Consider the following 72,089-nt stretch of genomic DNA (forward strand, 5'->3'; position numbering starts at 1 on the left):
AGATAACCTCGTATCTTTTATCAAGTTGTCTTACCTCTATTGAAGTCTCATCACTCACATGAGGCTTAGGTTGCCACTGTACTTTCAAACTAGGGTATGGACTTATGCTCCTCCCAAGCTTGGGCTTACTTATCTCAAATCATTCCTTTCTCGAAGAGGAGTCTCTTAACCCTAAGTGGTGGCTACCTATCTCTCAAAATACTTTCTCATTTTTTAGGATTTCTCTAAATTTTGGGCATACTTTTTATCCTTATCCTTTCTAGTCCAAAACTTTTCACAGTAAAGGTCTAGGAAAAGGTTTAAGCCAAAGTTCAAGCAACAGTTCGAGCAAAGGTTTGAGTAAAGTTTTAAGCAAGCCCGGTACAGGAAAGAGCCCATGTTTAGGTAAGTACCGGGTTATTAGGATGTGGAATTAAAGTTGAGTTTAAGGTGATTCTTACAGGAAAATATGCATACTAAGGAGTATCAAGAAAGGATGGTAAGTCCTTAATGATTTACAAATCAAAAGAGATGAGAATGTGACGAAAAAAAGGGGGTTTAGCAGCTTGCTCATTTTAGGCTATTTTTTACACTTGTCAGTGCAAAATTCAGGATGTTATAGTTCTACCCATCTCAAAAGAAAATTTGTCCTTGACATGGAAGGGTCAATCCTTACTCATATATTGAGAGGTTCATTAAGGAGAATGTCCCCCTTTATACTCAACTTTGGCCTTGAAATTCATTCCTTTCTGTCAACTTCAAAAATCATTCATCTTTGCATATTTCATTACCTCTAAACTCTCAGCTTTCTCAGGCCACTCTTCTTTTCACTATGCCACTTTAATCCTCTAGGCCACTAGCTCAACTTTATGGCCCTTTTAGCTTGCTTTCTTACTTATGCTAATCTAACATATCTTAGTAATCTTACTTATGCCAATCTAACATATCTTAGTAATCCTCTTAGTCTTCTCATTGTTCTTGCTGTTCTTTATTGATTTTGGATAGTACAAGGAAAGGACTCATAGAATCATTTTCTATTTTACCTTCTAACTTTCTTTAAGACTCTATTAGCTCAAAGAATATTTCATTTTTACATTACTCTTGGCTAGTTTTTCTCTCATTGAAATAAGGTTAACTCTGTGCTTTTTTTCTACTGCTGTTACTCTTTCTTATGGGAAGACATATTATTTTTATTGGAACAACATCAACTCAACCACTTTCTCTGCCTTCATTGGAGGACATATAGCTTTTATAGACAATGTGTCAACTCTACTATTCTTGGAGGACGCACTGGCACAACATCAACTACGCCATTTTAGAGTAGAGAATGTGTCAACTCTATTGTAACTATTTCTCTTTCTTTTCTTTAGAGAACAACTCGCTCTTGATAGAGCGATGTCAACTCTAATTCAAAGGACTAGTTATCAATTTCTAGAGTACTCTGTGACTAAAACCTTCCTTTTGCTTGATCTTTGTCATGGCACATTCTTCACATGTCACATCCCTATTAGAGGAAACCTCTCTACCTGAGTCATTCAATCACTTGGCATTGGCATTTATCTGTAGGAATCCCATCTCTTGGATTCCTCACTAGCTTGGGAGCTATGATCACACTCCTCATAGATACTTTAGGGAGATGAAGGGATACTATCCAATCCCAAGCATTATTGAACATCTAAGCATCGTTGGGAACATACTCATATGTTTATATCAGTTCCCGATGCAACTATCATCTATAACATTTTCGTTTGTTTCTCTTCATCTTTATTCTTAAGGGATACTTCCTGACTTTTATTCTTTCTAACTTCTCTTATCTCTTGACCATTCATTCATATGGTCATACACGGGTCATCATAACTGACCACATTGTTTAGCATATATAGATCATTCACACATATCTATTGTGTGCGTGGTATTTCAGCCAGGCATCTAGCTCATCATTAATTTTTTCATCCTAGCTCTAGCTAGAAAGTGTAGTGGACCCACAAACCATTAGTTCCAAGATCAAAACCTGGCTTTAATACCAAAACAGGGTCTAATAGCTTGGCTATTTTAGGTTATGTTTTTATATTTTTAGGCTCAAAATTCGGGATGTTATAAATTTGCTATTAGCTTGGCCTCCTAAAATGATCATAGGATATTTGTGGCTCATTGTGTGTTGGAAAATATGTTACTGCTGGTGCCAACAAGGAAAGGCAACTTACACATCTTCCTTTTTTTAACTAGCGCATGTATATATCTCTCTCATATGAATGTAATCCTATTGGAGACATAATACTACCTTTGGTCCTAAACATAAAAGTTAATTGGAGTCTCAATTTGATCATAAATACATGACTCCAATCCATTTTTTGTTCCTTATGTATTTATTTTTCTTCCAAAGTAATTTTTATAGTGATTACACATGTTAAAATATTTTCATTTTAATGTGAATGGTTAGCAAAAGTATGTTAGGAAAAATAATACATATTTATAATAAATAACTAATTTAACTAATTTTTTAATATTTAAATTAGTTATCTAACTATTATATTATTAAATACTGGAGTATAAGTATTCCAAATTCGAAACTAAATTATTTTACTTGCGTATTCAATTTTTTTCTGATAGTAAAATGTTAGGCAAGGGTTTGAGTTCAACCCAAGTCAAGGTTACGGTGTTTGATTTGCTCTTTCTAAGTAATGCCAATATTGAGTAGGACAAACCTGCATTATAGCCTAAATCATTAAACACCCTGAATTTAATATACCTTTCCAAGCACCGCAAGGGGGAATCGAATCTCCTTCCTTATGGATGAAGGGGTGCGGTTCTTACTCAATCCAGGAACGATACGCTCATATTCCAATTTGACTACTTGATTAATCTGAAGTGGGCACGCAGCGGTAAAGGTCCATTAAGGATTTGGAAAAGAAACAACCCAAACACTCAATAATTTAGGGAGGAACTTGGTTTTAGCTAGCTTGGTTGCCTCATTTAATTCAAAGAATTGAAAGATGGTTCTAGGTTGTTTGGTGGATTTGAGAATTACAGTTTGGGGAAGATTCACCACTATTGATTTTATTGGAGATCATTCTATGGCTAGACTGTGGAGGATTACCCGTCTATGATTTGTTTTTGGGCTATGTCTTCCCTGATTCCGTCAGGCGCATTATTGGGAGGATTAAGGATGATTAAAGATAGGTTTCTCCCGAAATTGGACAATTTGTTATAAGAATTTTGAGGAACATACAGAATACTTTGAACTTGCGTAGATTTTTTTAACTACACAAAATTCTATAGATTTCAGTTGTTATGCATTTCATTAATTTTTGGTCACCAGACTCCAACAAGTTGCCTTCTGCAATTTTTTTTTTCCTTGGTGAGTAGATTTAGCCTTTTTGATTACCAAACAAAAAAATACCACCTCTTGTCCTTAACATAACAATTAATACTTTGTATTCTATCTTTCACTAAAATATTCCTATTGATCGTAAAAAGTTCTTATCAAGAGATAATTCTAATAATTCAATACACGAGTCAAAATAATAATTTAGAAAAATTAATACACATTTGTGATAAATAACTAATTTAAGTAATTTTTTAATACGTTTAAATTAGTAGTATAACTTTTATATTAAAGATTGTAGGTAATATATAACAAAGTTGTTATATAAAAAGCTATAACAACAAAAACGTTTATTACAATTCAATTGCGTGCAGTCATCTACTTACTACTTATTACCTAAAAGAAAAATGTGGAAAATAGAAAAAGTAAGTTGCATTGCATATATATGTATTAGCAACATCTGTGTCAATAAAAAATGCATTAGTCATACTGTTACATTATTTATTATATATTTTTGTTAATATCAATAGAATATATTTTCTAGGAACTCAATCACTCCTCACTAACGAGAAAAGGCGGAAATTAAAAACTCAACCACTCAAGCCTATTCATTCAAATAAAGAAACAAAACAAATTAAACAAATCGATCAACAATAACTAAAAAATAAAACGAGGTATACAAATATAAGCAGCTCTCACGTACCTCTCTCTCAGCTCATCAAATCAAACAACAAAACAACACTTCCCAGACAAACAAGAGAACTTCCCAGAAAGTTATAAATTTTCCCAGAAAAGACAGACCCAGCAGCTGATGATTTCTCAGCTCTCTCATCAGCATCATCGTCATCATCTACCTCACGGGGATGGTCGAAGTTAGCAGGAACAATAGTATCTGGTGTCACATCTTGGTCCCCAGACATAGGGCTAGCAGGCGAAGGAGAAGAAGAATCCTGAGATGAAGGAGGAGAAGAATAATAATCTCTGAGACTCTTGGGCAATCCTTGACCATAACTCACGTTGATCTTGAATTGTTGTCCGTTCTTGCACTGCTCGCCGTCGTAGTCGCTTGAGAAGAAGTACGTCATCCCTTCCTTCACCAGCGGCACTGCCACCGTCACCGGATGCGGCTCCGTCGCTGACGGGTCGGAGGCTGACCACTGGGTGGTGTCGTTGTCTTGTGCATCGTCGTAGTCACATAGTTTGTACGTTGTGAAGTTGTATGTTTGGATAACAGAGTGGTTGTTGTCTGTGTTGAAAACTGCATGCAACAAAATTAACAATAAAATAAGGTTATTTGCAGCAAAGCATGAATAGAATTTGGTTAAATCAAAGAATTTGGTTAAAAAAACAAAGTATATAATGAGCATGGCATGTATTATTTCACGCTTTCCTAAGTAATTTTGAGTTTTAAAAATTATTTTTTTTAAAAAAACTTACATTTAAGAGATAATTTTTTTATTTTAAATTCTATACATATTAAAATATTAAACTATTAAAACTATAAAGGTAAATCATATTAAATCTGAACCGTTCAATTTTGATTTAAATGGTTCAGATTTGGTATTCACTCTTTTAATACTACCCCTATATAATCTTTTAATACAAGGAAGGAATATATAACATAGAGAATGTTTTCACCTAATTAAAGAAAAGAATATTGTGAATTAAAAAAATGTTGTAGCAGTGATCACTTTGAGCATCAGATTCTGAGGTTTTTGTTTTTGCCTCTTTTGTTCTATCGAAGCCACATAAAGAGACGATCATACCAGTTTGCCATTTTTTCTGGGTTATCATTAAATTACAAAAAGGAAATTAAATTACAGAGAAATTGGACCATACAATATTACAATGGATTGTTAAAGCAAGAGAAGCAAACTGATGAGAAGTTTCCGTCAATTTTCTATATATAAACAGAAAAATAGCTCTCCGTTTCACTTGAAGATCCATCAGATCAAACCACTTCAATTCTAACATCCATAACATCAGAAAACACACGCGCGCACACAAACACTCAACAGCAAGAACAGAGGAATCATAGAACTTAGCAGTAACATATGTGAGCAATCAATCTAATATACTACTACTAAGTTCAAATAAACGTTCTATACACACACGCGTACCCAGAAAGACACAGACACAATCAGTAAGAAAAGAACATCAGAGTCAGACAACACTCAACAACAAGAACAGAGGAATCATGGAACTGATGATAATAGTAACCTAAATGAGCAGTCAATCTGAGATAGACTAGGTTCAAATCGTTGATCTAAAAACACACACACACACACACACAAAATCAGTAAGAAAAGAGAGTCAGGGTCAGGAAATACAAATGGAAGTATGGGAGTCACTTACTGAGGAAATCCCCTAAGCTGAACTGTTTGCCAGAGACCCATTTCTGGTAATTAACAGAGGGCTTCTCAAGATTGTCGAACCAACCCAGAGAGTCACCCACTGTGTAATTCTTGTAAGCTTTAGCAGATCTTGAGAAGCAGAGAGCAATGACAACAAGAAGAAGAAGACAAGAGAAAGAGGAGGTTGATCTTCTGTGTCCCATGTTTTTTTCTTGGGATTTGTGAACCGGTAGATTCAGAAGAAGAACAACAACAAGAAAAAGAAGCAGAAGAAGCAGAGGAGGTCAGTTTGATAGTTTCTCTGACTTGAAAAGGGAATGAGAAATGTGAGATTGTCATGTTGCCAGCTATGGCATGATCCAGAGAAAGTCCCTGACTTTTCTTGGAATTACTAAAATAGTCTGTTTCTCATGTTAGCTCCTAATTAATTGTGTCATAAAGAATCGTAGTTGTTCCTCGGAAAAGCGGTCAATACATGGAAAATCACAGTTACCAATTCATAACGAATATTAGAGTCTCTTCTGCTAAGTAACTCCCACACGGACAAATGCCAACAAAAACATTAAATTTTATTAACTTTTTTTTTCTAATTTAATAACTTTTCAACACCTATTTTTATTTAATATTGTACATTTTTTTAATATAATAATAAATAAGGTGAAAAATTAAATATTTATATGAAAAATTTCTCTCTCTGTATAATGGGACCAAAATTTTTTTCCTCTTTTAATTCTATAAATAGAACTAGAGAGATATTTTTAAGATACTTTTATTAGTCATTATGCTTTGATCGAATTTTATTTTTTATCCATATAGTTTTGCAATTTTTTTGGTTTGAATTTAACAAACGATCTTTATTTTTTTTTGACGAGTTTTGGTTTTAATCATGATATTTAAATTCAAATCAAATTTTTATGAAACTATAGAGATAAAAACTAAAATTAAACCAAACTATAAGGATGCATAATGATATTACCCCTACTTTTAATATTAAAACCTTATATTTATAGCCAATCAATTACACTCAAAGCAAGGCTTCTTGGTGAGGAAGAACAATTTGGAGGATTGGTTTGGGGGCAAAGGACAAATTCCATGTGAGGGAATATATAAAGAGGAAGGGAAAAGAGATATGCAAGTGGCAAGGACTAAGGACGTCCCAAAAGTTGTGAGACGCCGTTCAGGTCGGTCTCCGTACACAGCAAAACACAGAATCCCAAAACACAAACACGTGGGATGAGGCCGACACTGTTGGTCGGTGAAACTCTTCGATATAGTTCAATGCATCTTTCTTTTTCTGACCCACACGAGGATTATATATGTAACATTTTGATACTTATTATTTGTCACCTATAATAATTTTTCATATAATAAGGAGACCATTAAATAGATAAAAAATTTTATTTTTGTACTTATTAAAGAGAGATGAATATTGAGGAAAAAAAATATGAGACTCATTCCCTATCTCTTAACTTTTATTATAAGTAATAAGGATAGAATTCAAAATAAAACCTTAAAAAGGGTACAAACAACAAATAACAAGAATCAAAATTCCTCGCTACAAGTAACAAATAATAAGGACCAGAGTGATATATATATATATATATATATATGAAATCAATATATATAATTCAAATCTATTATATATACTAGTAAACTCATAAATCAACCTTTTAGTTGATTAGATCAAAAGTTTTAAACAGGTCGACTCATTTGAACTTTATATTTTTTCCCCCTCTTATTAAGCCTGAAATAATATTATCTTAGATCTAAAAATTAGAAAATTTCATAAATTTGTGCTTTAGTAAACTTTATTTCGTTATACATGCAATATAATTTATACACGCCTGGAATAATATTTATTTAATTATTATATGTATCTCCAACAATTAGATCTCAAATGGGTCCCAATTTGAATTACTGACCCCGAGCCATTAACCTTGACCAGCTGATTTACTGGTCTGATTTTTAGTACATTATGTGTCATTTTCCATCATTATTGATCTCTTATCTTCTTGTCACATCGTTCCACTGTAGTTGCACCATGCATGTGCAGCTGTCTTCCTGTAGCTTGCATCGATCTAATGTATAACGATGAAAACTAGGTGGATGGGTGCACACTGGGTCCCAAACACACAACGTATGGAGAGGGACATAAAATCAAAGTCCGGAGATTCATAATATCTAACTTCTTGTAAGGTATTAATGGCATTGAATCTAGTTAAAAAAAAATATTTATAATGTAGCGAATAAATATTGAAATTCCAGAAAGGTATCAATATTTAGTACTCAATAATAGTATTTCAGATTTTTTTAATAGGAGAATATTTATGTCTCATAAATAATGATATTTTTAAGTAAAACTTAAAACTTTTTTTACATATTTATTATCTTTAACTAATTTTAACTAATTTTTTTATTTATGTAATTTTTTCAAATGTTTTTTTTAATAAATAGGGACGGTGGGAGTAAAATGTTCGTTGTGGTGGGTGCATGGAATGGTCCACACAAAGTAGAGTCGCACTCAATAATTTACACAACCCAACAAATAAATGTATAGCTTCCATTAAATGGCTCCAATTAGATATTAGCTGTTCTTCAAAGTTCATGACTTTCAGATACTTATTGATATATATTCCAAAAAAAGGAAATGTATATAAACACATATAAATTTCACATCCTCCTCCCCACCACACACAACATTCTTATACAAATAATCCAAATTCAAAGTTCCATTTGGATTTTTTAATTATGGGTACATATTTTAATTTGATTTTTAATTCGCATATTTATAGATTAAATTTTTTTTCCAACTTAAAGTTCTCAAAAAATTATCTTCTCAATTCAATTCCTCACACACATAGATGTGTGTGTGTGTGTTTTTTTTCCTCTCTCTAAATGTTATTCTTAGACTTCCCGGATGGGCTTTGTGCTAGCTATAAACCCTACTTTTCCTCTCACTATTCCTTTCTCAGCCACTGCTTTTTATATATATATATATATATATATATATATATTTATATATTCCTCTTCCCTCTCCACATTTTCTTCTTTTTCTTTGGGAGGCGATTAGCTTGAGAGAGAGACTGAGGGGAGGCTCTCAGTTGAAATTTTCCTTCTCATTCATATATCTGCACACACAAAAAAAAAAAAAAAAACTTCCTATTCTCTCGATTAGAACTCCTCTTTCAGTTCTCTTCGAAAAGCATGTGGATCAACTCTCCTTGGAAAGTCCTTATTTCCTACGCGACGATTTCTTCATCGATGAAATCTCGTGTACGTTCTGCTCAATCCATTGTTCGTTTGGGCATGGCCTCTAAAAGATTTCACTCACTGTGTTCTTACCCCTCTGTTGTCCCAGACAACTTCGTCGGTTTCATCAAATACCTCGACAAGTTCTTCGAGTCTCGTACGTAGAAGTCGAACATCAAGCATGAGTTCCGAAGGCCTAAAATAAGCTTACCAGAGAAAACGAATTTCCCAACATTATTGGATTTTGTGACCGTTCGTCTTCTGGGTTGGTATCATAAACCCTTGTCTTTGAATGTCCAAGAGCTGATCTTGAAGTTCCGTGGGGAAATAACAAGCTATGATTGTTACGATGAAATTAAGGTTTATCTTCTTATATCAACCTTAATTTCTCAGAATTGAAGCCACTAAAATCAATCAACCATTACAGAACTTTTTATTTGTAATCAGAAGCCAGTGGCTTTGTGAATATAATACTGATATGAATTGATCAATTTGGTTTGTCTATGTTTGAGATATTAAAGTATCATTATTTATTGGATTAAGGTCCGATTTTACTCCTAAAATTTTCACAAAGAAACTGTGAATATTCGAAGGTTTTGGTAGGATCAATATCACCTAGGAAATGCAAAAAAAGAAGCAAATTTGTTCTAGCTATTAAAAAATTAACCTTGAACATTAACATTTTGTGATGGCTAAGGGTAACATTGCTCCTTTTTTCACACTTTCAAAATGATATTGATTCAAAACAAACTTTTGGATATCCTCACTTTATTAATAGTGTTTGTTACCAATTTTTTTGTTGATTAGTAAAGATTGTTATTATCTCTTATTCTTCTTAACAATGTGAAGTTGTATACTTGGTTTGTTTGTATTAATTCCTTTTTAATGTTAGTTTTCGGTAAATGAAATTTGTCATGTTGCCCGTCCAACGCATATGTGGGAAAACTGCCTAATTGGTCCAATTTTTATAATTTACTCTCATTATAATTTTTATATTGGTCCTTGTAATTTAAAAACTTATAACTAATTCCTAGATGTTTACAGAGATTGAAATCTATGCCAGTCATATATTATGGCTTCTTATAAGTGGTAAAAACTAGATATAATATGTCTTATTTGCTACAATTTTAACTTATTTTTTAAATTTATAATATAATTAGATGTAGGTTTCCTGTATTAGATAGAGTCAGAAAAGGTCTGAATAAAATAAATAATTTGAAATTTGCAATCTGAAATAAACTGATATTATCTAAACAATTTCTGTTGGCCAAAAAATTCAAATGATTTGGAATAAAAATGTTTGCAAAGTATCTTTAAAATAAAAAAAATAGTAAAAAGAATAAATATCTGATACATTACATTACGAGATTTTAGTGGATTTCATCTCACTAACCTAGAACTAAATTGGATTTTTTGTCCAAAATTAATTAATATAACCTGGTCAAATCATTTTTTTCCTCAAAAAGGTCTTTTAATTTTGATCCCCGAAATCAAAATATGTTTAAAATCGCAAAATTTAGATGAAAATAATCAACGGATATCTACCTATCGGAAACGTGAAAATATATCTTTTTTGAAGCAGATAATTATCTAGTTTGAATTCATAAAGAAAGGAATATCAATATGTATCTAACTTTTTAAATACACACATACCCATCACGATAAGTACTCATACTTATCTAAACACATGATGAAATGAAACTATTTGTCTACATGAACAGTTAATTTTTATTTTTGTCTTTCTTCGAATTCCAATTGAAATTTCCTCCTTTTCCTTTTCCAAATATATTGATTAGTTAGAGATAGTCTAGTATGTTCAAATTTATATTTTGTTATTTAATCTTTTAAATAATTACAATTTTTAAGATATGCACTTCAATATATAAATATTATTTTTTTCCGGTGATAATATAAATATTATTTTAGTTTCCCCAGGACATTCTCTTTAATTAATTTATCCTAAAAAACGTATAAATAATACTATTTTAAAAAATTAAATTATCCGCTTAATTATTTAAATAACTTGAGATTGGAAATCTATCTTGCAATCATCCAGATAAAATTTCAAATTCATTTAAAAAAGAAGTCTAGATAACATTATTTCTTTAACAAATCATATTATCAGCTTAATTAAACGGCTTATATAAACTCTCTCATCATTCATCGTTCAATTTGAACTCCTTTTTCAATTCCCTTCCAAAAGCAAACATGGATCAACCCTCCTCGGAAAGTCCTTTTGATTTATTACATGACGATCTCTTCATTGATGAAATCCTTTCTCGTGTAGATTCTGCGCAATCCATTCTTCGTTTAAGCATGGCCTCTAAAAGACTTCATTCACTGTGTTCTTACCCTTCTGTTCTAGATTTCGAAGAGGTCCCAGACAACGTCGGATTCATCAAACACCTCGACAAGTTCTTCGAGTTTCGTATGAATAATAAGTCGAACATCAAACATGAGTTTCGAAGGCTTCAGATATGCTTACCAGAGAAAATGAATAATCTTCCAATATTGGATTTTGTGACCCTTCATCTGCTGGGTTGGTTTCACAAAGCCTTGTCTTTGAATGTTCAAGAGCTGATCTTGGAGTTCGCTGGGGAACCAGTAAGCTCTGATTGTTACCTTGAAAGGCCTGAACTGAGTCTGCAATATTCTACCCCTTTGGAGCATCTTAGGGTTTTAAGACTTGAAGATATCCCCATCGCTTTAAACGACAGTTTTGAAGATTGGATTTCGACAACCTGTGTGAATTTAGAAGAACTGAATCTTTCTGATGTTTTAGTGCTTCCAACTAAACTCAGAATCACAAGCTCATCTCTTAGGGTTTTTGTCATTGAAGGTGACTTTAAGGAACTTCATGTCGTTTCTGCACCAAAACTTGTTGACTTACGGGTGACATGGAATCTTATTAATCTTAACAGAGTCCAATCACATCCGTTCATTAAGATTTCAGATACTCCAAATCTTCAAAGTTTTGTGTTGGAGAACTTGGACACATCATATGATTCTTTGAGATATGGTTCTTCTGGAGATATCCAGTTTCCTTCTCTTAAATGTGCGTTTGTGTTACTTCCTGCTGAACCACCTCTTATTTCTCATTCTTCCTTGGAAAGGCTCCTTCTTGATATTAGCCAGACGAGAATATTACATCTCTCTGATGCCATTCTTCACCAGGTACATACTTAAATTTATGCACACATGTACTCAACTATGAAGTTTTTAATTTATAATTTACAAATGACAAATTTTTTTTAATAAAAGACAACGGTTAGAATATTATCTTTATTTTAGATTGGGTTAATACAAACTTTGATCCGTCAAATTTGTCTTCATTTTGATTTTAGTCCCTTAAGTTTTAAATTATAAGCTTTGATCCCTTAAATTTCTTTTCATTTCAAACATGGATCCCTATATTCCTTAAATTTCTTTTCATTTAAAATATGGATCCCTTTAATCCAATAAAAACTTGGATTATTTTGTCTCTAGATGGACTAAAACTTGTAGTTTGAAACTTGAGGGACCAAACTCAAAATGAGGGCAAACTGGAGGGACCAAAGATTATATTAACCCTTTTAGATTTTATAATATTAAAATAAAAGTTTAATAAAATTAAAATTGCACAGTCCACATATTTTGTATTCATCGTTTGGCCATGGCCCATGAGCATGAGAACTCAATACACAGGCGCATCGGGGGAGGGGGTGTTAAATTATCTAAATAAAAGAAAAATATACATAAGGATTAATTATGTGCAAATTTTAAAAAAATAAAATAGATAAATAGTTTAAATTTAAAATAAGTATTTCAATAAAATGTTAAAAAATAAATTTTCTATAATTTTTTTGAAGTATTTCATTGTGAAGAAATAATATAATGCATCATACTATGTATATCATGTTATTTGTGCAGTGTGTATTATATGCATGTGATATGAGTACATTTACTTTCTCAAATACCTATGCAAACTATATATATGGAGTAATAATTATATAAATTTGATGAATTTTAATAATATTTGTTTTTGCAGATTTCACAGGGAAGAGGACTAATACATTATGCAAATATATTTCGTAAGTTACACAAATTTCACGTACGTATTGAAGGAGATAAGTGGTGGGAGAAAGCCGATACGATTATGTCTTTCGTGAAAAATGTTCCTTCTTTGAAGATCTTCAAATTAACTATTGCAAGCGATGATTACGATCTTCAAATTCCCCAGGAATGGCTTCAAAATGCTTTGTATTTGAATGTTCTGGAGCTGGATTTACAGTGCAAGGACTATGAAAATATGGATAATTACCATAATCACCTTAATGTACCCGAACTGAAGCTCCATTATCATAGCTCTCTGGAGCATCTTAGGGTTTTAACGCTTAAGGATATCCCTATCGCTTTGAACCATAGTTTTGAAAAGTGGGTTTCGACTTGCTGCGTTAATTTGCAAGAACTGAATCTTTCTGGTGTTTTGGTGCTTCCAACTAATCTCAGAATCACAAGCTCGTCTCTTAGGGTTTTCACCATTGATGCTCACTTCACGAACCTTCATGTTTCTGCACCCGAACTTGTTTCCTTACATGTGACATGGAATCTTGTTTGTCATGGGACCGATGAAACAAGCCTGTCTCTTAAGGTTTCAGATTCTCCAAATCTTGAAGATTTCTTGTTGTCGAGTTGGAACAGGAAACTTCCTTTGGAATATTATAATTGTTGTGGCGACAAGAACAATTTTCCTTCTCTTCAATCTGCGACTGTGCTAATTCCTGATATTGCCAATAATATCTCTCTTGATTCCTTCAAAAGGCTCCTTCTTGATGTCAGTCGAACCAGAAAACTATATGTATCTGACGCCATTCTTCACAAGGTACGTAAATTTAGATATCATACAGACTCATTAAATGGAATGATTTAGATTAAATCAATTTTATTTTATTTTTATGTTTATTTATAATTTTTATTTCAATAGATGTAGAATTTCAAATAAAATTAATTAATTAACTGTCAGCTTAGAAAAAGAAATGAATTCATTATTAAGACCTTAAATTTGGACTATATTTCAATAAAAAAAACTAAGAATATAATTTTATGACACGCTATATATGCATATGGAATGTCTACGTCTTTTTTTTTTTCCTACAACATGATTATTAATACAATAGTTATACACATATTTTGCTGATTATATATTATTGTCATTTTTTCTCTTGCAGATTTCATGTAGTGGAATAATAGATTCATTAAATTCAATTCACACGTTAGAGGAATTGCGGGTGCGTGTTGAAGTAGACAAAAGATCCAGGTGTTGGGAGAATGCTCATCAAACAATGATGTCTTCTGTGAAAAAAGTTCCTTCGTTGAAGACCTTCGAATTAATTATAAAGAATCATAATTGTGACCCTCTTGTTTCCAAAACGGTAAGTTTACCATTACATTTTGTTTTTAAAATTAATGTAAGCTAGAGGTTAAATTTTTTTTTTCCGTCTAAACAAAACTGCCCCTAATTATATGTTGTCTCCGATTCCTAATATAAGAGTTTGTTAAGAATTGAATTTTATTTAAATATAATATCTTAATCTATTTTATCTCATATATTGTTATTTTTTTCCCAAACTTATAAGCTATTGTGTAACCTAACTAGAGACTTCTCCTCTTTCACATGGTGATATATTTGATGACATTTGAAATTTCATTAAGCTGCATTATTTTAGGCATTAATGTTGGGATATTAATATTCTACTTAATAGATACTATTACTTATTTAATTTTCAGTCATTCTCTCTCTTTTGTAATAATTGACCACTTTAATGGTTTTGAAAATATTCTTAACCCAATATTACGCATTTCTAAGGGACCAGGGTATTACAAAATTTTAAGCATAAAGTTGATGATGATTGATGATTGATTGATGTTGCACAGGATTATTTTGTAAAGGTTATGTTATATTTGTTATATTTAACTAATTAACCTCATTTTCTTAATATATTCAAATTAATTAAGTAGCACTAATATTAAGCATTGGAAAGAGTATTTTTTTGTCTAAAGTTTTTATTCTTAAGTTTCCATAAAACTACCCATGACATCTGTTTTGTATCTACACATAACCAGAGATATCTAGGGGAGATATTTGCATTATTTCCGCAACACTTGAAGCCTATAAGATTCATTCTTTGTTTTTAAATTAATAATAACGTGGCTTATGCAGAAATTTTAAGAATAAAAGATAAGTGTCTTTATTTTTTGTTATTTTTGGTGATGAAGTGTCTGTAATTTTAACAATACTCAATAATGTATGAACTGACATGATTTGATTGATATTTTGTATATTGCAGTTCAGGGAGTCATTGATTGACAATATTTTCAAGCTTGGATTTTCAAGATCAGCTATATATTTAGATGATAACAAAGTGAAGGTGCTTGTTGGTCCTGGAGATGATGAGACCTTGCTCCTTGAACATATTATCAAGAATGCCCCACGAGACTTCAAGTTCATCTTCTTATATCAACGCTAATTAATCAATCATTACATAATTTTTTTGGGTAGGAAACTGATAATTTATAAATAGTGATAAGATTTGATGAGCATAGTTTGCCTATGTCAAATTTGAGCATTGTATTTGTATTAGTTATTGGTATTTTTAAGGTTAATGTCCAATTTGTCCCTGCAAATTCTTGCTCAGAAACTGTGAACATCCGAAAGTTTTAAGACCAATATTACCTAGAAAGTGTTAAAAACGTAAGAATATCGCCCTGCTAATGCGTGGCATTCAATGATCCAACTCCATCACACCTCAGCTTCTTTATTCCTTCCCCTTCTCTTTCATTATTCCTTTATTGTTCTGCTCCAACTCATCACCACAATCCTCAGCCTTTTTTATTTTTGTCATTTATAGTCATAATGATAATATGACTACATGTGAATCTACACATTGTGTAGACACTATATCATTTATGACTCATGTTTTGGCTTCCTATGGCTTACATAGTTTGCCGCGGATTATTTATGATCAAATTTGTGATTCATAGGAATAGTTGTGTAGAAAACCTGTGATAAATTACAAAAGGTAAATGCAACTTTGGAGGGTTTCGACAGTAACTGATGAGGAATCAATCAAAATACAGTAAATTAGCATCTCAAGCACTGAATATAGATTCCATAAATTTTACAATGCAAGCCCTACAAATTTGTCAGCTACCACTCACAAAGGCAAACCCAAAAAAAATGCCTTGGTGTTTGGTGAAGGAGAATAATGACACAGAGAGATTCTGTCCAACTCCAAGAAGCCAGGCATGAATGTTCCATCATAAGAAGCCATGTTTTGCTGATGCACACTTATAATACAAGCTAGGAAAACTTAAGTAATTACAGAAGAGGAGAAAAAATTTTCTGAAGTTCATCACGACCAAGATGGCAATCTATCGTCTGCTGCTCTAGATCTATCGTTTGGCCCAGCAAGAGTAATCTGCCATTATTAATCCATTTATAGTTCAGCAATGCAGACCAAGAAAATAGGAATAGCGAAGAAAAGAACTTTGTACATGTACAACATATTGAATACAAGTTTAAATAAATATAGTGGAAATCCAAGCTCAAGCATTCTTCAGGACAAATTGGTAGCCACACAGTTTTCTGTGAGTGTACTAATTAAACTTTCGAGTTCAGCTTATATACACCATGCACAAACTGGGCTAAATTTGATGTTTCAACAAGTCAGACAAGAATAGTTCACAAACAACTTATATTTGATTAAAAAATTCCAGTGATAAATGTTTAAATTTTTGACAAATCTCAGTTTGAACATAAAAACTTGCTTTGGAGTTCAGAAGGACATACATTGCAGTCAAATGCAAACCTCCTGGCAAGCATAAGAGCCGCATTCCTGTCACGCTCTGTTTCAAATGCTAATATGAAAGAAAGCCCTTCTTTTGCTTGCCAAAATACCGCCTGGGCTGCAGCATTCCCGCCTCCTCTAACTCCACATAGCTAAACCAAAAGGGAAATATCAAGTCAGCTTCCCTCACAGGCTTTAACTAAGGACAGAGATCTCATACCACCGGAAAGAGAGATTTGTTCAACAAAGGTTAAAACAATGTTTACTGCACCAACTATTCAAGTCCTGTATCCATGTGTTATTTTGTAAATTTTCCCAAAAAAAAAAAAATGATGGCACATAAAATTCTTGCTCCCCTACATTTTAGTTGTCGCACAGAAATAGACTCGTCAATATTAGAGACAGCATTTACAACTTGAAATACCTGCATGGAACTTGAATAGTATTCTTTGGCAATAGTTGCCTTTCCTCTACAAAGCTTCATCCTCATTTTCCCAACATGAAGGACGTGGATAGATTCACTTGAAGGATGTGAATCATTCATATGAGTTACAACCACCTGCAAAGTAGCAAGACAATTATACTTACAATCATGGAATCTTATTCATTTTATTTTCATACTAAAATGACGAGAAAGTATATTTAGAAGCAACACTTTACTACAACTAAAACACATAGTCATTCTAAATTATAATTATCAGACTTGGGCAACAAGAATGGTTCTTACATCCACGCCATGGTATGGGAGGCTCTATTTCAGTACTGTATCAAAACTATTCAATTAAAACTTATTATCAAGGAGGGTCCTCCAAGGATAATGTTCATAATCCCAATAGTTCCTGTCATGTCGAAGTCTATTTGACTTAGGAGTTGACAAAGTACAAGCTTACAGCTTATCAACATCCAATGAACGCTCCATACAACATTGGAAATTATTGTGATCACATTCTTGCCCGAAAGGATGTGGGATTGTTTAATCCTGCACAATCCTTGAAGGCCGCAACATTTTTATAAAATCTTCTCAAAACATAGCTTTTAGAGACAGAACTGTGTTCTGGCTTCCCAAAACTGTGCATATAGGTTGAGTCTCAACCACCACCAAAAAGGAAAAAGATCCGTTCATCTCCCAATAACATTTTCTTTCTGCACTTCAACTTGTCATTAGACTTGCACTGCCTTCGTTTGCCTGTGCTAGTCTCTTGTTCTGCACTGCTGCTTTCATTCGCTTCTCTTCCATCAAAAGCTTGCAACAATCTCCGTTTTCATTTCTCTATGTGATCTCTAGTCCACTTTATCAGGTTTTAATTTTGCTTGTAGCTGTGTCTTTAAATCAGTTAGTGACAGATTTATTGGCGTTTTATATTGCTGATTTTACCTGTTTAGCAACATTTGCAACTAAAGACTTGTTTTATTGAAGGGGAATATTGACAGGTTTATGCTTACCTAAGAATTTTATGTTACCTTCTACGTCTTAAGTGGTAGAAACTGTGATTTATAACAATATTATATTTATTAAAATTGATGTGTAATCATACATTTATAACCTATAGAGCTGTTAAACAACAGCTTCTCTAAAGTCAGGGGCTTTGAAAAAATGCCATCAATTTAGGATCCAACAGTGGTTTTAGAACACTAACACAGTAAGACTACCAAATGAAGAAAAAAGTAGTTAATAATGAGCTTATAAATTATGCTTCATGCTTGCATACATATAGATTATTACAGAAGAGACAAGAAACTAAGTGTAATGATGACATACATTGAATTCAGTATCATGTTTACGCACAAGTGCCTCAACATAGGTCCCCAAACCAGCAGCTGCATAAGAATACTATATCAAACTCCACTGAAATGGAAACACACCTACGATCTATTTCTATGTTATCAGTTTTGTATAGAACAAAAGATATCAATATTTGAAATCACACCTGTTGATGATGATTAAATTCATTAAGCATGAAACGTAAAAGATTGGAAACAAACCTGGATCAATTGGACCAGTGGTTGACAATGTGATGTTCTGGCTTCCTGAAACAATATCAACTTGTAATACATGTCCAACGTCAAAAGGTTCAGGGGCATAGACTGATTTGGTAGCTCCTGTAAAAGAAAAAGTTGTATCACCTAACATATAAGTAAAAAATTACAAAAGGAATAAACAAATTGTGACAGATTGTATAATAACTCATGCTGCAAAATTACACATCTAGCAAAGGGAGTCACTCAGGTCTCAGGGCATTAGTGCAGTGCAGCACAGAGGTTGTTCATAAATAAGAGAGTTGTATGGCCATTCATATCAGGACTTTATTGGCATAGGGAAGTTATAGAGTAGCACATGAGCCTTTCAAGTGTGTGCGCATCGTTGTCTTTGTTAGATGTCAGAGTCTGTTATGGTACAGGAGGAAAGTTGGGAGGTGACCAACATTCATTATGTTCGGGCTAGTATAGGCATGAAGTAGAGGATGGAGAAAGGTGTAAAGAATTTTATTCTAGTTTTGCGTCCGAGTGTTTTCTATTCCTGGTGAAGTCTTCTTAACAGCATGCTCAAATTCTCATTTGGGATATGACCAATGGTTACCAACCACGCCATACCAGAAGTAGAGGGACGCTTCAAGCAAAAGCCAATTGCCTTACATGCTTAACATAAAGAAAAAATTAACAGGAAAAAATATCCAATTTTCTAAAGTAGAATATATGAAATTATGGCAGATATACCTGAAATAAGTTCCCTTTTAGCACATTCGGACAATATGCGGTACCACTGAATTGAACATTTTGAAAGACCAGGGGCATTCTCGGAGTAGGGTTGAATTTCTAAATATGAACCTAATACTTCAGTCCCTTCTAGTTCATACAAATGGGCAACATTTTCTCCACCCCTCTTTATCCTTCCTAGCTGGACAGTACAATGGAGGATAAGTCAGTGGGGCAAAAAATAAAGGAAGGAAGAAAAACTACAACATGAGAGTAATGAAGCCAAAATAATAATTTTCATCGTTGAATACACCACACCGCATAACACATTGTGTAGAGGTCTTCCGGCGATCACAAATAGTCTTCAAGAAAGAATGGAAAACTTGCAAGTTAACATCATACTATTTGTTTCCCAGTATGATTTTAAAAAAATCACACATAACTATAACAATTAAATGAAAAAGGAAACAGCCAGATCAAGGTGATTATGGCAAAATAAACAATGCAGGCAATATAACACCTAATGCAATAGTCAAAACGCACAAAATGTATTATCACACACAGAAAATCAATCGAAATTTTCTACAAAACTATAAATCCCACAATGTATTAAATCATAGTTTATCAACAACCCAATAAAACAAAATAAATATTATCCCACCATTACACATGATTGAAACATAACTATGCCCAGAGAGGAAAGATTATGATTAAATACAACATACTGCTTCAGAAACTAAGCCTCCAGCCCTCAACAATTACATAAATCCCATAAAAAATTCATATAAGAATCTCTTCAACATGGACATAAGATTGCAAGGGTACCTCTTTTTGGAGTCGCACATAATGTCTAGACTTCTCTGAAAGTTGAGCCCTCAATGCTAGAAGCTCATGCTCCATATCCATAACCTAAAAGTTAATAGTCAGTGCATTCATTTATTTAATACAACATGATAAAAATCAAGTTAATAATACTATATATGAAGGGCAAGAAAATAAGGGTGAGGGGAGAATCCGACTTCATACAAAGAGGAACCATATTAATTGTGTATAAAATAAAGGAACAATATTGATTATGTACATGACAGAAGTCCTAATTCTGGAACAATGACGGTCCATTTCAACTGTGATGATACATTAGGATTTCTTAAATCTATCTTCTCTACTAAAATAAAGTAAAATTATCTGGAAGAATTGTACTCCAACTCAATGTAGGAGCCATAGATTATGTACAGTCTTCTTCATGAACAAAGAGACAACCAAGGGAGTACATATGCCACTAAGAGAATTTAAAATATTAAAAAAAAAAAAAACAAGGAGTAAAACCTAAAAAGAAGAGATTATGATTCAAATATTCAAATAATAACAATAATCTTCATGATAAATGGATTGAAGGAACAACTGTTTAATACCTTGCTTGGCTGATGCAGCATTTTGATTCTTCGAGCCTCTTGAACCTCCTTCATCAATTGTTCCAGGTCCTAAAGTTCCAACAGAAATAAATTATAATGGAATGAAAATAACATAAGTGATCCACATTTTCTGGATCTAATTAAGTCTTCTACAGGACACCATTACTTTGATGAATACTGGATCTTTTTCCTCATAAAAAGAAAGAAAAAAGGAAATTATAGACTATTACAAAGAGGGATAAAAGAGATTTATCCTATTGATATATTTTTTTTTAACTCTTGGGTTTTTTTTTTTTTTGGTACCTTTATCACAGAGGAAAAGGAGAAAATTTCCCTTAAAGTGTTTACATGACAAATCAAGCTCATTGCATTTGAAATAGCTTGAAAATGCCTGTCCAGAATAAAAACCCTGCTACAATAACATTAAACAAGAATTCCAAAGGTAAACCCCACAATTAATTGGAATCATGAATTATCTTCCAACCTAAAAACAATAGCTCCTAGATTTTAGTCATAAGCAACCCTAGAGTAGCTCCCAATATTTCACTTCTTGATTAATGGATCCAATGCACCTCCAAAGAAACTAAACAAATCTCATCTAATTCAACATAGCATCAATTAAGATGTGGCATCCAGCAAATGGAAAAGAGAAGCCTGGCATTCCTATTTGCCTATCATGAGAGTAGATATTAACATAGTATGTTCGACCTACACAGTGCTTCCATCGAAGCAATAAGGAGAAAGCAACAACATATAAAAAGCTACATCTAAGAAAGCAGAGAAAGAAGCAACACTAGAATAAGAGATGGGGCATAAAAAAAGAAAAGAATTCGGAATGAATCAAATCTCCACAAGTAGAATTCGAACCTATGACCAGTTAGTTAACAGCCAACTGCTCTCCAAGAAGAGAGTGTTATATGGTAAACATTGAAATCTCCTTACTCTAAAAATTCAAGCACCATAAATAACAAGAACATGGACTAACCTGCTTCCCTGTGACTTGAGATATTCTCTCATGTTCTTGCAGAGCCTCTTCCACCCTCTGAACTGCTGCCCTGGCATTCTCTATTTCAGCACGAGCAAAAGCCCTTTCCTCATCTACAAGTTTCTTGGCCTCTTCAGAAGCCTGTAAATGAATTTAGACTCTTAGCAATGGAGAAGGAGTAGTTAATGAAAGCAAGTATAGGAGATACAAACTGAAAAGTAATCGTAATTATTTTTTTTTAAAAAAAAAAAACATATTTCTATTAGTCTAATCTAAATATATAGTAAAATGTAAAGTTCCAACAACTTATATTCCAAGGAACGTAAAATTAATAGGCTTCAGCAAGTCTAAGGAGTGTTACATTTCATGGTATTAAATTTATATTGAGACAGATATATGACCTAAAAAGCGGTGAGGACGTCCATTCTGTTCACCGCACTAATATGATTCACAGGCAATGAGAAATATAATCAACAAAAGCCTCTGTATACCAATAGTTCAGGTCACTTTCTATTCATTTCCATAATGACAAATACAAAATGCTGACGAAAGATTGGAGTCTTCCATCACTTTCTACACATCACCTGCTTAAGAAAACTTGCCAGTTTCTTCACCTCTGACTTCTCTTGAATTAATTCCCCTTCCCTTTGAGTCAACTGAACTGCCAGAGCTTCAACCTAATAAAGGCACATAAGAAGTTAAAAGCAGGCATGCTTAGAGAATGGATGAAACACACACGCACTCACAAAAGAGGGGGGCGGGGGTGAGGTATCCATATCTAACCATGGCGATGGCTTCCACTATATCATCCCTGTTTCTACCTGCCACATGTCCTTTTAAGGATTCAAGGGCATCTCTAAGCTTCTTCAAAAGAACATGTTTTTCCAACGATGCTGCTTCTCTAAGTCTAGCCTGAATTTTCAAGTATATCAGCCACAATAAAGGCTATTTTTGGAGATTATAATTAGTTATTATTCAAGAAGTAAAAACATAAAAAAATAAAATGAGGCAAAATGTCTCACATGGGAAGAGACCTACCAAATGTTCAGTATGGAAGAATTATAGAAACATCAAAATTATTTCAACCGCTAGAAAGGAAAATAACCTCTTCAGACAACTTAGCTGCAGCAGCCAAACCCTTCTCAAATTTATTGGCGAGATCGCGAACAGATAGACGCTTCTGCTGCTCCAAAAGCTGGGCAGTCTCACGCGCAACGACCTCCTTCATGGATATCATTTTCGGGTCATCCTTCGTCTCAATGATCTGATTGTTAGCTCCAATTCTGTAACTAGGAAACCGACAAGTGGCAAACACCACATCAGCTGAAACTGTAGGCAAAGCCCCCTTTTGCATTGTATCACCAAAGTCACGTGTAATTCTCGTCATCGTTTCAGGCTATTTACTCTGCAGTCGCAAAGATTGAACATGTCACAAATCCGTAAAGCAGGCTAAACGATTTTGCAATCATACATTGTGAGAAATACTTAAACTGAACAATGTATTGAGCAAAACGTACCGCACCAAAATCATAGACCAGTAGATCACTACATTACACCCAATGAGCTGATTGAAGTCAAAGAAAATAACGAGAGCGGAGTTGAGACAATGAAACTAAACCCTAATTCGTCGTGCATTTACTTCTTATCTACTTTGTAGGTTTTGAGTAGAGACATTCAAGATAAAGCTATCAAAAAAGACAAAAAGGCAAGCTTGAACTTACAGAGAATTTAATGGGTACTTAGGATTGAGATTCTCGGATCAGATGCAAAGGCGAGCCTCCAGATGGGTTATTCAAAAACAGGGCTGTGATCCGAAAATAATGCCTTTAGATTGAGGAAGATGGGTTCTTTTGGAAAAGAAAAGAGAACAAGACTTTGTTTTGCTATCTGCTTGGTGCTGACTGGCTACTGTGGCGTCACGCTCATGCTTGAAACTTGAAACTCTTGAGCGGGTCCTCAGCAAACGTTCGGTGTTGACTATATGTGCACTTTAAGATTATTTTTTTAAATCTTCTTTAGCGATTAGCGATTTAAAAATCAAATTAGAGTCATCCTGTACCTCACAAAATTCGAAATGAACGGGTCCCCCTGTTGACCAAGTTTTTTTTTGAAAAAAAGGTCTCGGAATTTCTCACATGACGAGCACTTCATAAATTTTTAATCTTGTATTTATCATTATGGTAAGATCTGACCAGTTTAAATTAGACTTAGATAGTGTAAATTGGAAATATTTAATGAGAAATTCCAATAAAATGCCACTTAAATTTTAAAATATAAAAAATGTGATACTAATATGTGAAATGACATTGGTGATAGATTATCAAACTGACGTTTCAATAATTGGGATAAAAGACAAAACTATATCTTATGATTTTCTTTTTCTTTTTTTTTCCCCCCTTAGATGCTAATCTAAGCACCTGATTAGAGGATGGCCACCGAAGCTCTAATGCCAATGGCCCCTCTAGCGGCTAGTTATCCGAGCTCTAATGACTCCTCTTTTAAAAATATTAACTATTCTTGTTAAAATATTAACTATTTTTTTGCTTCTAGAGTTTTGATAACTACTCGTATCTAGGGGTTTAAATTTAGAAATTTTGGTTAAAAGTTTTTTTTTTGACAAATTAATTGGAGAATATGACTAAAATAAATGTAAAGATATGGGCTCCTCAAATGGTAGCAAGTGTAGTAGGAAAAAGACCACATTATCCTGATAGATGCTCATTGCATATAACAGATCCTCACTTGCATATCATGAATCCTAATTGCATCTGGTAGGTGCCTAACTCCATATGAAATATTATTATATATTATAGATCCTAATTGCATATCATTGATCTAAACTTATATATTGCGGATACTTAGTTGCATACAATATCTTATTACATATTATAGATCCTAATTATATATAATTGATCCAAAATTGCATATTGGTGATTCATATAGCATATCATTGATCCAAATTTACATTAACAAATTCTTTTGTGTTGTACTCAAACAAACTCTTATATACATCTACAAAGTAATATGATGGACGTGGGATCCATCATACACAATTAGTATTTGTAGATAATAATTTGTTATGTAAATAGTAACATATATGCAATTAGAATCAGTAATATGCAAATTTAGATCAATGATATGCAATTAAAATTCGTAATATATAATAAGGTCTCATATGTAACTAAGCATCCGCAATATGCAATTCAAATCAAGTATATACAACTGTGGATTAGCAATATACAATTAGGATCTATAATATACAATAAGGTCTCATATGTAATTAGGCATCCATCCACATATGCAATAAGAATCACCAATGTGCAACTTTGGATCCATTATATACAATTAGGATCCATAATATGCAATAAGATACCATATGCAATTAGAATAAGCAATATGTAACTAGGATCTCTCATATGCAATAAGATCTCATATGTAACTAGATATCCACCATATATAATTAGGATTCGTGATATACAAGTGATGATCCATCATATGCAATTAGCATCCATCAAGACAATATAGTCTTTTTTCTACACACTTATTGACATTTAAGGGGCTCATACTTTTATATTTATTGTAGGTCCTATTCCCAATTAATTTGTCAAAGAGGGACTTCTAACCAATTTTCCCTTTAAATTTTAACTTTTTATATATTTTCTATTTTATTTAATTTTTTTGTAAGATTATTTTATTTAATTTAAATGCACCGGCAATCAATTAAATATTTGTTTAAAGTTTTGCCAATCAAAGGTACAAGCAAATAATCAACAATGCAACTTGTTTTTCCGATTTCATACTTAATAGAACACATGTTAATTAATTTTATTTTATATACACACATATAGGTAAAGAGGGCAAAACTTAGAATAAATATATTTCCTTATTTTTTGGGGTAGGGGTATAAAAAGATGTTTCCGCCCATCACATTCTTTTCATCATTCTATTTTCAAACATAAATAGTTAAATATATGAACGTAGCAATTGGAGCTTAAGTTAACTCTTCCAATTAATAGAATTTTTTTTTATTTCTCAACAATAATAATAATGTGGACTGAGTATTCACCTAAGTGGTCACAAAATGATATATACAAAAAAAATCTACCCCACAAGAAGTGTCACATTCTTTTAACTAGATTGCCCCCGCAACCGTTTTAACAACCACTTTTTTCGTAATCTCTCATCTAATTTCATAAACATCAATGCCCTCTTGTCATCAAAACACAAGTATTCACAGGCTTCAATGATGAGATCATCATCAAATTCAGGAATATTTTGTACTATTTCAAAAACTTCATCCAGGCAAGAATTCTTGTTATTTTCAGTCAATGCATCTGCTATCCTACCGATATCTACAGCCATAACACTCATCATTTCCAGCATAGCATCACTAGCTCGTCTCTTCCTTGATGGCTGCTTGGACTGTGATGATGATGAAGGCTTTGCCCTTGTCTGCTCTGATGAGCCCTGCATTTCATCACTCTCTTTATCGCGGCTTGTCTCTTCGATAGACAGTATCTGAGCCGGAGTTTCAGCATGTTCTTCGCAGTTCAGAGGAAGACCATGTTCTTCACAGTTCAAAGGAAGAGCATGTTCTTCGCAGTTCAGAGCAGAAATTACTTCAAGTCTTTCACAAGTTTCAGACCAATGTCCATTTGGTTGTTCATTGCCAACAATCACACCTAGTTCGTTATAATTTTCAAGGCGCCTGTCTCGCAAATGCCGAGCATCTGGATGTTTCTGAAAATAAAGGCCAACATGGACCATCAAAATGTTAAGTAATCAGTGAAGTAAGACTTTTTTTTCCCGAAGAATTTGCTCTTATCTATGCATGATATCATGAAAAATGGATACAAATTTTTTTACTGGTACTTATATCAGCAATAGCTCTGAAGAAGTATCTAAATAATTAGGCCAAGTCAAGGATAAGGGTGAACACAACTTGATCAATGAAGAAAAAGAGAATGGAAAAGGAAAACAAAAATGAGACCATAAGTTGTATTCTAAAGGAAATGTTATACTATAATTGTAAGATCATATTAACATTTGAAAATAGCTTGCCGAGCTAATATAAGAGCGGATAAATGTAATCCAAAATTATTTCCAAAATTAACATTAATTCAAGGGAAGTTTGGTAATACCTTTATGTATTCTTTCCATGTTGAGTCATTTGCAGCAACCATCTTTCGCCCGTCATCCCACTCAAATCCACCATGAGAGAGCATTTCCTTCACAATGTAGTACTGTTTTTTCCACGTTTTCAACCTGTTTCTCACGTTTTCCTTTGTCAGATCTAGTCCAAATTTCTCATTTATAGCTGTTACGGCAGTCAAATAAGCTGAGCTCTTAAAATTTTTCTCAAGCTTATTGCCCATCACTACTTGCTTGACCAGCAGTTCTGTTAAGCAACGATCCATGTCATCTGTCCACGTAACATATTTACCCTTTTCCTTTGCATTCTCAGTTTCATGGCCAAATGCCTCTTGACCATCCGTAACTTCATCATTTGTAGTCAAACCGAAGTTAGCAATTAGAGAACTATCAGGTGGATCATTGTTACCAATAATGATGGACAATTCATTGAAGTTTTTGATAGCTCGTCCTTTAAGAATCTGAGCATCCGGGTTGATCTGTTTCAGAAAGGAATATTTATATAAGAACTATAGAGACATTATTATGCAATGAAAAATGTCAGATACTTGGAAGTATTTCCTGCATACCTTAATATAATCATTCCATACTGAGTCAGTTGCATTGACCATCTTCCGTTTCTCGTCCCACTCAAAGCCACTCTGATCTAAAAGTTCTTTCAAAATTTCATACTGCTTTGTCCATGTTTTGAGACGATTTTTAATTTGATCTTTTGTCAAATCAAGATCAAATCTTTCGTTCATAGCCAATGCGGCTGCTTCGTAAGCAGCAGGCTTTAATTTGTTTTCAACTTTACATTTGTTACCAAGCTTAATTTGCTCCACAAGAATTGCACTTAGATAAGCATCCATTTCGCTTGTCCACCAGATGTCCCTTTCACTGGACCATCTCATATGCTTCTCTTGATCTTTAACACCAATGTCAGCTTGAGCTGGAGAGAAGCTACCAGCCTCCAGAGGCTCCTTAGAATGGCCAAAAATGGTGCACAATTGATTATAGTTCTCAATTACTCTAGCACGAAAAATCCTGGCATCTGGATGTTTCTGAAATTAAAGAAAACGCTGCATGTGATATTCATGAGGTGTGAAATATCCATTCTAAAAGTTTGTAAAATGTACAACTATGCGTAAATAAACTAAAAACGCACATAACTGATACGAGAGAAGGGATTTCAGACTAAATATGAGTTTCTATTTTAAAGGCAGAAAATTACAATTACAGGCCCTAATTAGTTGAGTAACAATCATTTTAGCCTACATGTCAGAAATTAAATTTTTCAGGCACAATTGAAAGCCAGATGTCCTCAAAAGATTGTTTTTTTGCTCTATTCTCCTCATTTTTATCACATTAATTTAAACTATTGAAAGCTGCAAAGTAAACAATTCTGATGCAGATATTATTTACAAAAATACAGTATAAGGTAAGCCATTCTTACTTCTTGTTATGTATTTAGTTTGAGTATATTTGAAATTTCAAACAATGGTAACTCCTTTTATGAGACAACCAGTTTTTCTTTATTTATCTGTTTAAAAATTGATTTTGTTTCAATCCTTTGTAAACATTTTGTAGTAAAAATGAACATGTTTCTTTTATTAATGCATAACCATTTCTACAGCATTTATCTCATTCAAGCTAAAATATGTGCCACATAATATTTAATTCATCTTTGCTTGATAAAGATCAATGCATCAATATGTTTTTTTCAGGAACAGGAAACAAGAGATAGAACAAGATTGATGAATTGAATCAAAATAAACAGTCTCTTCATAAGCTCAAAGGTTTTCAAGGCTGTTACATAGAATAAACAATTCAACTCAAGAGATCATTCAACCAAACCCATTTCAAAGCGATTCTATTATGTTTCTTAATTCACAATGAAAGTGTGAGAGTAAATCAATCAAAACCATCGCTTTATGCAGTCATCCAATCACCTCGGTATTTGAATTTAGCAACAGTTGATCAATATCCACAACAATCATCTTATATCACATCACATTACAGTTCAATGAGGGAATTAAAGTCAGGACGAATTTCTCAGAATAAAAAATATAATGATAATGCATGGCTTTATACTTGAGTCTGCATAAACAAATACAAGTGACGCAAGATTAACTTGGTACCATAGCTCCCTTCACATAAAGCATGCACAGGGTGTTCAGATGGCTTTCTATAAGCACCCACTCCTCTCAAAAGCTGGAATAACCTCACTCCCAAAGAGTCAACTTTTAAATGCATATAAATAAAGTTTATAACTAATAAGTACTACTACTCTTCTTGAACTATTACTGTTTAGATAGAACATATACATATGCACATCTCTGGTGGTGCCTAGAAAACTTTACAGTCAGTGAGTAGAAACAGCAAGTTCTTTTAAAGGAATACATTTGTTGATGAAGTTGGGATGAAAAAGCAACAGTTTGAATGAAAACTGAAAGAGCAGTAATTTATCACAAAAGTTAAACTGAAAAATAGTCTCTTGTGATTTCGATATGTCTAAACACAAATTAACCTTAGACTAGAAACTTAAAAGTCAGCATAATTTAAACTTCTAATACAAGTAAGAATTTGTCAAATTTAAAAATCATTTCAAAAAAGAAAACAGTTATAGATACTGAAGCAGTAGTAACTGTGAATTCTTAGTCCATTGTGTTTCTTCATATATTGCCATATGGGGCATGGGGCAAGAGTACCATTTGACATACCACCATATGGTCTTCTTCAACGAAGGACTGAGATATCGAGCTGCCTCTAATGAAAGTTATCTAACGAAATGATTATGAATTGCTACATCCATGAAGGGTAGGACATGAACAACAAAAATAAAAAAGTTGGGAATTAAATGTCATAGCAATACAAGTAGCTCTAGCAAGAAAAATAAAAATGTGAAAGAAGCTTGAAACAAAAGTAAGCAAATGTTGTGCGAAAGAAGATTATTACAAATGACAACAATTGCTTTTAAATGATGTCACAAATCACAACACACCTTGATGTAATGGTTCCATGTAGAATCATTTGCAGAAATCATCTTCCTTGTTTGATCCCACTCAAACCCAGCATGAGATAGCAGTTGCTTAATTAGTCCATACTGCTTCTTCCAAGTTTTAAGACGATTTTTAATGTGTTCTTTTGTTATATGAGGCCCAAACTTGGCACTTATGGCAGAAACAGCTGCCTCATATGCTTCCGTCTGCAAGGTTTTATCCACTTTATTCCCTTTCCTCACTTGGTCTACAAGAATCTTGCCTAGGAAATCATCCATTTCTTCTGTCCACCTTACTTTTTCTGGCTTGTTTCCAACATTTCTCATTTCAGACCCAGTAGCAGGATCTGAATCCCTTCTATCAATAGTTAAGTCTACATTAATTTCTGTAGCATTGTCAGAAGAGTTTGCTATTGCTTGGTCATTGCCAATAATAAGACATAATTCATCATAATTCTCTATGAGCCTTGCTCGAAACATCCTGGCATCTGGATTTTCCTGCAGGTACCATATAAAAGAATTAGATAATCAACATAGAACTACAATCTAAAGAAGTGCATATTGTATTAAACAGAATGAGGTACCCTGATGTAGTCATTCCACACAGAATTTTCTGCAATAACCATCTTTTGTGCATTATCCCACTCAAACCCTCTATGAGCGAGGAGTTTCTTCAAAATTCCAAACTGCTTCCTCCATGTTTTCAGCCGATTTTTTACATGGTCTTTGGTTAAATCAAGATGGAGCTTTTCATTTAATTCTTTCACAGAAGCTGCAAATGCCACAGGCTTCAGGACATTATCTACTTTGTTCCCCTTTCTCACTTGCTCGGCAAGTATCTTGGTAAGGCAATTATCCATTTCATTTGTCCAAATTACATGCTTTACTTTCTCTTTACCATCAGAACTGCGAATCTGGTATGTGATTTGATGCATTCCTGAAAATCCATAATATGAAATGATGTTTTTGCTTCTAATTAATAAAGGTGAAAATTTCATTTTTATCCTAAACTGAGATGAAAAAACATTCATAACACTACACTAAGTTTGCACACGAAGCAACAAGGTAATGTGAAACAATGCAAGGTTATCCCTGTAAAATAACGGTTAAAATTAATCTTATCTCCAAATAAACCTCTAATGGAAGTTTGTTATTCTTAAAATTGTACTGCATTAATTTTTCAAAACAGCTTTTAGGAAATATTTATTTTAAGTTGCTCATCATGGTGATGATTAGATAACAGTAAGGCTCATAATATGTATGAAAATCAACCTCTGAATCTCAAATCTCAACATTGCCGTGAATTAGATCCAACATTGTTAAACAGAAGTGACAAACACGCATGACATAAAAAGTGCATACAGCCAAGATTAGATTGTAATGGAGGAGAAGACATAAGAATGAGCAATCAAAACAAAGACCAGCATTCAGGTCCGCTATTCTACTGAACGTTAAAAAAAGAGTTGTGCCTGTAATATGAAGACCATGCCAACTGCCTGAACAAGCCCTTGAAGCTATGATACCCTATTTAATATAAGAAAAATAGACAATAACATTTTTAGAAATCAGAAATTACACATATAGATGTGCACAACCTGTTCATTTGAATAAGAAGGGACTCTTAGAATCTTGTTTTGTGAAGCTCTCTTTAGATGCAAGTAAATAGTTATAATCAGGAACCCAAGAGCCTTAACTCAAGTAGCATCTCCCTTGGAAATAAGTAACAAGGGTCTTAGCAAATTGAGATATTTTGATGCTGGTCCACTAAACCATCTAATTGAGGCGGAATATCATTTATGACTCCAATGTCTTTGAAATCTACGGGCAGGGTAAGACCCTTTGGGCATCGACCTTCATTTTCATGAGTTAAGCTTCAGCTACATGGAGAAGGAATCTTTCAACTAATGCAAAAGATATTTCATGATCAAGAATAGCCATGGTTACATTTAGCTAAGCACACAATGGATAGTTTATGATCTCATGTTGCTTCAATTCTATGCTACTTGCACTAATCCAACATGTAGTCCATCAGTATACTTGAGTAAAACAGTGCAAATCAAACCCCAAGTGGAGGATTTAATTTCTATAAGATACATGTAAATACTAATTACAATTCAAACATAAATTTTAGGGAAAAAGAAAACTAACTTTATCTGTTCATCAGTAATGGAGCATTTGCAAAATATGATAACTCATGTGAAAATCAAACAAAAAATCAGGTTGCCCCTCGCCCCATATTGTCATGCAAGCTTAAAACTTTAACAGTTAGATCCAGATAACTCCATTACATCTCAAGATGATGACAGAAGCTCATGCGCATGAGCTACCCTGTGCAAAAATGCACACTGATACAGACAAGCAGACAAAAAGCATATGATGATCTAGAGGAATAGAAGCTTAAGTTGTAAGAACAAATATAAAAGCACATGCTTTCTTCTGTTTTGAAACAAAAACTGAAACTGTAAGCATGTTTTCCCTTTTCTTAGGTTTAATGATCCTTTTCCTTTCTGGTTGAAATAAAACAACTACTGATTGACAGTGTTAACACACACACACACACACAAACATAAAATGCTTTCCCTGTTTTGAAACAAGAACTCAAATTGGAAGACACAATACGGAAATAACGATGTTTTCTTTTTCTCTTATGTTTAGTGGTTCTTTTCCTTTCTGGTTCAAACAAAACAACTATGAGGTTTGGGTTTGAAAAAAGAAGAAGGGGGGAAAAAAACATAAACTAGGAGTTGAACCTGATAAGTTGAACAACTCGTATACTGTCTCAAACACAATGAACTGGGTTAAGTACGAAATCAGTTACAGGAACAATATCGGAACCTAGAGAATGGAGAAGAAAAAACCCGAAAATAATTTACCCAACAGCGAAATTAACTGAAACCCAGTCTCGTCTCAGATCATAGAACCCAAAAACATTATCCATGTTACTATAAACACCAATTACAAAAACTGAGCTCCGTGATAAATGAATATATGCTTCCGTCCCTGCCGACATTTTCTTCGGACCCAAACAGTGAAATTAGCCAATGCGGAAGAAAATAAAAGCAATTAAAGACAAAATCAGAAAACTACAGAAAGAATCACAGAGCAGGTCGCGAACAGAATTAATGGGTAGGAAGAGAAAATCACCGGCCACAGGAGGAAGTGAATCGCCGGCGAGTACAGTTATTTTGCGCCAAGGCTTCTTGCCGTTGGTGATCTCCGCGGGGCACGGCGGGGCTGCTTTTCGCTTATTACATTGAAATCAGCTTACTTGCAAAAGGCCGGGCGTCGCTGAATAATAAATACTACATCCGCTATTTAGTATAAAATCTTGTTTGATTTTTATTTTAATCCTAAATCTAAAACTCTAATCTATTTTATCTTTCATATTTATACATTATTTTTTTAAAGTAATCTTTCTAACAATAGTAATTCTAGTTAGGGGTGTTCAAGGTCGGCCCGTTTCGGTCCCGGTCTTATTGGGACAGGATGGATCCGTCTCGAAATTTTTCGGGACAGGAAAAAAAGGGACCGGGACGGGACGGGACACGGGATGGGGTGGTCCAGTCCCGGTTCCTTTTTTTTCAAATTTTTTTAATTTTTTATCCTATTTATATAATATCATTTTTTTTCATATTTTTTTAAAGATTTGAGACTATTGTATGGAACTATGAATATATTTATTTAGAGTTTTTATATTTGTTAATGATTTGAGATTATTGATGATTAGAATTTTTAGCAAGTTTTTATTGTGTTAAAAGCTTTTGTTTAGAGTTTTTAATGACTATTATATGTAATATTTTGAATTTTTGTTTGAGAGTGCCCAAACAAATAAAAAAGAAAATAAAAAGATGTTTTTATAAGGTTTATGCCCAAAAAAAATAATTAAAAAAATCAGATTTCTTCTAAAAAATTTTAAAAAAATTAAAAAAAATTAATTAAAAAAATTCGGGACGTCCCGGTCCCGTCCTGGATCCGTCCCGACCGGGACAACCCCGGGACGGGCCAGGATATGGGATAGATTTTCTGTCCCGTTACTGTTCATCGGGACGAAACCGGGACGGGCATGTTTCGGTCCCGATCCGTCCTGTGAATGGTCCTAGTTCTAGTCAATACATTTGATTAGTAAGAATATTTTAGGAAAAATAACACTATTTATTATAAATAACTAATTTAACTTATTTCTTTAATCTCTTTAAATTAGTCAACTAGCCATTATAATTAGGACGAAAGTAATATAAAATATAATTACGTATAAATAAGTAATTTTTTTTTGGAACAATTAATTATTTGATCTTATAGTTTCATCTAATTGTAATTTAGTCCTTATATTTTAACTCATTACGACTTAGTCCTTCTACTCTTTATCTTCCTTTAAAAACAACTAAATTCTATTCAGAACTTGGCCAAGGCAATGCTAATGGAAACAAAACTCACAATGATGGAAAATCAAAGCCACACAAATCGATGCAGAAAATAGTCAAGCAAACGATGCCGGTGAAGAAATCCCCCCACTGACGAAGAGTTCGGGGCATGGATGATAGTAGGAAACTCAAGTAAATGTCAAACCCTAAGGAGAACTTACCCTGTTGTGAGTGGCAGTGACTAGAGAAAAGGACCTAAAGCTGTCCTGAGAGACAAAATTAGCAATCATAACTCAAGATTCAATGTATTGGTAGATATGACAAAAGACAAAGGAGTTGTGACAAGAGAAAATCAGCCTAGTAGGGATTTAGAAACTGAAGAGGCAAGTACAAAGAAAGAGGAGGGACGATCCTACAAAGAAAAGGTAAGGGCTCACAACCCCAGAGAAGGGAAGTCAAATGCAAAAAGCAGGGGAGTAGGAAAAGGCACACAGTTTAAACCTGTGAGGAAAGACAACAAAAAGCTTAATAGAGCAAGCTTGAAAGGAAAGGCCCAAGTGGAAAAGAAGGAAAGTGATTAACAAAGACTAACTAATGGGCCCAACACTGTAAATAGACAGTCTAAAGGAAGAGTGAGCAGGAGAGAGCACATGATAGTGGAAGATAACTTGAGACAATTGGGCTGAAGCCTAATTTCTTCATCCAAGCATGAGGCCCCTAACTCTATCAATGGGCTCCTACTATTGGAGGGACCAACGAATCACTCGGCACCATCATCTTCAAGTATTACGGCCCATGCTGTGAATCAAAATGAATCACGCCTCCAGAATCTATAGATTATTCCCGCTTTGGCGATGGATAGGGTCACAAAAATGGGGGAAAAAAAAGGGAATCAACAAGATGGAGGTAAACAATATGTGGGATAATGATGACCCTATTGAGGAATAAGTTTCCTCCTTCCTTCATTCCTTTGTGTTTTTACAATGATAATTACTTCTTGGAATTGTAGAGGTGCTGGTAGCAAGAGCCTTCCACGCATCATTAAAGATATTGTTAGAGAGAATAACATTGATGTTCTATGTCTGCTCGAGACTAGGATTAGTGATAATTGAACTGAGGGTGTCATTAGAAAGCTGGGATTCACCAATTGGATGAGATTGGAAGCATCAGGTTTTGCAGGTTGTATTTGGATTCTCTAGAATAAAACAAACACTCAGGTGAATTATATCTCTTCCACTACCCAACTCATCCATTGTCAAGTGGCATCTGCTAACTCTGCTTAGCACTTTGCTGTGACCTTTGTTTATGGGGAGACCGTAGCTATTAGAAGAACTAATTTGTGGCAATCAATTCGAAACATAGCACATGATATGCTAGATGACTGGATGGTGATTGGTGACTTTAATACCTTTATGGGTTCTTTGATAAAATGGGAGGATCAACATCGTCTTCTCATGCTATGAAACAATTTTCAGATTGTATCACTAAAACTGGGCTGATTGAAATTCTGATTACCGGAGAACGCTTTACTTGGGAAAAGCAAGCAGTAAAGGATAGGCTGGATTGGGGTTTCTGTAACATCTCTTGAGAGCTAAACCATCCTCACCATAAAACCCATCACAAGCTCAGATATAAATTTGACCACAAACTTATTGTTATTACCAGTGAAAATTTTGCTTTGGGAACCAAGAAAAAAGGTCAATTCAAATATCATTCAGCTTGGGTAATGGAAGACAACTTCTATGATGTGGTTAAGAGTGCCTGGGATAATGAGGAGTAGTGCGTTGGAACTATCAAATTTAAAGAGAAGGCTACCAAATGGAACCAAACTTCAAATGGCCTATTTCGCTTGGAGAAAGAGCTTTGACAAGAATGTAATAAACTAGCAGCCTAAGAAGAACTCATCTGGTACCAAAAGTCTAGGTCTAAATGGCTGTAATGGGGAGACAAAAATACACGATTCTTTCATACTCCAACAATGATGAGAAGGAAAAGATAGTGTATAAATGCCATACAAGATGAAAATGGGAACTGGGTCACTAAGCATGAGGCCTTAAAGAGAATGGCCAATGATTTTTTTCGAACCCTATATACACATAACTGTCAAGTAAGAGACTCTTTGAGATGGATTGCTCAATTCCCTCTTATCACTCCCCCAGATTTGTTAACCTACATAAGATATGACCAATATTGAGATAAAGAATGCTGGTTTCGTAATGGGGGCCTTTAAAGCCCTAAGACTCGATGGACTACAAGCTCAATTCTTTCAGACTCAATGGAACCTTATAGGCCACAAGGTGTGCCCGTTATCCAAAATGCCTAGCGAAATCCAAGTAAGATCAGAGATATTAACCATACCCATATTGTCCTCATCCCGAAAACTGACAATCTGGTAACCATGAAAGACTTTTGCAAAGATCATAGCTAACAGACTTAAGGGCATCATGTGCTATCTTATCTAGTCGCAACAATGTAGTTTCATTGCTGGAAGACAAAGTGGTGACAATTGATAATATTATCATTGCCTAGGAAGCAATCCATACTATGAGGAAGAAGAGTGGTAAAAATGGACTTGTGGCCCTAAAGGTAGATATGGAAAAGGTCTATAATCGCCTGGACTGGTCCTTCTTAAATAGTATACTTTTAGCCATAGGTATAAAGAAAGAGATCATTGACCGAATCATGGCTTGCACTACCTCAGCGTCTATGAAGGTCCTATGGAATGGAGAGGAATGTGAGGCTTTTCTCCCAACTAGGGGAGTCTGACAAGGTGACCCTTTAAGCCCTTATTTATTCATACTTTGTATGGAAAGACTAGGACATTTGATTAACAAAGAGGTTCTGAATGGAAACCGGAAAGGGCTCATGTTCAATAGGAAAAGCCCCTTTATTTCACACCTCTTCTTCACTAATGATCTGATTCTCTTTGGTGAAGCTTCCACTGAACAAATAGATGTGATGCAAAACACCATGAAAGAATTATGTGAGGTGTCAGGACATAGAATCAGTCTAGCTAAATTTGAGGCCTTTTCTCAAAAAATGTACACTTCAACAAAGCTACGGAATTGAGCCAGAGAGTGGGAATTGGGATTATAGGTGACCTTGGTAAATATTTGGGAGTTCCTCTGTTGCATAAAAGAGTTATGAAGCTCACCTTTCTCCCAATTATCCAGAATGCATAGAAGCAGCTGACAAGTTGGAAGAGCAAGCACCTCACTATGGCAGGAAGAACGATTTTGATTCAATCAATCCTCTCTGCTCTCCCAGGTTACTAGATGCAAACTATGATGCTCCCAAAAAATTTACTGAAAGAACTAGAGAAGATTGGCTGATGCTCTTTGTAAAACCAGGGTCAAGATAGCTAGAAAATGCATCTTATATCATGGAATCAAATCAAACAGTGTAAGGAAAAAGAAGGACTTGGCATCAAGGATTTGTAAAATCAAAATTTGGCTTTTAGCATGAAGCTTTAATGGGGCCTACTTACCAAGCCTAAAGCCTCATGGGTGCGATGTCTCAAAGGAAAGTATGGCTGTGGGGATGAAATCTATCCAAGGGTGTGTAAGAAACAAAACTCATGAAGAGTGTGGCGTGGCATTACCTTAGTTTGGGACAAATTCTATAAAGGAATTGGACAGACCATTCAAGGTGGAAATACAACTAGCTTTTGGTGGGATCTATGGTTCCCTTTTGATGAGCCCCTCATATACTATGCTGAGCACAATCTTCACGTCCTGAACCCCTGTGATAAGGTAAAAGACTTTGTACTTCACAATGGTACGTGGAATATCGAGAAGCGGAGGAAATTCTTACCTTCTTAGATCACCAACACTATTGCCAAGTTAAGACCCCCATTAGGTAGTGAAGAGGACGGATTTATTTGGAGAATTGCCACAGATGGCAACTTTAGTATTCGGGCAGCCTACAAATTTGTCTCTTCACATGTGGAACATCTTGTGACGGTCCCGTAGAAAAAAGTGCGGAAACTCTCAATACCAGAGAAAGTAAAATTCTTCCTTTGGCATGTCTTTCATGATAGACTTCCCACAAACATACTCGAGCTAATAGAGGGTTAACAAATAGTGTAGAATTTCCTTTTGAGTGTCAAAGGGAGGAAAACACTCTACCCATCCTTCGTGACTATGATAGCCAGAAGTGTGGATTGAGATTATTAATCTTAACCATCTTGTCAGTTTCTTTTGCTCTGATTTGTAGGTATGGCTTAGGAGATGCATGACTCAACCTGGGAAATGTACGATTCAGAAGGCAGATGTGGACTCGCGTAGTTAGCATTATTTGCTGTTTTCTTTGGAAAAACAGATGCAGGGGAGTTATGGAAAATGCAAGATATCAAGCGAAAAAAATTATCCACAATGGGTTAGCTCAACTGATGGAATCTACTATTTATGGACATCTAGATACGAATGGATGATTGTCACTGGAAACCGCCACCAAAGGGATATGTTCGTCTAGATACGAATGGATCTATCAACAGTAACAAAGAGGCCGCTTGTGGAGGAATAATCAGAGATGCTGTGGGCCAATGGATCATTGGATTTCAACGTCAACTGGGCTTCATGCAACCTATAGCTGCGAAAATTTTAGCTCTGCTCAATGGACTCCAAATCTACTGACAACAGAATCTCAACAAGATACTTGCTTACACTGATTCAATGGAAGCTCTCAATCTTATCTTCAAAGATGGTTGTCATGGTCACCCTCTCAGATCAGAAATTAACGAGATCAGAGACCTTCTCTACTCTGAATGGGAGATTGAATTGCGTTACGCTTCACGCGATGCTCTTAGGTGTGCAGATTTCCTTACCAAAGATGCTCAATATCTGAGAAGCAACATGCAACTTCTGCTAACTGCACATCCAGGATGCCTCTCACTCATGAGAGATGATATTTCCCAGCAACTCGCCCTTTGAGTTTCCCCGAGTTGCCCCTTTTCACAAGTTAATTTAACTTGCCTCTTGTATTAAAAAAAAAAAAAAAGCCACGCAAATTAGAATCGCAGCCCAATCTTTGTGCAACACTACATTAGATTGATCCTCAGTTTGTCTATTACCAACTGCGGGCAACCGAGTGATAATCATACTCTCAGAGCTCGTTGTTGTAGTAACAAAAGTTGTAACAAACGAGAACACACACAAGACAGAGAGGGATGAACTCTGCAGCTCCCACGATGACAATATATGAACCTCACACTTTTTTTATTACCGCAGTGGGTGGTAACCAAACCCACAGCCCATCATCGCAAGGAGCAACACGCTGAAAGAAGAACAAAAGACCACCCAGAATGATGGTGGAAGAGCCCTCACGCAGAAAGAGAAAGAACTTCACCACGGCGGATGAGGAAGAGAGCCAAGTAGAAAGGTTTTTAAAATTGTTTGTTGACTCTATTGAACTAAGAGGAGACTACAAACAAGCACAAGCTAAGTCAAGAGACTATTATAAGATGCTCTGTCATAGAAGTTTTGGGAGGGTGAGTTATGGATTTCAAGTACTTTCATGCAAATGTTTACCTTTTAGCATGTCTCATCTATGACTTCTCCACTTTTCTTTTGAAATTCTAGCTTAAATCATTATGAAATAATGCTTGCATCTATGACTGGCAAAGCTGGATATGAAGATTGAAAGGAGGGTCATGTTAAGAGGAAAGTGGTGGTATGAAAGAAAGGATGAGAAGGTAGGATTTGAAAAACAGAATTCACTAGCCGTAGTAATCAACAAGTTAAGGGGATTAATCTATTGTTGTGCTATGAAAATATTAAGCTGTCACTCCGCTTTGCGTAACTTTGATTTTTCGTCTTTGTAAGTTTTAACTTTCAAAGCATTGTGATGGTTGGGTTCTATTCTGAATAGAACTCAACTATTTTTGAAGGAAGATAAAAATATAAGGATTAAATCGTGATAAGTTGAAGTATAAGAATTGAGTTAGAAACTAGATGAGACTATAAAGATTAAATAATTAATTTTTTTCTTTTGATTTGGATACAAAAGAAAGAAAGAAATAAGTACAGTGACTTTCTGCATAAAATTATCCAGGGCCTTTTCAATTTGCATATAATATTGATATATATATATATATTTATTGATATTTGTGGGTAACAACCATGCTACTAAATCCAACTCTGCTTGTCCGGTTGAATCCGTGAACAGGTAAACTAGATTGCTGATGAAGAATTTTAGAGAAATTGATCAGATTAATTTTATATTTTCTTTTTTTAATTAAATCTGAACAACATTAGTTTAAATTAAAAAGAATAGTTATTAATATTTTTAATATTTTCTTTTTTTAATTAAACATCATATTTTTATTTTATTAATATTATTTTGTTGAATTATGTGTATTTATACACACTTATTATATCCATATTTGTGAATTAATGGATTAATATGAAAAACAAAATGAATTAATATCTTACATTTATAATCAAAATTAACTCATTAACTGACTCTTACGTGAGAGGAGTGTGTCATTATTAAAGAGATATTCTATTTTGTTCTTGATTAATTATTGTTTTTAAGAAAATGGTTGAAACTCATACAATCAAAGAGGGGAGAAAAAGTATATGGAGACACTAAAGATGCAATTTTAAGAATTTATGAGAACCTCAGACTTAATGCAGGAGAGCAAGTGTTTTCATGTAAAATGTAGAATTCATAACCTGAGACTTATCTGCCAAGTATAAAAATGTCGAATTGTATCTCTGTTTTTGGGACTAAAAACAGAGCTTTTGGTTTTAGGAAACTTCAAAGAATTTAACATATATATATATATATATGCATGTGTCGGTATATATATATGTATATATAAGACTACACATAAAGAAGGAATGGGAGAGGATGGATCAATCCCATAGTCAGCAACCGCAGCAACAGTCCTATGACTCTCCACCTATGAAGCCTCCTTCTTCTATTCTTCTATGCCCGCATTGTCCCTGAAGGACGCAACAAATCCAACTTTGGTTTACGCCGGAGAGGTGGCTAAGAAAGAGCAGAGTTATATATGGTGAAGAGATGATGATGACGCAAGAAAAGCGTGAGGATGAGAATGGAGTATCACAGCTTCCAACCAATCATTTGAATACCAAGAGTCCCTATAATGTTCAAGCCGTTTGCTCTGTCAAGATATTTCCGGCATCTTTTAACGGTGGGGGATCAACGTCACAAACGGCTTAAAGTTAAAGGAGTGCATTAATGAAAAAACTCACTATAACTATGAGGATTGGGAGTTTAGTTTTCCCATTTTATTTAGTTAGATGAAAATAATGTAACAATGAAAAGCAAATATCATCTGATGACTTTAATATTCCAGCACAAAAGCGTATCAAATAAAAATAGTTATTAAGCTGAAAAGTAGGTAAAAAAAAATGATCTTCAAAAGCATTTTTTTTACTTAACTCTTTTCAGTATATGTAACTAGTCCATTCTCTTAAACTCTATCTCATTCGTAATTAACCATTTTTAATCATCAACAATTAGCTCCAATACGAGGATACATACGTGCAGTAAAAAAGCAATCTTATAATCTTAAAAATAATTAATAATACCCCTATTTTGCCATTTTTTTATATAATATAAAAATGTGATTAGAAAATTTTTAAATCATATCACCATAATACAATTTGCGCCGAACATATATTGTTAAAATGAATTTTCATAACAAAAGACTGTTTATCACTTCTTTTTTTTTTTTCACTATAAAAATTCCTCTTAATAAACCATCAGTCTTTTCTTTCTTGTGTCTATAACTTCTGATTCTCCGTGTATTTAAACATTGGATAAAGCAAGGCCCAAAAAAAAAAAAAACACATAATATAAAGTTTTCCATGTTAATTTTCAATTCAGTTCCTAGATTTTCCCATACATAAGTTTAGATTTTTTTTTTTAAAAATTCATATATATATATTAAAGTAATAATTTCTTTTGCTGATACAACATATTGTTGTTGATTGTAGTTGTTATAGTTGTTAATTTTAATTTTTAAGTGAATCCATGGGTTATTATTTGATCATTATATGACTGAAAAGATAGCAAAAAAGTTATTAATAAATTCATGATAGTTATAATAAGCATTACTTCTCCGGTCCTAAATATAAGACTCATTTTATTGTGTAATTTATACTATAAGACCCACTTTGTAGTGTAATTTATATTATAAAATGGGTCTTATATTTAGGATTGGAAGAGTATAAATTTTTGTTGAGAATTTAACTATATTTTTTTTTTTAAGTTTCATATCTTCCTATTTTTCTTACGGTTTTCTTAATTTGACAATTCCCTATAGTAATTGTTAAACAACTCAACATCAGCAAGTAGAGGCATATAGTTTGAGAATATTGTCAAACGTCATGAACAGGATAATTTCGGTGCCTCCTCATAAAAAATATTATATAAGAATAAATCGTATCCCCAAAAGTATGAGTGCCTGTTTGGGTCAGCGTTTGCTGGCCCAAACGTAGCTTATAATGACTTATAAGCTCAGTGAGAAATTGGGACCGTTTGGCTGAGCTTTACAACAATTGGGCTTCTGAATTTTTAAGCCCGTTGAACGTGCGATTGGGAGAAGCTGGAGAGGGGGAGCTTCTGGATTATGGACCGTAGCTTATGACCGTTCTGACAAAGGAATATATTCCTTTTACTTTTCTCTCCATCCATGTGCGTTCTCCCTATTCCCCCGTGAGCAGAGTCCGGCTTCTTCAACCCGAGCCCCCACTTGCTCTCTGTCTTTGCTCGCCTCGACAAGAAGGTCCGTCCGTGGTCGCCTCCGAGAAGCTCCGTCGCTGGTGACCGTGAGCTCTGTCCCGTCATTGTGGTGAGGTCGGCTGTTGGGTGGGAGGTGTGCATGTCCAGTGGTCGGAAGTTGTCTGGTGTTTGACCGTGAGCTCTGTCTGTGGTCGCCTCGGCCAGGTCCGTCGGTGGTCGCCTGCAAGAAGGTCCGTCGCGTCGTTGGTGACCGTGAGCTCCGTCTAGTGTTTGACCGTGAGCTCCGTCGCGTCGCCTGCTCGTTCATCACAAATCGAATCAGCTCTCACCGTCTGCAACCGACATCGCATTTGAGCCGTGCGTGGAGTTCTTCTCTTCCCAGAGCAATACACCGTCCGATCTACCTCTGGCAGGCTTCGGTTGGTTGGATCAGGTTGGCCGGTTTAATTTTGTTATGTTGGTTTTCCGGTTTGATCCCTGTGGTTGCTGTGGTCCTTGAAATTCCGGTGGTCCTTGAAATTCCGGTGGTCCTTGAATTTGTGGTTGCTGTCGTCCTTCAAATTCCGGTGGTCCTTGAATTTATGTTGTTACTGATTTCGATTTGTGATGGACCGACTTGTTAGTTCACTGAAACAGGGGCTTCATGTTTTGAATTTTATGGTTTTCGGTTACAATAATTTTTTGTTGGATGTTGGTTAATTGTTTAATGAGGATTTTCTGCCTCTGTTTTTTACGGACGAAACAGGGATTAATGGTTTGAGGAAACGGCTCTAGCTTAATGAGAAAATGAAGAGCATAAATGTGTGTATATGACCGAAGGCTTGGGTGTGCAGTGTTGGGGATTTAAATTGTTCAGTATATGTCTGTTAATGGCGAGATATGTAACTCTGAAATTGTAATTTTCAGAATTACAATGGTTTTTGTTTTGCATGTCCCTAGCTTCGGTCGATCTCTATGAGGGTAGGGTAGAAGAGAATGAGATGGTAACATGGTGTATATATGTGTGTCCGGATGGTTCATTTGATAGAGTTAATTAACGGCGTTGATAGAGCAAAGTAATAAGACATTAATTTGTACTATACAAAGAAATTAAGGACTATGTGGGTAATTACTTAAAAATCATTTGGAATTAATTTCGGGAAGTCTCAATCAAAATAAATTTAATGTTGTTCTTTCTCCTGTTATATTCTCTTACTTCTCTCTAATATGATATTTATTTAACTAATTTAATTATATTTAAAAAGTTATGTAAATTAGTTAATTATAATAAATATAACATATTTTTGTAAATAATCTTGTTCATCATTCTTAATTTGGTTTTTATTTGACTTTTACATAGTTAAATTAGGATAAAAATTAAACAATGTAATGCAGTTTAGGTTCAATTTATATGATATATTGAAAATTTAATTTCAAAATGTTCACAATCAATTACCACTGGAAAATAGTGGACATTGACATTGTGATTATATATTTATAATTTTAAAAAATATTGAATAAGAAAACTAAACAGCTTATGCAATTAAAATGTGTTACTTGGTGATATATGTTTGTTTGGTTACAATGTATGTGTTATATAATACGGCTTTCATTATTACATATTTAGGGCTTTGGTTGATTTAGTTGCTCTTATCTCGATCAAAGGGCGTAGAGAAATGGATAATGACAAGGGAAAAGCGACATGGGATCATTACACGACAAAAATTCTAATCGATGTTTGTGCCGAGCAAATAGTACACAAAGAAAGACAAGGAACATCGTTTACAAGACCTGGTTGGTTGAAAATTGAAAAGAATTTTCGGGAAAGGAGCGGGAAAATGTATGACAGGAAGCAACTGAAGAACAGATTTGATGTATTGAGAAAAGATTGGAAGTTGTGGGAAAAACTGATGTCTGGGGAGACTGGCATTGGTTATGATGCAGCCACAAATAGGGTGTTGGCCTCTGATGAGTGGTGGCAACGAAAAATACTGGTAATTATTTGTGTTAGTTGAGTTTTAATTTTGAATATCAGAAGGAACAACGCTTAATTATGCCTAATTATGTTCATGTAGGTGGACCCTAATTTCAAGAAATTTAGACATCAGGGGCTGATGTTTGCATCAGATCTGATGAAAATATTCAGAGATGTTGTGGCTTCGGGAGAGTATGCGTACGCACCATCAGCCTCACAGCCTCAGCCAGCGTTTGCTCCACAGCCTGACACAGAAGAGGAGGATGTTTATAGAGTCGGGCTAGACCAACAAGAAGGGTCAGGGGATAGTGAGGATGAAAACTTTGGTGTGGACCCAACAGCCAGTGCCTTCACAAATGACTTCGCTGCTTGCAACATAAACACCCCCGCAAGTACTGGACCAAGTGGCTCAGGAAGCTATGGAAAGAGAAAGAGGGGTGAGACATCAGATGCAAAGAAGAAGAAGAAAGTTGCTGCAACTACATTAATTTCTGATAGCCTGAGTGTCATAGCAGCTGCTTCTGACAAGCGAGCAGCAGCATTGGTTGAAGATCCCCAAATAGTTGATAAGGTTTTGGCACACCTGACTACCGTTGAGGAGCTTAATGATGACAATCAACTATATTATGCATGTGCCAAGATGCTTACGCGGTTGAGGTGGGCTAGGCGAGCCTATTTGGGGCTTATGCATGATAGAAGCAAGTTGTTGAGGTGGTTGATACCGGCAGCACAAGACCCAGACACATGGAAGTGACCTGCAGAATAGGATTTAGTTTAGGACTTAGCTGTTTAACTATTGTTATTGCACTTGTTAACCTGAACTACCTGCTGTTTTAACCTAAACTGATGTGGCATGTTGTAGGAACTTTATTAATCATTATGTAACCTAAACTGATGTGGCATGTTGTAGGAACTTTATTAATCATTATGTAATATATTTACGCTAATTTCTACTTGTCATCTATGCGTTTGGTTTTTCTGTTTGCAGTATGAAAATTATTTACACTTTGTTTAGTGTAATCCTTATAATGCTTACATTTTGTTTTCACCATAATTACAGGGTTAATTCCAGAAATGGCTAATTGGAACGATGATTCACCATGGAATGAAGATACTTTATGGAATTGGAATAACGATTCACAGCCAAATGAAGATGACCATTCAACCATAATTAATGAGGAATTAACACAATATGAAGCAGTAGGTGCATTGGTTGGTCATTATTGTGAAATGTACATGTTTAAACAACCGTGCAGAACTAGTGAGCAGACAGGAAATTTATGGGTACAAGGCATTATGAATGGGCATGATGATCGATGTCATGAAATGTTTAGAATGGATAAAGATGTTTTCCACCTCTTATGTACTAAATTGGTGGAACATGGTTTACAAAAGTCTAAGTACGTAGGAATTGAAGAAATGGTTGCGATGTTTTTAAACACGGTTGCACATGGACAATGCAATAGGATGATCCAGGAACGATTTCAACGATCAGGGGAAACTGTAAGTAGGCACTTTCATAATGTACTGCAAGCTTGTCTTAGCCTATCGAGTGAACTTATTCGACCCATAGATCCAACATTTCGTGGAACTCATAGAAAAATTGAGAACGATCCACGTTACTACCCATTTTTTAAGGACGCAATCGGAGCAATTGATGGCACTCATATACAGTGTGTTGTCCCCGCTGCAAAACGAGACAAATTTATTGGCAGAAAGGGATATCCATCACAAAATGTCATGGCTGTATGTGACTGGGATATGTGTTTCACTTTTGTCTTGGCAGGATGGGAGGGATCTGCACATGATGCTCGTATATTTGATAGTGCTATTACAAATTCATCTCTTAATTTCCCTCATCCACCTCCAGGTATATGTTTATGTGTTCCAATCATGCATGTTCTTTTAATTATTTCATACTTTTATTCATTTCACAATCTCTCAAATTGTTTCATGAATCATTAGGGAAATATTACTTGGTTGATGCGGGATATCCAACACCAAATGGATATCTAGGTCCATACAGATCTGAGCGCTACCACCTTCCAGACTTCCGACGACAAGTAGGATTCCGAAATAGCAACGAAGCCTTTAATTATTATCATTCCAGTTTAAGGTGCACAATAGAAAGAACATTCGGTGTTTGGAAGAATAGATTTCAAGTCCTCCGAAATATGCGCAGTTACGACTTCCAAACACAAGTGTATCTGGTTTGTGCAACAATGGCCATTCATAACCTTATAAGGAGACATTCGAGCTCCGACTTGTTTTTTGAACAAGCTGAAAATGGTAATAATGTGGGTGAACATGATCAGGCTGAAGCTAGTCAACCATCATCTTCAAATGTTACATCACAGTCTTCATCGCATATGAATCGCGTCCGTGATGCAATCAGAGACCAAATTATCCATAGCTTATCTATTGATTAGTTATGTAATATTATTTAGTTTCACTTTATTGCAATACTGTAAATTGGAGTTAAAAACATGTTTACCCATTCAAATTATGTTTCGATTTATATTTGCAATTTTTTTTCCATTTCTCTTATGTTTTCAAATTTAATTCTCTCGATCAATTTCACTTTTTCATATCAAATTAACAATAATTCACTGTATTATATCAATTCATTTTTTTTTCATGTTTCACATTATATTTAAAATTTTTGTTATGATTTTTTTGAAATTTTAAAATTTAATTCACTCATTAATTTGACTTCTTCATAATAAATTATTTTAATTTCATTGTATTATGTCAAATCATTTTTTATTATCATATTTCATTATTTATTAACACTTATACCCATTTTAGTCATTTTATAACCAAACTCACTTTTACTCAACTATAATCCAAACACCTTTTTACCAATCTCACTTCTACAAATTAGCTTTTCTGAACTCCAATCCAAACACAATTCAGCTTATCCAATTTAGCTTTTACCAACTTCACTTCTCCATAAGCTACTTTTCCTATAAGCTGCTTTTCCAATCGCTCATCCAAACGGACCCTGAATGATCATATAATAACGCCGGAGAAAAAGATAGGAAAACATGAAATTTATATATAACTAACCATTATTGTTATTTAAGGTGGACTCAAAAGATTAGGATGTACTTAAGACATCACCATGACTGAATTTTAAACAAAAGAAAAAGAAAAAGAAACTTAAACTATAACAAGCTAACCTAATAATTAGGACTATAAAATCACACCTAATTTTTATATCAAAATTAAAATTTTTAGCAAACTGCCTCCACCGCAAGTCTCTTTGTGATATCTCCACAGTTAGTCGACCCAAAGGTATTCTCAGATACATCAATGGAGCAAGTCTGCTTACCAACGCATGCCTGCATTATGTTAAGTAATTAAGGTAAATTAATTAGTTATTTACTGAATTAATCAATTAATCTCTGACTGAATGAATGCATAAATATAAAATATTTAATCCAAGTAGTAAAAAATGTAATTGCACATAGCTGATGATATGTTGCACTCACGGATCATACTTGCACTTGCACAAATCAGATCCTTCTGACTAATTAAAATTTCAAAAAGGGATTTTTTTTACCAATTTTTCCAAAAAAGTATGTATACATCAAGAGATTAATTACCTTCTCTATAATTGAGAGCGCATCCTTATTACTTTCACATGTGCCTTTGTTAAATGAACCACATGTGCCTTGAGGGTCTCCAAAACTGGCAAATTTAATGGCAGAAATTGGACGACTTTGGCAAGATAGTTCTAATGTGTGGTTTTCATAGGCATTTCCACAAGCAGTTCCAACACTAACTGTTCGGAAATTTACATATGACGGGTTTCCTCCCATCTCCTCTAATAAAACCAATGTGTTGTCACCGTCTTTGAGGAATGATCGAGGAACATGATACCTGAAAAAACATATTTAATATATTGTTTATATCAAATTTGAATGGCTAGGAATCTAGATTCCTTACTCTAAGAAAAATCAAACTAACCATTTTTGTGTAGGCTTTCCACAGTTGGAAATACATTTTGCGTTAGAATATTCACCGCGATAATCACAAGGATCATTAGTGCAACCATCTTCTGCAGTCAAGTAGGTAGGCCAATAGCGACCGATATTGTAACCATTGACCCAAGCAAATCCCTTACCTAGTCCTTCCAAATCCACCACCACAGGGTCTTTTCCAAGAGGAGCTTTGAATGTGGTCTAACGCATTTAAATTCACAAATGAATGAATCAGTTATCCACAATTTAATTTTAATTATTGGACTAAAAATGATATAATATAATACGTCAATTGTTAGGCACCTTGTACCAGGTGAAGCTTCTGTTAGTGGGTAATTGGTCTGATGCCCATTTGGTGTTAAGACTAGACTCTTCACTGAAGAATTTTTTATCCCAACCATCCAATCCAATTTTGTAATGCCACTTGTGAGAAGATAAGTCCTTAATGATTGTCTGCTCACCCTTTCTACCAACCACTTCAATTGGTCCAACCAGACCAGTGGGCCATGTGTCAAAAAACGACCCGAAGTTCTGTTCAAACAAAGAAAATATACCATTATAATTAAATCAAAATAACACAGTATGTTCAATATCTACAAATTTGCACTAACTAATATCAATATATGATTATGATACCTGGAGTCCAGTGGTGACACTAAGCAAACTAATCACATTCTTTCCATTATTCAGCTTGATCTTAAATTCAACCTCATCAGAAGAAATGCCATGTTTAGCCCCGCGAGTTCCTATATACATCAAAATTAGCACAATGTTAATTAAGCTAATCATAGTTTATTCATAAGCAAATGAAGCAGTACAAAGAAGTGCTCCTTTTACCAATATGCTGTCCGTTGAGGTATGCATAAATTACTTGGCCACTTGCATTGATTCTAAGAGACATATCATCACTCCAAATAGGATCATGTTCGTCAAGATGAAGGCTACCAAAGAAGGAAGCAAATTAAAGATTGTTAGGCCTTCCGAATTAGAATAGTAAATGCTTAGACCATCAACTAATTAAAAAATGGGGAAAATGATTGAAGAAAGGAGAATGACTTTACCTGGTGATGTACCAAAGGTAGTCACTGGCATCACTAGTGACTTCCTTTTGATCAATGAGTTTATTTGCAGAAGAATGAGATTTGCCTTTGAGAGCATCATCAATATTCTCAGGCCTCCACACCCACTTCAATGATTCTGGCTGCTTCTCAGCTTCATTTGGCCAATGCTCATTCAAAGAAGTTTGAACATTAATCTAATTAACCACACAACAACATATATATGTTAGATTCTTTGTAATACAGAATTTGGAGGGGGAAAAAAAAACCAGATTTCATCAAACGTTGTACAAAAAATCACACCTTTGCTGTGTTATACTCTTCAGTTTGACCATCAGGAAGAATGCTAACAGACCAAGCAGGAACGGTATATTGCTTTCCATTGAATGTGACTGTTGCATCAGAAGTAGTGTTAATGCTGCTCAAGAACACACTTGATGATCCATTTGTGGCATACACAGTGGCCTACAACATTTTCAACATCAAACATTATTAACCACTTCGAATTCTATCAACATGTAATATGTGCTGACAATAACTTTATTTAAAATTGTGTACCTCAACAGAATTACCGAGATCAGTTTCGTTGACACTTCCATATACAAGGTTTTTCTCAATTGATTTCAAAACCTCGTGAAGTTTCTTGAGATGGCCCCATTTTGGTTGAGCAATGTTTCCTACAAATCATTGGATCAGATTATTATGTCACATTCATTAAAAGTTATGTTGGGCAAATATATATAGAAAGAATTAATCAATTTGATTTAATAATTATGATTATATACCAAATTCATCGAGAGGAGCATCATAGCCATATGAGGTTGTAATGTACGGACCACCAGCAGTTCTACCAAAGTTGGTTCCACCATGATACTGTAATAAAACGATATACATATTTCATAAATTATAATCACACAATTTTATTTATTTTATATGTTTAAATATATATATTAATATAATTTACCATATAATAGTTTTGCAAGGTTCCTCCACTTTGGTAAAATCTGGCTACAGCAAAGGCAACATCTTCAGCCGTCCTATGTGGATCTCGATCACCCCAACTTTTATACCTTTAATAATTATAAGAATAATAATGATGAAAAATGATTTAATTAATGATTAATAAACAAATATAAAACCTAAAATAAAATGATTTAGGACTTACCATCCTACCCAATTTTCAGTCCAAATCTTAGGACTATTGGGATTATTGGGTGTGAATTGATCACAATAATAGCCGTTACATGTATTGATCTGATAAAGTGAATCAATCAAAAGTATTATAATTAGAAATTAGAAAATGATAATTAGATTGAGAATTTGAAAAAAATATTTAATTAACTAATTTTACCATTGGTTGAGGAGCATCACTTTGTTGGCACATGACCCACGGAACTCCAATATTATAAGACTCCGCCATTGAAGCACACCAATCTATGTACACCTTTCCAGCATCTCCATAAGCACCCATAACATTCCCATACTCATTCTCGATCTATTAATTCAACAAAATAAATCAATTTGGTCCAGGAATTGTGTAAATTTTTTTAGAAAGATCAATTCATGAGCTACTATATAAAAGTACCTGGGCAATAATTATGGGACCGCCTTGAGAAGCAAGAAGTTTCTCTTCAGTGATTTTATTTATTATCAATGTAGTAAAATTTTGCATCTCATTCTGTGTAAAACCAAATAGAAACAACATAAACAACATAAACAACATATACTATATAAAATATATAAAAATAATTTATTGAAATAATTAACTAACCATGAACACATTATTTGTTGTCCTCATCTCAATTCCAGGCAAATTATGCAACCACACAGGGAAACCCCTTGAAAAATAAAACGATTTAGAATTATATGATATATATATATATATATCAAAACTAAAAATTATAAAAAGTAATTATTAATTAAGTAATTAAGGATACCCGTAGTTCCATTCAGCACAAACATAAGGACCAATACGAAGAATAGAATAGAGACCAGCTTCATGAATGGTTTTTAGAAATCTGATAAGATCATTATTTCCAGAAAAATCGTATTGACGACGAACTGGTTCATGAGCATTCCAAAACACGTAAGTCTCTATCGTATTAAGTCCTCCTTCTTTTGCTTTTTGAATCAAATCAGGCCACATCTATAACCCACACATGAACAAACTCAATTTAATAATAATATATAAGCAAATCCATTTATTATTTAACAAGAAATAAACATAATAATGATACAAATATATATTGCGTGTGTGTGTGTATATGAGTATTGTATCAGATAAAAAAATCACAGACCTCAGGGGTACTCCTTGGATAGTGAATTGAACCAGAAATAAGAATCCTACGTTGGCCATAGATAATGATAGCTCTTCCATCGTGAGAAACATTAACGGCATCAGTGAGAAAAAGCAAGAGACTGAGAAAACAAAGGAATGAAAAATAGAATTTCCCAGGAGCCATGTTGACTAAAGAAAGAGAGAATGAACGAAGAACAAAAAATAGGAGAAAGTTTGGACGTATGAGATAGCTGAGACTGAAGAGTTTATATAGAAAAAGAGAAACGCATGCTTATGGAATTTTACGTATATTTAACGGCATCAGTGAGAAAAAGAGAGAGACTGAGAAAACAAAGGAATGAAAAAAAAAAGAATTTCCCAGGAGCCATGTTGACTAAAGAAAGAGAATGAACGAAGAAGAAAAAATAGGAGAAAGTTTGGACGTATGAGATAGCTGAGACTGAAGAGTTTATTCCCAGGAGCCATCACTTTCGAGATTTCTAGCAGTATGGAAATTTGAAAACGTAAGTGACGCTCCTTGAATTGATCATCACATCTCCATCATTTATGGACATTATTATTGATGATAATATGGTTGAAAATTTTTGTTCATGCCGTATAAGAAGGACATGAACTCCTTTAATTTGATGGATCCACATAAACACGGCTTTGACTGATCAGAATTAGAATAAGAGGCATTAATGCCAGTTTGATTGGTTGAAGAAGATATATGTTCCGAACTCGTTTGACTTAAAGGTCAAAAAACCTAAAAGACTCAGAAAAATGATACTAAATCCTTAATATAAAACCTAATTAAGTAATTTGAAGAGATTAAATAAATTACTTTAAAATATTTATATTTATTATTTTTTAAACTAATTTGTCTGACTCATAAACTGATATTTAATATAATAATACATATAAATATTTTAGAAAGATTATGTAATATATAATATACTTAGGTAATCAATCAACTGTGTCTTATATTAAGCCGTGGATGTAATGTTAAAATTCATGCGACACATTTCATTAGGTCCCATCAATAAATGTGCAACGTACCGTTTCAAACTCCCTGAACACGGCTTTGAATAATCTGCAGGATTAGGATAACATGCGTTGGAAAAACTTTCCATGAGTTTCCAGATTTCTAACACTGGAAATGGCAATATCAACTACTGTTTTTCTTCTTCTTTTAATTTTTATCTTTTGAAAAGTTATAAGTTTGGATTTTGTTATCTAGGCCGCACGAGAAGAGGAACGTCCCTTTTTCTCCTTCAATAGATGTATATATTTATATCTTGAAAAAAAAAAATTTTATCGTCGGTCTATGTACAATGTGAGAAGATTCTTCGTTTATCCTCTGAATTAATTGTCCACTTTAGATCATAAAACAATATTTCCCCCTCATCCATAACTCATATAGTTTTGGCCATTTGATTGTTTGTTGTTGAAATTCAGGGTTGAAACAATAAGGGAAAATCACAAAAAAAGACCTTTAAAATTGAAAACTTGCATATTAACAAAAATTATTGTCAATTTCTTATCAATTGCTGTTAAAACCAATACTAATATTGTAACAAGGCCCCTTTTTACAATTTTTCTATTTTTAATGTCTATTTTTATTTATTTTTCCAAACAATAATATGATAAATGGAACTGGGCTATGGCTTGCAAAGTAATTGAAATGCTGGGGAATGAAATTAACTTCAAAATAAACTTAAGCAAGTGATGATGATGAGATAACCATAATAATATTGACGAATGTGGTTATAAATATGGAAAATTTGCTGAGAAGTACCTATTGGAAGTCTTTTATTACCTAGAATTACGAGAAATTTGTTTAAGGTATTGAGTACAACTCATTTTCGCAAGTACTCTCTCCGTCCTTTTTTATAAGCAACAATTACTATTTCCCTATTGTTCATAAATATAAGTAACATTCGCAAATTGTCTTAAATTTTTGTAACAAATTTTCTATTTTACCTCATTAATTATTTATTTTGATACTCAATATATTTATTATCTTATTTTGCAAACCATTATCGCTCTCAATCACACATTCTCTCTCTTTTATAACTCTCTTTATGATAATAATTTTCTTATTCTCTTTTTATACTCTCTCCCACACATAAATAAGGGTATTTTGGAGAAAAAATTTTCATCTATATAAAGGAGTCTGATGTTGCTTATAAAAAGAGACGAAAGGAGTACAATGTAACTATTCTTCAATTATGTACAACCTATCTACAACTTCGAACACCTTAATATGATTTTTTTAATAATTAGTTATAAATTTTTAAAGTTAATCCAAAAATTTAAAATTACCAAATAAATAGTAACTCGATAATTAAAATATAAATTTTTAATCTACGAGCTTAATTTATAATTTGCTTGAACCGTAGCGCTCCTAAATGCATACTAAATGGGGTAAAAAGACGGGTGTTTCAACACTCCTTGAATTAACCACATCATTGTCACCATCATTTGTGAAAATTATCATTGAGGATTATGTAGTTGTAAATTTTTATTCACGTCATGTGAGAATTCATTTCCTTTCTTCTTCTTCCTTGTTTGAACCCATTGATGCACTACTATAGAATGAGAAATACTTGACGTATCATACTTGACAGTTATAAAAACATTGTCAAATAAGAGTAAAAATTTACGGTTTTATAGGAACTATGAAATATTTTTAGAATACTTGACGATTCCTTTTAGAACCGTTAAATATTTTGTAAGAATACTTGACGGTTTCTTTAAGAACCGTCAAGTTTAATAATACTTGACAGTTGTTCAATGAAATCGTCAAGTTCTGTCATTAAAAACTCCCAAATCTGTTCATTTCCCTCGACCTTAGTTTGAAATTTCAGGCACCCTTCTTCTTCCCAAGCTCTGTCCAGGTCTCACAGACCTATAATTCGCCATCCACACCTCATTTTCAGCCTTTCCCTTTGGCTTTTGTGGTTCATCCTCCACCATTGTTGCTCTCTAAATTCTCAAAACTGTTGTCGGCCATCTCGCAAGGACAGAGAACCCACGCATTGCTGGAGGCTAATGCGAACTGACAAAGGACCCGACTAAACAATATACAACTTTCTGGACCCCTTTTTGGTCTTCTATCTCTTACTCTTGCTCTCTCGCTCTCGCTCAGTTCTTTCATTCTCATATTGCGTTTGCTGCTATTCAGAATCTATTCAAGCACTCTAGCTGGTTCTGTTCTTTCCCTCTAGTAAGGTTACCGGACGTTGTGTTCCTTCCTTGTGGTAGGAGCTACTTTGCCTTTGCTCTTATATTCTAATTCTTCTTGACTTATGCTACTGTTCAATTATAGAACGAAAAATAATAAATCATCTTTTACATGTTCATTTTCTCATGTTTGTTCTGTATTATAATCGTTACTGGATATTTCTCTTTTGTTTTGTAGTTTGCGCATCTTCATTCCCTTTTACTCTGATCCTTCATTTTAGCTTCCCCTTGGTACGGAAGACTCTCAACAAAAAAAAAAGGTTAGCAAATATTTTTGTTGTATCCACATCACTATTTCTCATATATCCTCTCTGTCTATTATGTAGGGGTGACCAAAACCGAACCGTAACCAATCATCGAACTGAACCTATTTTCGGTTTTTCAGTTCGGTTATTTTGGTGTTCAGTTTTGGTTTTGGTTTTATTTTTCTTAAATTTTGGCGATCAGTTTTTGGTTCAGTTATTAAAAATATTTCGGTTTAAAACCAAAAAACTGAAAAATGAGTATATATAATATTATATATATAATAAATATATATATAATAAGAAACTAAGCTAGGTAAAAGCTTCTAGTGAAAAAAAAAAAAAGCTAACGTAAAAGCTGATTGGCCCAAGTATATTTCTAACTAAAACTAGCCCAATATATCTAAACCCTAAAGCAAGACAACTTGTCATGTTTTCTTTTCTCCTATCACAGCCTCCTTATCCCATATCCTCATCTAATGTGCAGCTTCCACCTCCCCACCACACAATTTCAGAAATGCCTTCTTCTTCTTGCCAACATATCTCAGAGCATCATCAGCCTCAACTTGCTCTAATGCTCCCTCCTTCACACTCTCTTACTGATATTCTTTACTGCCACGGTGTTGCCTTCTTCTCTCTCCTCATATCGATGCTTTTGCTCTCATTTCCTATGTGATGCTTATTACTTCATCCATGCTTTTCCTCTTCTCCTCATTATTCAACATCAAACACAAACACACACACACACACTTGCTAAGTCGATGTTCATATTTTATCTCTCTCATTCTCTCTTTTGCTGAGTCACCATTCTTGTTCAATATCAAACACACACGTCTGCGACTTCATGGCAAATTTAAACAGGAGAAAAACTAATATGCCTATTAACCGATTAGACTAACTGAAACCAAACCTGACATATTTTGGTTAGGTTTCATTCGGTTATTGAGAGAAGATTAGTTCGGTTCGGTGCTAAAAAACATTTCAATTCAGTGATAGGTTATTTTGGTTTCCAAACCAAATTGAACAAACCTATTGCACACCCCTACCATTATGCATTTAATGTGTTTTGTTCATGACTTAGGAGTACTTGAATCCGTCTTTTAGATATAAATAAAACCTCTAGCAAGGCACACCACTAATAAACTACATGCACACAGGGGTTCATTTAATGTAGAGAAAATTTGAGCAGTTATGATAAGAGTTATTAATTATCCCACTAAACTTGTCATTGAGTTCTTATGCTTGAAACCAAAAATGTTATTTATGAAAAACAATTATCATTGTTGAACTTATAGTTGTAATTAACCATAATCAAGGTTTCTTTGATGATACATTTATAGAGCTACCTACTGTGATTTAGATTGATTTATGTATTTGAAGCTTGTTTTTCAAACTAAAGTGAAAGTGAATTTTTGTTGAATTACTAGTTGGGAACTATGGATAAGGAATGAATGTCCACTAATCGTCCATCAAAGGAATATTGGGATGGGGTAGAAGATTTTGTTAAGTTTACGGTTGCGCACACCGATGATCCCAATAGGATTATTTGCCCCTGTCTTAAGTTTTGCCTTCTGAAGTGGATTTCGCCATCTAATTGTGAGAGCCACTTAATTATCAATAGAACCGATCAAAGTTATAAGTACTGGACAAAGTACGGAGAGACAGGGGACGTGAGTAATGGTAGGGCATAGTGAAAGCTGTGGATCGTTTAATTTTGACACAATTACATGTGAAGCTGACCATCTTGAGGATATGACCAATGCGATTGAACGAAAACTTGACGATTGTCCTAAAATGTTTAACAGATTGAAGTGTGATGCTGAGACACCTCTATATGAAAGTTGTACTGATTTCACAAAATTGTCTATAGTGTTGAAATTGTATAATTTGAAGGCAAGAAATGGGTAGAACAACACAAGCTTCACATAACTACTTTTACCTGTTAAATAAATACTATCAAAAGAAACGAGCTTCTGAGCAAAACGTATGACTCAAAGCAAGCGTTGTGCTCCGTTAGCCTCAGCTATGAGAGGATACATGATTACTCCAATGATTGCATTTTGTTTAGGAAGGAGTATAAGTCACTAACTGACTGTCCTAAGTGCAATGCGTCGCACTACCAAGGGAATAGGAAGAGCCCAAAAAAGGCATTATGGTATTTTTCCATTGTGCCAAGATTCAGATGCTTGTATAGTAATGTAGAAGATGTAAGAAATTTGATGTGGCATGCAAATGAAAGGATTGAAGATGGCATGCTTCAGCATCCTGCTGATTTTCCAGAATGGAAGGAGTTTGATATTGAGTATTCTGAGTTCGAGAAAGAAGATAGAAATCTACACCTTGCATTAGCCACCGATGGGATGAACTCATATGGGATGCAAAGTAGTACCCATAGCACATGGCCAATGATTTTGTTTATATATAACCTTCCTCTATGGCTATGCATGAAACACAAGTATTCGATGATGTCTATGATAATCTATAGGCCAAAGCAATCAGGAAATAACATAGATATATATTTAGCTCCATTAATTGAAGATTTGAAAGTATTGTGGGAGAATAGAGTTGATATATATGATGCATATAAGGAAGAAACATTCAAGTTGAGAGCTATGTTGTTTGGCACAATTAATGACTTCCTAGTGTATGGTAATCTCTTAGGGTATAGCATAAAGGGCAACCTGGTTGTTCCATTTGTGAAGAGAGCACAGATTCCATAAGGTTGAAGTATGGAATGAAAAATTCACATATGAGACATCATAGATAGTTGCCTTGTGATCATACTTACCGGCAATTTAAAAAATATTTCAATAAAATTCAGAAAAAGGTAAGGCACCTACACCGTTGACTGGGGAGGACATATTTTAAAAGGTGAAAGATATAAATTGTGAATTTGAAAAACCTTTCGTGAGGCATATTAGGACAAGCGGGTGGAAGAAAAGGTCTATTTTCTTTATGTTGTTGTATTGAATAACCCTGAATGTGAGACAGTTTCTTGATGTTATGCATATTAAGGAAAACGTATGTGAAACTCTATTTGGCACATTACTCCATGTTCTCGGGAAGGCTAAAGATGGCATAAATGCGAGCTTAGACATGGTTGAGTGGGGATAAGGGAGGAATTGGCACAAGAGAATAAGGGAACTCGTACATTTCTTTGTCTGGCAGCTCACACGCTTTCTAAAAAGGAGAAAAGTAGCTTTGTGAGTTTCTTGCTACAGTAAAAGTGCTAAAAGGTTACTCTTCTAACATTAGTAACCTTGTTTCAATGAAGGATTTGAAGTTAAAAGGTTTAAAATCTCATAACTGCCATGTCTTAACGGAAAACTTTATTCCGGTGTCAATACGGGCTATTTTACTTGATAACATGCGAGTTATGATCACAAAGTTATGTTTCTTCTTTAAGTCTCTTTGCTATAAAGTGATTAATCCTAGTAAATTACCAATATTACAAACCCAAATCATAGTTACGTTATGCAAACTTGAAATGTATTTTCCTCTGGTCTTTTTTGACATCATGGCCCACCTAACCATCCACTTAGTTAGAGAGGTCCAACTATGTGGCCTAGTGTATTTAAGATGGATGTACCCAGTTGAGCGTTACATAAAAATATTGAAAGGGTATGCGAAAAACTAGAGTCGGCCAGAGGGTTGTATTGTAGAACGATGTATTTGTGAAGAGGCCTCTGAATTTTATACCCATTACTTAAAAAATGCAAGTGATATTGGGGTTCTATTATCTCGTCGTGAGGGAAGGACGGATGGAGAAGGGATTATGAGAAAGAAAGTTGTAACTATTTCAAACCAACAATGAGAGCAAGCACATCTATATGTATTGCACAGCTCCGAAGAGATTGAGGACTATATCGACAAGCATATTGATGAGCTTAAGAGAGATAATTCCAATAAACTTGAAAGTTGGTACACCAAAACACACAATAAACAATTTACAGCATGGTTGAGAGAGCATGTGCATGGCAAGTATAATGTTGATCCTAATTCAGTTTCAAAAAATTAAAATTGTTGCAGATGGACCAAGCAAACATGTGATTTCTTTCACAAGCTACCTCATCAATGGGTTCACTTTCTATACTAAAGAACAAGATGATCGGAGTAAACAACAAAATAGTGGCATAACTCTTGTAGTTAATAGCATATATATATGGAGTGCCAAAGATAAAATTCCTATCTATGCACGTATGTCATGCTTTGGGGGTGATTGAGGATATTTGGGAGTTGGATTACATTGAATTTAGAGTTCTGGTATGTGGTTGCAAGTGGGTGGACAATAATAATGCATTGAGGATTGATAACTTAGGGTTCATACAATTGAATTTGAATAGGAAGGATACAAAGAAGAGCCTTTCATTTTGGCTTCTCAGGCTACACAAGTTCTCTATGTCCCAGACCTGGCTACTAAAGGATGCTTTGTTGTTTTGTTGACCAATAAAATGAATGTGGAGACGGGGTATGAAGACAATGTAGTTGAAGATGATCCATTTCAAGGGACATCACTTGAATCTCTTTTAAATGAAGATGAATCCATGTACGTCAAGCACGATTACAATGACAGAATATGGATTTCAAAGAGGGTGAAAGTCTTTCACAAGAAGATCAAAACAATTCAAACTAGGAAGAATATACAAAAACTTAAGAGTAGAAAAAGGAAAAGATCTCCTTAAACATGCATGTAAATTCTCTTATTATTTTCTTTAATTAACTTTTATTTGTTTTAATTTTGTTTAAGTCAATTTCGTCATTAATGACTTTATTTTCATTTAATGGGTTCTGATTCATTTTGTTTGATTGAATTTCATTGTAGATGGCAGACGATAGTGGATCTAGCATCGATAATGTATCTCAGCCCAGGGATGGTTTTGACCAGGAGAGACAGCTACAGGACGAGGTAGCACGCATACAGAGGGGGCTTTGTATAATGCAAGAAGTAGTGAAAGCTTGGACGGAAGAAAATTTTTTTGCCGTACAATGGAATAAGAAAGGACAAACTATACAGTCAAATAAATTTATCAACTATATTGGGGTAGTGGCACGAAGCACTATGCCCATTACAGTGCAGCACTGGAGGAGGGTTGATTGTTCAGTGCAGGATGCTATTTGGACAGATGTATCGGTAAGATATTATAACGACTCAAATTTCATTTTCTTACAAGCTGCCTCACACTAATGTGTTATTTTATGTGTTTTGCAATCTGGATTTGATATAGATGAGAGCAGGAAGAAGTTTGTTTTGGGAAAGGCTGTGAGGGCACTATGCTTTTTCCAATATTTTGTGACACACAAGTACTTGAAGGATCTTTCCATAATCGATGAGTTCGAGGTTCCCAGCTTGATATGAGACTTGGTCAAACCAAAGGAATTAAGCTTTTGTGACGTCACGTCGTGAAAGTCAATTCCAAGTAATAATCCTTGTGTAATTCTAAATTAAATAGTCTATTTTGTTTAATCTATATACTGTTTAACTAGAATCTACTTTGTTTTTGTAGGAATTAAGCGCCCAAAATAAGGAAAGAGTAAAAAAAATGAATGTCTCAACCAAAAGGGCGCTTGGTTATGCGACCTTAAGGAAGAGGTGACTCAGAAAGAGGGATCAGCTGTCACTGTATCCTATCAGATGTTGTAGGCATTGGCCATGGCAAAATAAAGATAGGCCAAATTGATAATCCTTGAGTCAAGGAGGTTGTGGATATGATGGTGAGTATTATTATAAATTAAATAATCCTCACGTTCTTATCAAATATCTTAAAGTATGAATACTAACAATATTTGTTGCACATGAGAGTTTGTCCTAGGAAGTTTCGCAAGGGACATATTCTCCAGATGACTAGGATATATTAAGGAGGGCATTGGGGACTCCTGACCATCTTGGTCTTCTTAGAGGCGTCGGTTATAGAGTCACCAAGAGGGATTGCTTCAAGTACAGACAAAATCCCTCTTCATCGTGTGCGCCTTCCTCTGCTGAGTTTATGGAGCCAACGGAAGAAACACGCTGGTTAAAGAAGCAAGTTAAAGCGTAAGCGCTCCTAATTGATCAGTTGATCAAGAATCAAGCACAACAGCCGGCTCTGAATCTCAGCCTGAGAGGCAAAAGCAGCTTACATTCCCCTTGCTACCTGAGGTATAATACTTCTTGTATTTATACGATTACATTCAATTATTTTCATATCACACTAATTGTCTCTTATGTTTGTTCAGGGTGAAGCGGACGTTCAGTGTGTGGCGGATAGCCCTAAACATCACACTGTTGTAATGTGCCTCTCCCTGCTGATCATGTGAGGGTGCAATTGAACACTGCTATTGATCCTAATTATGCCCTTTCGATGCCCACCCTAGATGCAAAGATAGTGGCTCAAGCAGTGGGTAGCTTTGTTACTTGGCCTGACCGTCTTCTTATGTTAGAACATCCTTCAAAAGTACATATGTATAGGTTGAAACCTTTTGAATTAAAATAAACTTTGTTTTAATTACTAATAGTTTGTTTGTTACTCTAAGGGGAAGAAGAGCCTATTGGATGATCACTCATTATCATCACTACAGAAGCAGCCCTTTAACCTCGTTCAAACGGTATCATCAAGATTTCAAATTTGTCTTGGGAATATGTAGTTGGGGCCAGATTAGAATATGGCGATTCCTTAATGGTTTCCCTAGAGTTTAAGCCAGAGATCTATGATCAACTCTCATTAGACTACGTCACAAATGATGTATTGAAGGAAATTCTGACACATAGAATGGTCAGCACGAATTCTTGTAACTTTATATTAGGTATTTCTTAAAACTTTAATTAAATACTTAACTACTCAAATATTTATTCTATTGATATGTTTGTTTCTTGATTTAGGTATCTTTACAAGAATTTTATAATCCCTGGTGGCCTCAGTGACAAGTTCAAGATTATCAACCCCCACACTTTTGTTAGCCACAGACCTGATATGAAGAAGAAAGACTTATCCAAAGAGTTGATGGATATCTTCATTTCTAGGCAGCAAAGACTAGGGAGACTTTGTTTTTGGCACCTTATTGTCAAGGGTACATAATATACTGAATTTCTTAAATTCTTTTATTTTCAAATATTTTGTAATTGTTCTAATTGTCTTTTAATACTTAGGGGACACTGGATGCTGATTGTGGTCAATCCCGCAAAGCTAAGGATTTGGCATCTCGATTCTCTTCATAGGGATCCAACAAATTGACCATTTATGGTTTCTAACTGTTAGTATGACCAAAAATCAACCAGTTAATAACCGTCAAATATTTGTCATCCAAATATATGACGCAAGTATACTTGACAGTTTTTAACTGTTAAATATGACAAAAAATAATCATCAATTATTGTGTATTTCTGTAGTAGGGATGAAAGATTATTTCAAATAATATCATCTTCTAACTTAAAATCAATCAATCATTAACATCAATCATTTTCATTTAAGGCATTCTGGTCATGAACGGTGTCTAGAAAAGTAGAAATAAGATGTTGTTGTGGCATGAATAACAGATTTGTGTGATTAATTTCTAACAACGTAAGTGACACTCCTTAAATTTATTATCACCATCATTTGTGGAAATTATTATTATCGAGGATGATGTGGTTGGAAATTCTTCTTCATGAAGTGTGAGAAGGTTCGTCTCCTTTTTTCTTCATCAATAGACCTATTGTTTATATAATGTAAATCACGCTGAGTTTCTTTTAATTTTATTGTAATTAAAATTAATTTTACTGATCTGAGGCTGATGCCTTTAATAAAACTGAAATTAATCATCCGCATATATCATTATTTTTTATTCCAGTGAAATACGAGGATCATACTTCATTATCAGTAAGCTAATTTCTTTTGGGTAATAGGCAAATCTCTTCCAAGTAAATTTGCTTCATTCACAAGGTTTATAGGAATCAAACATTTGATAGATATCAAAATAGAAGAAAAATATATATGAGAAGTGTATGAGAAGGTTCCTCTTAATTCCTTTTATCCCCTGAATTAATCGTCCAGTTTAGATCATAGACGATTGTGAGTAGAGGATGACTGTTTCACAACAGTTTTAGATGATTTATTGTTGCAGGTTTTTCGAGGGTGATAAGCACCTTGACTCATTAGATCTGAATCGTACAAATATAATGTGAATGGTCTAGATTTAGGCATTTTATTATTTATTTTAATTAAAAAATTTTTTTGAAAAAAATAGTTAAGGGGTTATTTTTATTTTAAACTTTATACCCGTTAAAATGATTTTTTTTTCAAAATCAAAATAAAAAATTAAATTTGGACCTCTAAATCTGATAAGCTTGGAATTTTCATCGTCACTCAAACTCATTCTTTGTTATTGTGTTTACTTATTAGAGACAGTATTGCTTTTTGTGTATGATCTGGTAGTTATCTGTGTTGATGGCTTCCGATGTTTGAATGATGCTATTTGCTGTTGCTCTCTCTCCTAAAAAAATAATACACGGCTTCTGTCAAAACAAAAATGAATACACACATATATCCATGATATTTTCTCACAGTCCTAAACAAAAAGTTAAAGAAACTAATTTACAAATTCATTAAGAAATTTTGTCTGGTTATTTGTGAAAAAGCATGTTGATTTCTTAAAATTTCCTTTGTATTGGGGACTACTACCTTAACAGAAAACCTTCTTAATAGTATAATTAATAGAAAGAATTTAAAAAAATTATGAATTTAGGACATAAAATTAATTGATATTATATTTAGAATCGAAACAAATTCTACTAACTCTTATTTAAAGATGATATCAACTAGAAGCAAAGTATTAGCACCGAGCTCGTTTGAATTGAAGGTCAAACAAAAAAATAAGAAGGAAAAAAAAGCTCGTATAACTCTTCTACTTTTTTTTCTACACGTCAAGATAGACTACAATTACTTCCCATTTGAGGCATTCTGATTGTGAAAGACACCTAGAAAAGTAGAAATAAGAGGCTGTCGTGGCATGCATGATTGACTTGTGTCATTAATTTCTCACAACGTAGTTGACACTCCTCGAATTTATTGATGATTATATGGTTGAAAATTTTTTATCATGCCGTATGAGGAGGATATGAACTCCTTTAATTTTATGGACCCCATAAACACGGCTTTGACTGATCAGAATTAGAATAACCAGGCATTAATATCACTTTGACTGGTGGAGGAAGATACATCTTCCGAGGTCGTTTGACTTAAGGTCAAAAAAGCAAAAAGACGTAGAATTCAGGAAAAGGATAATAAATCCTTCATCTAAAACTAATTAACTAATTTAAGAAGATTAAAAAAATTAAATAATTATTTTAAAATATTTATATTTATTATTTTAGTCAAAACTAATTTCTGTGTCTTATAAACCTATTTAATTAATAATACATATAAGTATTTTAAAAGATTATATAATATATGTTATAAAAAATTCATGTTTCCATTCATTAGATCTCATGAATAATTTTGCACCGTTTGAAACTTCCTGAACACGGCTTTGACTAATCTGCGTTGGAAAAACTTTCCATGAGTTTTCAGATTTCTAACACTGTAGAAATGGGCAATTAACCGTTTTTCTCCTTCTTTTAATTTTTATTTTTCGAAAAATTATGAGTTTGGATTTTGTTATCTATGCCGCATGAGAAGAGAAACGTCCCTTTTTCTCCTTCAATGTAATGCTCCTCCGGTCCTAAATATAAAACCCTTATACTAGTGTGTATAAAGGTTTTATATTTAGGACTGGAGGAGTACATGTATATATTTGATGATGCCTCTGTTATTAAAGCATCCAGTTCTAATTAATTTGTAGTTTAGGATCAATCTAGATTGTTATTTCCAAAGAGAAAGTTTGGGTTTCTCTAGGTAAAAATTTAGGTGATAAAAAATGCAATAAAATATACCTAAACTAAAATGAAAAATTCTAATTCTAAATGCAAGATACAGATATACTAAAATTTATATGAAAATTAAATTAAGCTAAATGAATCCAAATGTAATTTTGGGGGCATTTCTTTTAGAAGGAAAAATTAAAATGATATGTAAAGAAAATTAACTAGAGAGCAAAGAGAATTAACCGGTAAAAGTGAGAAGTTTTCTCTTTAGATACGGTAGAGGGAACAACTTAGAATTCGCACGGAGTTAACTTTCATAACCTAAATCAATTAATTAGACCAAATGGAAGTGACAAGAGAGTAGAATTAATAAGTTTAATTATCTTACTTAAAATAAAAGGAACCCTCAATTTCAAAAACCTTTAAACTATTAGAGAACTCATAACAGTATAAGGTTGCTTAATTAGACTCATTAAAACCAATGACAAATAACACAAATTAATTCTGGAAATTATGCTTGAAATTATCCAATCAAGCAATTGAACAATTTACCAACTCAATTAAACAATCAAAAGGTAAAAAGAACCCAAATTTATGATTCAAACCACATTGATAATTATATCCATAACAAAAACTTAATTATAAATTCAATTAACAATACAAAGATTCATAAACATAAATTCCAGCAAATATCTCAGTACAAATAAAATCCAAATATAAATCTAATCGATCCAAGAATAAAAATGACAATCTAAAACTAAATTGTCTCATAAAAATACAACTCAAAATTATTAAAAACTAAATAATCTTAGGTTCTTGAATTAAAAGATAAATAGAATATCAGTCTCTCATGGTCTTCAAGTACTAACCCAAGACTCAGACCTCCTCTATGCTCCTCCCAAGTTGTCTCTCAATAAGCTCAAGCTTCTATCAAAACAATGTTCCCCCAAGCTCCATAAAACTCACGGTCATGGTCAATGAAGAATGTAAAAAAAAAAAAAAAAGGAATGATGAATCTATGGGCACGCTGAATGGAGGAATGGGTGATGATGACTAATGGGTTTTTTGTTTTTGTGCGTGGAGTAAGAAGGGAGAGGATGTGAATTGATGATGGTGAGAGAGGATGATGTTTGGTAAATATGAAACGAAGGGAATATGAGGTAAGGCGTGAGTAGTGACTGTGAAATAAGGGGAATATTTTAATGGAAAATTTTTTTTTGATCCAAAATTCAAACCCATTAATAATTAATTGATCCATTTGATATTAGCCATTAGATTGTGCTTGAACTACAAGAAATAATCTTGCACAATTGGATTTCCTATATGTTGTTTCTTGACCTACAAGAATTTAAGTACATTCATTAATTTAGATTATATCTAAATATAATTTAATCTATATCAAAATTAAATATTAGAGATGCACAAAAATAAGGCAAGGAGTTGAGAAACTTCCCAAAAATCAATCTTTCTATAAATATGAGACTTGTTTTCAAAGAAATAGGAAATATTAATTTCAAGTCAAAAATAAAAAATTACAAAATAATTAATCAATTAATCCAACAGTACATAAAAAAATTCATTTAAGCCCAAAATATTATTTAAATTCTAGATTAATGTAAAATAAAATATATAAAATTAGGCCTTATCAATATTTATATCTTGGGGGGAAAAAACATTGTTACGGTCAGTCTATGTGACATGTGAGAAGGTTCTTCTTCTATCCCCTACAGTAATTGCCTAGTTTAGATCATGACGAAATATTTTCCTCTTATCCATACCTCATATAGTTTTGCAATATGTTGGACATTAAATTGTTTGTTTCTGAAACAATAAACTGATAAATGGGAACTGGGCTATGGCTTGCAAAGCAATTGAAATGCTGGGGAATGAGATTAACTTCAAAATAAACTTAAGTGATGATAATATAACCTTAATATCAGTAAACTAGAGTTAGGGTTATACTGCCATGATATGTGTCACATTGATATGATGTGATGGGCAAGACCTGGATATCAGTGTTATGATGAGACGGCCCCAAGTGTTCAATTTGTGGACGATCCCTTCAATTCTTATTCTTGTTTCATCATCAACTATATCATAAGTAGTACGCCCATGAAATGTATGGGAATATTAACCCTCTATTTGATTCGAAGTAATGGACGGGAAGATTTTATGCGTTCCATTAAAGGAAAAAAAAATTTGACAATTGGGGTTATAAATATGGAAACATATATAAATAGCTTAAGAGTATCTATTGGAAGTATTTATTATCTATAAGTATTTTTTGTATTAAATAAAAATATGAGAAGTTAATATTTGAAATATATTTCTATATGTCATTGCAAATTGATATTTTCAAAATGAGGATAATTCTTCAAATTATACATAAAAAATGAATCGATCACTCCTTTTAGCGCGAAGAAGGGAGATTCATATAATTCATCTTGAGGAGCTTGAGAGGAAGCTGTTTGTGTTGTTCAAGACCAATTTTAGAGCCGTGGTTTTCTCTGAGTTAATTATTTTAAGCCTTTAAGAAAAATGAAGGTCTCTTTGAATTAATATTAACATCTACTAAGAAACGTGTGCTTACTGTTCCTCTCATTTCAAAACTTCCCATAACCCCACTGTTAGTTCCCTACCAAACATTCTTCAAACAAGAAGTAAAAGAAACAAACTAAAATCATTAATAAGTAAACATATATAATTTTGAATATATTTGGAATTAGAGAACTTGCAACAGCTATCTGGTGACCTAGCTTTCATCTTACACAGAAGCATAAAGAGAAAGAAATCTAAACAGAAAAGAAGGTAACGTATATAGAAGAGCAGATCCAGTCTTGTAATTCACCATCCCAATAGTCGAAACTCGCCAATAAGATGAGAATTTCTGCAACTAGCTTGGAGGGTTGCATTATATTAGTTGTGCATTCACATGAGATTGAGAGAAACAAATGTAACTTTAAGAAAAATTTTTTGAATAAAAAAATTTGAAAGCTTTGAACTTATCATCATTATAAATAGTTTCTCCAGATTGATCATATATTGCAATGCACAAGCAATAATCCAGTGAATGAATCTTACTATCATGGTGTAACAATTATATAGTCGTAAAAAAACATGTTTACCTAACAGCCATGTTGCACTTAGTCTTTGTGACTATTCTTTGCTCGGTCAAATTTGAAGGGGAGGAACCTGTGTCCACTTGTTTAGCAGCCATTTTTCTTCAAATTCTTCAACGCCATCCTTACTCTGAATTCAGTGTGTCTTCCTGCCATCCCCGAGCTAGGCATCCGCAGCAGTTGGTCTCTCTTCTACTCAAAGACCCATCAAACCAAGCTGCCCAGCAGGTCCACTGTCATATCATCAACTCTGGGACGCTCCTATACCCTTTTTATTGCACCTCTTCCTGTTTGCTTCTCTTCAACACTCTGATTTACTGTTACTCTCTTGGCCTCTTTCCTGAAGAAGCTGTTAGGTTTGGTACATCTTCCCTAAACTGCCATGCATTTCTAACTTATTTTTCCTTTGACAGCTATACTTATGCCTTCCTCTGTCATGCCTGTGCCAATTCAAACTGCGTTCACCCTGGAATGCAGATTCATTCTGTCACATTTAAAGTGGGTTTTCACTTTCACTTATATGTACAAACTGCTTTACTTCATACGTACTCAACATCGGGTCTCTTGATCGAAGCGGCGCAAGTGTTTGACAGCATGCCTGAAAAAAAATACTGTGTTTACATTATTGGTTTGATTAAATGCGGCGAGTTTGACCTTGGAGATTCTTTTAGGAGATATCTGCTTACAAGAAAAATTTGGTATCATGGACATCAGTGATCCCAGGTTTTGCAATGCATGGTCTGGGAAGAGAGCCTGTAGAGTATTTTGAAACCATGGAAAAGGCTGGGATCAAGCCAAATCATGTGACATTTTTGAGTGTTTTAAACGCGTGTAGTCATGGAGGATTGGTGGAGGAGAGGCTCAAGTTTTTCCATAAAATGGCTAATGATTGTCAACTTGTGCCAGATATCAAGCACTATGGCTGTCTAATAGATATGCCTGGAAGGGCAGGTAGGTTGGAGGAAGCCGAAAATATTCCTTTGCAGGTACCTCCTGAGGTTGCCAATGTCGTGATTTGGAGGACACTTCTAGGTGCTTGCAATTTTCATGGAAATGTTGAAATTAGTCAGAGGGTGATGAGGAGAATACTGGAGATGGAGAGAGAATATTTTGGGGAATATGTTCTTATGTCCAATATTCTTGCTGGTGTTGGAAGGTTTGGAGATGCTGAGAGGTTAAGAAAAGTAATGGATATGAAAACTGCTTTTAAACTTCCTGGCTACAGTTTATTCTAAATGCTATAACATTTCTATTTAAAACAGACAGGCAGTTTCGCTGTAAAAGATATTCAGAATATGCTTAAGGCATCATATTGTGGTAAGGCATATTACTGTATTTGTTTTGTTTCCTTCGGGTTTTTAGCTGTCTAGATGCATGTAAAAAGGTTGTTTAGAATTGTCATTTACGAATTTTCAAATGTGCTTGTGCTCCGCCTTCCAAACCTCGGTGGCTTCTGCATGAAAGACTTTTGTCTGATTTTAGGAATACAAAAATAGAAACTATTTACGAAGTTCCTACATATGAATCTAAGCTTCATGGCCTATCCAAAGCAGCTTGGTGTCTAATGTATGTCCGACAATGACACTTGCGGCTTTGGCATATGAGTGGTTCCTGGACTCATAAGCATTCCAATATTTATTTTAACTTTAGGTCTTCCATCCCTTCCTGGGATCTTGACAAGGTTTTGCTAAAAGCTAAATTCTGAGCTTGTCATGAACCAATACTGAACAACACAGTCATGGCCTTCGAGTTCAACAACAGCATATGTGTGTACAACACTGTACTGTTGTCGCATTCTAACGTTCTTGTCAAAGGCTCTGACCAAATAAAAAAAAAAGATCTTTGATTGTGTTTTTGGAATGTGTAGTCCATCCTTATCATTATGCTTTCCCTAATGTATGGGATATTGCATAAGTTTGTAATTCGTTTGCTTCCTTTTGGCCACTCTGTTGGTTCCACCTTGCTTGCGTGGAATAGGGATGGGGAGAATTGCCCCCCATTATGGGGAAGCCCTGGAAATGGTCGGGACAGAGTGTTGGGAGGGCCTCCTTACCTAGGCTTAACCCTATTGCCACTCCCTGTGTGGGTAAAAATTTTATGACTCGGTGGATTAGGTTTGAGTTGTTTCTCACTTAAAATCTCCCTTTCTTGTGCTTTTTCTTTAGTTAATGCCTTCTACATTTGTAAAACATATTTCACTTTGGATAAATCATATACGTTAATATACATGATTTTAATGTATATGATAGAGCAGTGTTCTGTTTTGACATTTTGAGCTTTTGAATTTTGCCATTTGAATTTCTAGTTTCTACTGTTTGTTTTTACATTTCTTTGAAAGCCAGCCACAAATTTAATTCATGAGTTCCAATTCCCTTTATTTGATTATGTTTAATATCTAATCTTTTTCATTCCCATTTTCTTGTGATGTCATCCACAGTTGAAGAGCTATGGTTCAATTACAAGTGAGAACTGCGGATCTTCTCTATGCTTTTCTTCATTGTAAACTGAAAATTAAAAGACCTCTTTCTTAATACATAATTATAAAATCATTTTTAAGATGATAACTCTGGGGAAAAAAATTGAGTTAAAGCATCAAAATACTATCATAGTTATAAAGAGTTTACAACATTCATGAGTTTACAACACGTAGAACAAGTACTCAGGGCACAGAAACTGCCCACAAGCCCAACATAAGCATTCATCCTACAAAGACTCAGGGCACAAGAAACGCAGGGTACTTAATCCAGCCCACAAGTCATATACATAAGAGTAACACACACAGCAGAGTTTTATGACCTCCAACCATTCTAACAGCACTCTATCAAATACAGTCATCTATCAACCAAACAAAAGAAAGTATATGTCAACAAGTCATGGGCTCTAAGGTGGCAATAGACATAACATTACATGCCCAGACTAGAAGAGAACTACTAGGCTATGCTTGCCTATGCCTCTGGTTGCTTCCCTTTACGCTGAGCCAAATTAGATGGCTCTCCTAAAAAGCATTAATGAATAGCAGGGTGAGACATAAAGTCCCAGTAACCAAGTATTAATTTATGACATATACAAGTAGGATAGCAAGTTCGTGAAGTAGTGTTTAAATATAATTTAAGTAATAAATGATACTTTAATAAATACAATCACATAAAAGGAGTATATCTCACCATCCACAACACAATTTATACAAAAGTACATATATGTAATAACACAATGAAATATGCGCTCGCATCACCTTACTCTTCCTTATAACTCCTTGATAAGGATCTAGGCTTTCTGTGCTGAGTAACCCGGCTAAAGGTCACCCCACTCACATCAAGCAACAGACCCCCTCCTGTAACTACACTGCCCAAAAATGAACTAT

The 72,089-nt window shown here is 34.2% G+C and overlaps 5 protein-coding genes across 9 annotated transcripts; 1 reads left to right on the forward strand and 4 right to left on the reverse strand.

Moving 5' to 3' along the window:
- Nucleotides 1–3,886: 3,886 nt before the first annotated feature.
- LOC114759019 (uclacyanin-3-like) lies at nucleotides 3,887–6,008 on the reverse strand. The gene is made up of 2 exons (XM_028948118.1): nucleotides 5,660–6,008; nucleotides 3,887–4,562 (listed from the first exon to the last, which is right to left on the reverse strand). The coding sequence occupies exons 1-2, from the start codon at nucleotides 5,859–5,861 to the stop codon at nucleotides 4,015–4,017; spliced, it is 750 nt and encodes a 249-aa protein (XP_028803951.1). The 5' UTR covers nucleotides 5,862–6,008; the 3' UTR covers nucleotides 3,887–4,014.
- A 9,944-nt stretch (nucleotides 6,009–15,952) lies between these two features.
- On the reverse strand, nucleotides 15,953–34,698 carry LOC114759017 (stomatal closure-related actin-binding protein 1). Of its 4 annotated transcripts, none has more exons than XM_028948116.1 (13): nucleotides 34,693–34,698; nucleotides 34,579–34,582; nucleotides 22,608–22,731; nucleotides 22,409–22,501; nucleotides 21,825–21,965; nucleotides 20,840–20,908; nucleotides 20,253–20,336; nucleotides 19,449–19,629; nucleotides 18,717–18,833; nucleotides 18,493–18,551; nucleotides 17,158–17,292; nucleotides 16,736–16,885; nucleotides 15,953–16,364 (listed from the first exon to the last, which is right to left on the reverse strand). In XM_028948116.1, the coding sequence occupies exons 3-13, from the start codon at nucleotides 22,608–22,610 to the stop codon at nucleotides 16,299–16,301; spliced, it is 1,098 nt and encodes a 365-aa protein (XP_028803949.1). In that variant the 5' UTR covers nucleotides 22,611–22,731; nucleotides 34,579–34,582; nucleotides 34,693–34,698; the 3' UTR covers nucleotides 15,953–16,298. The 4 variants fall into 4 exon arrangements, with proteins under 4 accessions (XP_028803949.1, XP_028803946.1, XP_028803948.1 ...); XM_028948113.1 differs by lacking the exons at nucleotides 34,579–34,582; nucleotides 34,693–34,698 and adding exons at nucleotides 22,930–23,229; nucleotides 23,546–23,701 and having other exon boundaries at nucleotides 22,608–22,769; XM_028948115.1 differs by lacking the exons at nucleotides 34,579–34,582; nucleotides 34,693–34,698 and adding exons at nucleotides 22,930–23,229; nucleotides 23,546–23,700 and having other exon boundaries at nucleotides 22,608–22,736.
- On the reverse strand, nucleotides 25,816–33,219 carry LOC114759016 (uncharacterized). Of its 2 annotated transcripts, none has more exons than XM_028948110.1 (6): nucleotides 33,100–33,219; nucleotides 30,540–30,892; nucleotides 29,959–30,453; nucleotides 27,545–28,018; nucleotides 26,966–27,454; nucleotides 25,816–26,564 (listed from the first exon to the last, which is right to left on the reverse strand). In XM_028948110.1, exons 2-6 carry the CDS (start codon nucleotides 30,888–30,890, stop codon nucleotides 25,953–25,955), a joined length of 2,421 nt encoding a protein of 806 aa, XP_028803943.1. In that variant the 5' UTR covers nucleotides 30,891–30,892; nucleotides 33,100–33,219; the 3' UTR covers nucleotides 25,816–25,952. The 2 variants fall into 2 exon arrangements, with proteins under 2 accessions (XP_028803943.1, XP_028803944.1); XM_028948111.1 differs by lacking the exon at nucleotides 33,100–33,219 and adding an exon at nucleotides 31,551–31,972.
- A 10,124-nt stretch (nucleotides 34,699–44,822) lies between the features above and the next one.
- LOC114759009 (uncharacterized) lies at nucleotides 44,823–45,820 on the forward strand. Its single transcript, XM_028948106.1, has 2 exons — nucleotides 44,823–45,004; nucleotides 45,086–45,820. Exons 1-2 carry the CDS (start codon nucleotides 44,849–44,851, stop codon nucleotides 45,737–45,739), a joined length of 810 nt encoding a protein of 269 aa, XP_028803939.1. The 5' UTR covers nucleotides 44,823–44,848; the 3' UTR covers nucleotides 45,740–45,820.
- A 2,203-nt stretch (nucleotides 45,821–48,023) lies between these two features.
- On the reverse strand, nucleotides 48,024–52,656 carry LOC114759018 (beta-galactosidase 15). The gene is made up of 17 exons (XM_028948117.1): nucleotides 52,327–52,656; nucleotides 51,967–52,175; nucleotides 51,801–51,867; nucleotides 51,615–51,707; nucleotides 51,381–51,524; nucleotides 51,195–51,283; nucleotides 50,994–51,099; nucleotides 50,815–50,902; nucleotides 50,588–50,706; nucleotides 50,333–50,494; nucleotides 50,033–50,226; nucleotides 49,809–49,912; nucleotides 49,608–49,717; nucleotides 49,275–49,502; nucleotides 48,958–49,172; nucleotides 48,594–48,870; nucleotides 48,024–48,329 (listed from the first exon to the last, which is right to left on the reverse strand). Exons 1-17 carry the CDS (start codon nucleotides 52,489–52,491, stop codon nucleotides 48,222–48,224), a joined length of 2,478 nt encoding a protein of 825 aa, XP_028803950.1. The 5' UTR covers nucleotides 52,492–52,656; the 3' UTR covers nucleotides 48,024–48,221.
- Between the last annotated feature and the right edge of the window lie 19,433 nt (nucleotides 52,657–72,089).

This window comes from Neltuma alba, unplaced genomic scaffold (genome assembly GCF_004799145.2).
Source record: "Neltuma alba isolate B1F8T4 unplaced genomic scaffold, ASM479914v2 tig00010781_pilon, whole genome shotgun sequence".
Classification (NCBI taxonomy): domain Eukaryota; kingdom Viridiplantae; phylum Streptophyta; class Magnoliopsida; order Fabales; family Fabaceae; genus Neltuma; species Neltuma alba.

Bases quoted from the DNA above. Each gene is read 5' to 3' on its own strand.
- LOC114759019 (XM_028948118.1), bottom strand. From the start codon at position 5,861: ATGGGACACAGAAGATCAACCTCCTCTTTCTCTTGTCTTCTTCTTCTT. The intron at 4,563-5,659 runs GTAAGTGACTCC...TGTTGCATGCAG, and splicing joins CAGCTTAGGGGATTTCCTCA to TTTTCAACACAGACAACAAC.
- LOC114759017 (XM_028948113.1), bottom strand. From the start codon at position 23,211: ATGACGAGAATTACACGTGACTTTGGTGATACAATGCAAAAGGGGGCT. The intron at 17,293-18,492 runs GTATGTCATCAT...GCTACTTTGCAG, and splicing joins AACATGATACTGAATTCAAT to GTGGTTGTAACTCATATGAA. The intron at 16,365-16,735 runs GTATGTCCTTCT...TAATAATGGCAG, and splicing joins GGTTTGCATTTGACTGCAAT to ATTACTCTTGCTGGGCCAAA.
- LOC114759016 (XM_028948110.1), bottom strand. From the start codon at position 30,890: ATGCATCAAATCACATACCAGATTCGCAGTTCTGATGGTAAAGAGAAA. The intron at 30,454-30,539 runs GTACCTCATTCT...TGGTACCTGCAG, and splicing joins TGTGGAATGACTACATCAGG to GAAAATCCAGATGCCAGGAT. The intron at 28,019-29,958 runs GTGTGTTGTGAT...CTTTAATTTCAG, and splicing joins CATGGAACCATTACATCAAG to AAACATCCAGATGCCAGGAT.
- LOC114759009 (XM_028948106.1), top strand. From the start codon at position 44,849: ATGTATGACAGGAAGCAACTGAAGAACAGATTTGATGTATTGAGAAAA. The intron at 45,005-45,085 runs GTAATTATTTGT...ATGTTCATGTAG, and splicing joins GGTGGCAACGAAAAATACTG to GTGGACCCTAATTTCAAGAA.
- LOC114759018 (XM_028948117.1), bottom strand. From the start codon at position 52,491: ATGGCTCCTGGGAAATTCTATTTTTCATTCCTTTGTTTTCTCAGTCTC. The intron at 52,176-52,326 runs GTCTGTGATTTT...TGTGGGTTATAG, and splicing joins ATCCAAGGAGTACCCCTGAG to ATGTGGCCTGATTTGATTCA. The intron at 49,173-49,274 runs GTGCCTAACAAT...TAAATGCGTTAG, and splicing joins GAAGCTTCACCTGGTACAAG to ACCACATTCAAAGCTCCTCT.